We start from the raw sequence: 72,089 nt of genomic DNA on the forward strand, positions 1-72,089 counted from the left end.
ACAATCACCTAGTCAAAAGACCATATGACTGAAACTTAAGGGCATTTTACTTAGTTAAAGTAGCCAGATCCCAATGACATTTTTCCTGGCATTCAGGCAAAATGAAAATGATAGGGATAGAAACAGATAAGTGGTCAGCAGGGTTTGAAGTTTTAGGAATAGGTTGACTACAAAAGGATTGCACAAAAAGATGTGGGGAAAGTAGAACTGTTGTGTATTATATACACAACTGTATGCAATTGTCAAAAATCATGGAACTGGATGCCACCAAAAGGGAATTGTAACTGTGTGCAAAATTAAAAAAAAAAATCAACCAGGAAGTTAGGGAAACTGCAGGGGGAAATAACCATCTGTATCTTTCAATCTGATAAAAAAAATAAATTGAAGTTAATAGAAAAATCAGTCACATTCCTACCTCAGATTTGTCAACTGATAGTGTAGGTATTCTTGGAATCTTTCTATTCATATAGACAGAGATATAGAGACATAGATTGCTTGCAAATTCATCAGTACATCCCAAACACATTTACATATCATTTCAAAATCATTTGTGGTGCACAAGGTCTCAATCGTGCCTTTCTCCTCTATAAGTCTGTCAAGTTTTCAAATTGTTCATTTGTTATGGCTATCTAAACAGGCACTATTAATGCTGTGTCCTATGAACTTGTTGAGATTACAAATTACCGATTATCCAAATTTGTTTCTTTCTGGTGTTTAATAATATACTGCTGTGTACCAGTACTACCACAAAGTTAGCAGCTTTAAAAACCATACATTCGTCATCTCACCTTTTCTGTGGATCATGAGTCTAGGAAGAGTTTAGCTGGTTCTTCTGCTTATGGTAACATAAGGCTGCAATTAAGTCATTGGTCAGCACAGAGTTCCCATCTGGAGGCTTGACTGGGGAAGGGACTGCTTTCCTTCTTGTGTGGTGGTTGTTGGTAGCTTTAGTTTTTTGCCAGTTATCAGCTGGAGGCCCCCCTCAGCCTCTAGAGGCCACCTATAGTAGTACCTTGTCACCAAGGGTTTTCTAACATGACTGCTTACCCCCTTGCCAGCTGGGTGCTGCTGTTCTATGTAACATGGTCACTCAAGTAAACACACATGGTCACATACTTCTAGGCGAGTAACAGATCCCACCTACACTTAAGGTTGAAGGAACACACAAGAGAGTGAGCCCCAGGAACTGTGGCTGAGAGGGGACATGTAAGAGTATTCATCAAGAATCCTCTGATAAAAAGGTCTCCAGTGGCATCCTATGTCTTGCTGATTAGAGTGACTTTGGCTTCTCCAGAGACCTCTAAAGGATTCTTTTATTACACCTAGCACCTACCATTTTTCTAGTTTTTAGTTTATTTGTAGGAAGTAGTCTCTTTCTACTCCTCGAGAAAGTGTTTTTCACTAGCATCAAATAGCTAAGCGTTCCCTTCTTATTCGGTCCTTACTTGTTCTTTTTGTCTGAAAATGTCCAACATCTGTGTGGCATCAGATCTGTTGCTGATAAAAATCTCATATTTTACATATTCTTTTGTTCATTTCAGTAAGAATCTGGAAAGGGAGGTGATGTGTCTCCATTATAATATATATTAAGAATTTATGGGGATCTCTTAAAGTTTTATTTGAGGAGGAGAGAAGTTCTTGATGAAGATCTGGTCATGGGTTTGAGAAATAAAGTGGCCTGTGAAGCCTCTGTGACTCATTCAAAAATACTTGATATTATCTATTTGTTTTGTGAATATATATCTCTTGCCTTTCTGTGCTGCTTTTCCCCTCTCAGATTTTAGTCTAGGACTTTAAATAAACTGTAATATAATATTGAATTTTACCATGTCAGAGTTTTATATGTCTTTAGTTACATCATATATAATTTATAGGGTCTTAGTTAATTAAAACCTTAAAGCCTTTTCTTCTTTGTGAATAAAATAAGAGCAGAAATTTCCTTGAAGAGCGAGAATTTAATTATGTGTAAAGCATTTGTACACCACCTGGTGCATGCTAACACCCTAATAAATACAGTCTATTTTTTGTTATTTACGAAAATGGGCTTTTTAAACCTAATCTTGTTAGAGTCACAAACACTTCTGTGATATAGAAATCATCTTTCAAATTTTACATATGAAATAACTAAACATTAGAGATACTAAGTGACTTAAGTTTCCACCAAAAGAGTGGAGAAGCCTGAATATGGTGCAGGGCCATATGACTTCAATCCCGTGCTCTTGACCTTCTATTGTAACTATGAGTAGGTCCAGAAAGGAGACATATCCCACAAGGGATGCTGAAAATCCATCAGCTAAACTTGTTAGCACTTTTCTTAAAACATTGAAATTGCCACCTGTCAACAATTTGGTATCACTTCCACCCTACCACAGGGTGGCAAGGCCCATTTGTCTGTTGGATTATTGCGCTGGCTTCCTAACTTGTCATTTTGATTCTGCTCCTGCCAGTCACACTGCCAACACACAGCATATATCATCAACACATTAAACTATGTGATGTTTAATCTTCAATGAGATCATGTCACTCCTCTGCTCAAAATATTTTGTTGTCATTGTATATATATATGTGTGTGTGTGTATATATGTGTACATATATATGTGTGTGGTTATATAGTTTATATATATATATAAGTGTGTACACATATAAATATATATAAATGTGTATATATAAATGTATAATCATATAAATATATATAAAAATGTGTATATATATAAATGTGTATACATATAAATATATATAAATGTGTGTGTGTGTGTGTGTGTATATAGATATATATATAAATGGATATTACAAGGATAAATGGAAACAAGAAAAGACCAAAGATCTTGTGTTTCCTGGACCAAAGACCTCTCCATTTACCATGTCACTTCTTTAGAAGAATTTCTTTTTATATATATATATAGAGAGAGAGAGCTCACACACAAATGGGGGATAAGGGGAAGAGGGAGAGGAAGAGAGAGAGAATCCAAGATAGGTTCCATACTGGACTATATGGGGCTTGCTTCCACACCCCTGAAATCATGATGTGAGCTGAATTCAAGAGTCAGATGCTTAACTGACTGACCCACCCAGGTGTCCCTAGGAAAGGTATTATTCTTGATTATGTTCCTTCAAAGTTAAAGGTTGAATGCATGCTCCTGAAATGGGGACAAATGTGCTTTACTTTTTTCATGATCTAAAGTTACTACAGGCAGTTTAGAAGGAGATCTGTATCATATTCCAGACTCAGTCATTTACTCTGTTTGAATGTGAATAAATTACTTCTACTCTCTATGCCTCAGTTTCTTCAAGTGAGAAAAGTCTATATTATAATCATTTCCAAGTTGAAACATGTTGCAATTCTATGAATGACAATAAATTTAGCAAATCCTTGGAACTGTGTTCATCCAATTAAACTCTGCAGTCTCATAATTAAAAAGGATTAGATATGAGCATAAAACAGAGTTTCTGCTTACCCTTAGAGAAAGCCACGAGCTCATGATAAAGACAATAAAGCTGCTTATATTTACTGCAAAGAACTTTCAAAATATGTATTTGATGTTCTTAATGCATTACAAATGCATTGCAGTTACTGTTTTCTCAGTCTGGGATATACATCACACTTGGAGTCATACCTAAAGAGAACATTCCTGCTCTTCCTATATGTGACCTACCCTTTGATTTTGTTGCTTTGTTTTCACCACTGACAACTGTAATTGAAGTCTAGTTTACTCTTACTTTTGGAGGCAGTTTGGTTTGCACAAGTTTCAAGGTTGCTTGGTCCAAATGCCTAAATAGTGCTTGGTCCAAATGCCTAAGTAGTGCTCTTGGTCTGTTGGTTTCTTCCAGAAATTCTTAATTTATTTGAAGGGTAAACCATTTCAACTCACTCTATTTTTCAAATTAAATTGTTTTAAAATGGAATATACAACAAATAAAGATTTGGCTTCTGCTATTCTCACCAAAATCTTCTTGCATCACTCCTCTCAATGAAACTGATCCTTGGTAGTGGGTATAAATTAATGTGTTTTCTTCACCTTTTGTACCTGGCAGATCAATCATTTTGCCTGAAAAGCACAGTAAGTGTTCTCATTTTTTTGTCCCCTCACACTAACTTTTTATTTGTAACTTATAAATTATATATCTGGGTGATTATTTGATTATTCTCCCTTTCCTTATTATACTGTAAGTTCCATGAATTCAGGAAACATGTTTGTGTTATCACTTTATATTCATCACACTTTATACTTGCCTAAAACCAGGTCCATGTGCATATATATGTAGCATTTATCAAAAGTGTGAATATGCAAATTCATGCATTCTTCATAACCCAGCATAATAACTTTCTCTATAAAACATTGTTTAATTTTTTCCTCCTATTCCTTCACAACTCCTACCCAAACTGTTCACTGCCTCCTCTGTACTACCGTCATATACATGTATACCTACTTAGGACATTTGTATGTGTGGAAAATACTGGTTTAAGAAGGTCTAACTTGGACTTATCTTGCTAACCACAATGTCTGAATATAATCTTTCATTTAGCAAAGATTCCTTGAGCAGCTAATATGAACCAAGTAATATTTATAATCAGTAAATATTTAATCTTCATTATAAACCAGTATTTAGCTCTGCTTCTGACTCACAGGCAATAAATACCCAATAATGGTGTGCCAAAGAAAAACAATGTATGATGAATCATTTTGCACATCTCTCTCTGCTAGCACATTTGTGCACATAAAGCTGAATAATTGAGAGAAGTTAACAAATCACTCATGAAAGGATGTGAATTTTGCTAAAGTGAAGTGGCTTATGGTTCTTTTTCATTGACAATAAGTTAAATGGGTCAGGTTTTTGGTATTTGAAGGAAAACAATTATGATTTTAATTTTCTTTATGTGTGTGAACTATTGTGCAATAAATGTATGTTCTTTAGAGAAAATTTGTCAAATGAAAACATTATTAAACGTAATTACCTTTCTCAGAGATAATCAATATACACATTTTAGTACATAGTTCTTCTAAGAAAAAAATTATATTTTAACCCAATTTAAAAAAATCTCAAACATACTGATTTGTACTTGATTTATTTTACACACACACATACACAAATGCACACACACACATACACATACATGCTAGGCCTTTTTAAAAAAATATAGTTTCATTGTTCTCTGATGTTCTATTCCATTTTCTTCTACTATTGGCATTGTGTCAAGGTTTATATAATTTTTTCTTGGGCTATGTCCAATCTACTGATTAGCCTATCAACAACAATAACAACAACAACAAAAAAACCCCAAACAAACCAAAAATACTCCCCATCCTTGATACTGCATTTCCATTTCCGGTATTTTCATTTTTTTTTATGCTTTCCAAATATCTGCTGAAATTTCCCAATTTTTTCATTTATGTTTTCCACTATTATCACTAGATCTTTTCATATATACTATATCATAATGATTTTAATTTCCTAGTATGATAATATTGAATTTTTTTAATTAATTATTTTTTTAACATATAATGCATTGTTTGCCTCAGAGGTACAGGTCTGTGAATTGTCAGACTTACACACTTCGCAGCACTCACCATATCACATACCCTCCCCGATGTCCATAACCCAACCAGTCTCTCCACACACCCCCTTCCCCCAGCAACCCTCAGTTTGTTTTATGAGATTAAGAGTCTCTTATGGTTTGTCTCCCTCCCGTTCCCATCTTATTTCATTTTTTTTTCCTTCCCTGTACCCCAAACCCCCCATTTTGCCTCTCAAATTCCTCATATCAGGGAGATCATATGATAATTGTCTTTTTCTGATTGACTTATTTTGCTCAGCACAATATCTCTGGTTCTATCCACATCATCGCAAATGGCAAGATTTCATTTATTTTGATGGCTGCATAGTATTCCATTAGGATGATATATATATATATATATATATATACACATATATATATGTATATATATATATAAAATCCATATATATATGTGAATGGATAAAGAATATAGAAGATATGATATATATAAAGAATACGATATATTCTTTATCCATTCACCTATTGATGGACATCTAGGTTCTTTCCATAGTTTGGCTATTGTGGACATTAGTGCTATAAACATTCAGGAGCACGTGCCCCTTCGGATCACCACATTTGTATCTTTAGGGTAAATACCCAGCAGTGCAATTGCTGGGTCATAGGGTAGCTCTATTCTCAACTTTTTGAGGAACCTCCATGCTGTTTTCCAGAGTGGCTGCACCAGCTTGCATTCCCACCAACAGTGTAGGAGGGTTTCCCTTTCTCTGCATCCTCGCCAGTATCTGTCATTTCCTGACTTGTTATTTTTAGCCATTCTGACTGGTGTGAGGTTGATCTCATTGTGGTTTTGATTTGTATTTCCCTGACGCCAGTGATGTTGAGCACTTTTTCATGTGTCTGTTGGCCATCTGGATGTCTTCTTTGCATAAATGTCTGTTCATGTCCTCTGTCCATTTCTTGATTGGATTATTTGTTCTTTGGTGTTGAGTTTGAGAAGTTCTTCACAGATTTTGGATACTAGCCCTTTATCTGATATGTCATTTGCAAATATCTTCTCCCATTCTGTCAGTTGTCTTTTGGTTTTATTGACTGTTTCCTTTGCTGTGCAAAAGTTTTGATCTTGATGAAGTCCCAGTAGTTCATTTTTGTCCTTGCTTCCCTTGTCTTTGGCGATGTTTCTAGGAAGACGTTGCTGCTGCTCAGGTCAAAGACGTTGCTGTCTGTGTTCTCCTCAAGAATTTGGATGGATTCCTTTCTCACATTGAGGTCCTTCATCCATTTTGATTCTATTTTTGTGTGTGGTGTAAGGAAATGGTCCAGTTTTATTCTTCTGCATGTGGCTGCCCAATTTTCCCTACACCATTTGTTGAAGAGACTGTCTTTTTTCCATTGGACATTCTTTGTCAAAGTTTAGTTGACCATAGAGTTGAGGGTCCATTTCTGGGCTCTCTATTCTGTTCCATTGATCTATGTGTCTGTTTTTTTTGCCAGTACCATATTGTCTTGATGATGACAGCTTTATAATAGAGCTTGAAGTCTGGAATTGTGATGCCACCAACTTTGGCTTTCTTTTACAACATTCCTCTGGTTATTCGAGGTCTTTTCTGGTTCCATATCAGTTTTAGGATTATTTGTTACATTTTTTTTTAATTGATGGTATTTTGATAGGGATTGCATTAAACATGTAGATTGCTTTAGGTAGCATAGACATTTTCACAATATTTGTTCTTCAAATCCATGAGCAGGGAAACTTTTTCCATTTTTTGTATCTTCCTCCATTTCTTTCATGAGTACTTTATAGTTTTCTGAGTACAGCCTCTTTGGTCAGGTTTATTCCTAGGTATCTTATGGTTTTGGGTGTAATTTTAAATGGGATTGACTACTTAATTTCTCTTTCTTCTGCCTTGCTTTTGGTGTATAGAAATGCAACTGATTTGTGTGCATTGATTTTATATCCTGACACTTTACTGAATTTCTATATGAGTTCTAGCAGTTTTGGAGTAGAGTCTTTTGGGTTTTCCACATGAAGTATCATATCATCTGCAAAGAGTGAGAGTTTGACTTATTTTTTGCTGATTCGGATGCCTTTTATTTCTTTTTGTCTGATTGATTAGTCTAGGACTTCTAGTACTATGTTGAAGAGCAGTGGTGACAGTGGACCGGACAGTGGACAGGAACATCCCTGACATGTTCCTGACCTTAGGGGAAAAGCTGTCATTTTTTCCCCATTGAGAATGATACTCCCTGTGGGTTTTCTTTTTCTTCTTTTTTTTTTTTTTTAATTTTTATGTATTTATTTGAGAGCGAGAAAGTGAGAGAGAGCATGAGGGGGAGAAGGTCAGAGGGAGAAGCAGACTCCCCATGGAGCTGGAAGCTCAATGCAGGACTTGATCCTGGGACTATGGAACCATGGTCTGAGCCAAAGGCAGTTGCCCAACCAACTGAGCCACCCAGGTGCCCCTGCTGTAGGTTTTTAATACATGGCTTTGATGATATTTAGGTATGTGCCCTCCATCCCTACACTTTAAAGAGTTTTGATCAAGAAACAATGCTGTACTTTGTCAAATGCTTTTTCAGCATCTATTGAGAGTGTCATATGGTTCTTATGCTTTCTTTCATTAATGTATTGTATTACATTGGTTGATTTGCAGATGTTGAACCAACCTTGCAGCCCTGGAATATATCACACTTGGTCGTGGTGAATAACCCTTTTAATGTACTGTTGAATCCTATTGGCTAGTATTTTGGTGAGAATTTTCACATCTGTGTTCATCGAGATATTGGTCTATAATTCTCCTTTTTGGTGGGATCTTTGTCTGGTTTTGGGATCAAGGTAATGCTGACCTCATAAAATGACTTTGGAAATTTTCTTTCCATTTCTATTTTTTGGAACAGTTTCAGGAGAATAGATATTAATTCTTCTTTAAACATTTGGTAGAATTCCCCTGGGAAGCCATCTGACACTGTGCTCTTGTTTGTTGGGAGGTTTTTGATAACTGCTTCAATCTCCTTACTCATTATGGGTCTGTTCAGGTTTTCTGTTTCTTCCTGTTTCAGTTTTGGTAGTTTATACATCTCTAGGAATGCATCTGTTTCTTCTAGATTGTCAAATTTCCTGGTGTATAGTTGTTCATAATATGTTCTTATAATTTTTTGTATGTCTTTGGTGTTGGTTGTGATCTCTCTTCTTTCATTCTTGATTTTATTTATTTGGGTCCTTTTTCTTTTCTTTTTGATAAGTCTGGCCAGGGGTTTATCAATCTTATTAATTCTTTCAAAGAACCAGATCCTAGTTTTGTTGATCTGTTCTACTGTTCTTTGGTTTCTAATTCATTGATTCTGCTCTCATCTTTATGATTTCTCTTCTCCTGCTGGGTTTAGGCTCTCTTTGCTGTTCTTTTTCCAGCTCCTTTAGGTGTAGGGTTAGGATGTGTACTTGAGACCTTTCTTGTTTCTCAAGAAAGGCCTGTATCACTATATACTTTCCTGTCAGGAACACCTTTGCTGTGTCTCACAGATTTTGGACAGTTGTGTTTTCATTTTCATTTATTTCCATGATTTTTTTCAATTCTTCTTTAATTTCCTGGGTGACCCATTCATTCTTTAGTACGATGCTCTTCAACCTCCATGTATTTGAGTTCTTTCCGAATGTGGTCCGAATATATGCAGGGAATGATCCCAATCTTTTGGTACTGGTTGAGATCTGATTTGTGACCCAGGATGTGATCTATTCTGGAGAATGTTCCATGTGCATGAGAGAAGAATGTGTATTCTGTTGCTTTGGGATGGAATTTTCTGAATATATCTGTGATGTCCATCTGGTCCAGTGTGTCATTTAAGGCCTTTATTTCCTTGTTAATCTTTTGCTTGGGTGACCTGTACATTTCAATGAGGGGGGTGTTAAAATCCCCTACTATTATTGTATTATTGTCAATGTGTTTCTTTGATTTTGTTATTAATTGGTTTATATATTTGGGTGCTCCCATGTTAGGAGCATAGATTTTAAAATTGTTAGATCTTCTTGTTGGACAGACCCTTTAAGTATGATACAGTGTCCTTCCTCATCTCTTATTATAGTCTTTGGCTTAAAATCTAATTTATCTGATAGAAGGATTGCCACCCCAGTTTTCTTTTTATGTCCATTAGCATGGTAATTTTTTTTCCACTCCCTCACTTTAAATCAGGAGGTGTCTTTGGGTCTAAAATGATTTTCTTGCAGACAGCATATTGATGGGTTTTGGTTTTTTATCCATTCTGATACCCTGTGTCTTTTGATTGGGGCATTTAGCGCATTTACACATTTACATTCAGGGTAACTGTTGAAAGATATGAATTTAGTGCCATTGTATTTCCTGTAAGGTGACTGTTACTGTATATTGTCTCTGTTCCTTTCTGATCTATTACTTTAGGCTCTCTCTTTGCTTAAGGAACCCCTTTCAATATTTCCTGTAGGGCTGGTTTGGCGTTTCCAAATTCTTTTAATTTTTGTTTGTCCTGGAAGCTTTTTATCTCTCCTCTATTTTCAATGATATCTTAGCTGGATATAGTATTCTTGGCTGCATATTTTTCTCATTTAGTGCTCTGAATATATCACGCCAGTTCTTTCTGGCCCCAGGTCTCTGTGGATAAGCCTGCTGCCAATCTAATATTTCTACCATTGTATGTTACAGTCTCCTTTTCCCAAGCTGCTTTCAGGATTTTCTTTTTGTCACTAAGACTTGTAAGTCTTACTATTCAATGATGGGGTGTGGACCTATTTTTCTTGATTCTGAGAGGAGTTCTCTGTGCTTACTGGATTTTGATGTTTGTTCCCTTTGCAATATTAGGGAAATTCTCTGCTATAATTCTCTCCACTATACCTTCTGCCCCTCTCTCTATTTCTTCTTCTTCTGGAATCCCAATTATTCTAATATTGTTTCATCTTATGGTATCATTTAACTCTTGCTTTCTCCCCTCATGGTCCAGTAGTTTTCTCCTTTTTGCTCAGCATTTTATTCTCCATCATTTGATCTTCTATATCACTAATTCTCTCTTCTGCCTCATTTATCCTAGCACTAAGAGACTCCATTTTTTATTGCACCTCATTAATAGCTTTTTTGACTTCAACTTGTTTAGGCTTTTAGTTCTTTTATCTCTCCAGAAAGGAATTTTGTTTCTCCAGAAAGGGTTTCTCTAATATCTTCCATGCCTTTTTTGGGTCCAGCTAGCACTTTGAGAATCATCATTCTGAACTCTAGTTCTGAGATATTACCAATGTCTATATTGATTAGGTCCCTAGCCATTGGTACTGCCTCTTGTTTGTTTGTTTGTTTTTGTGGTGAGTTTTTCCGCCTTGTCATTTTATCCAGATAAGAACATATGAACAAGAGAATAAAATACTAAAAGGCGGCAAAGACCCCCCAAAATGTACACTAACCAAATCAGAAGAGATCCAAAATCGGGGGGAGAAGAAAGGCAGAAAAAAGAAATTTAAAAAATTATATAATATATATATAATATAATATATTATTATATTATTATAATTTTATTATATATAATAATTATATATATATAGATAAATAGATAGATATAGATATATACACACACACACGTATATATTAGATTGGTGAATAGAGCAGAGCCATCCACTTGACTTTGGGTGTATTTTTGTCTCTTAGAACAAACTACCTTCCAAAATTTTAAAGAAGGAAAAACATATATATAGAAACATAAGGATAAACACAATGAAAAGATGGAATATGATTGTAAAGATGAAAATTTTAAAAAATTCTAAAAAAGGAATTCATAAGGTATGTTGGTTAAAAAAAAAAAAAAGAGGAGGGAATGTGCTCAGGCTGGAGACTAGTACAAAGCCATGTGCTAGATTAGGGTATATCTATTAGAGTAGGTATATTTATTAGAAAAAATTGTATCCCAAATTTTTTTAGAAAAAAAAAAAACACCTATATGTATACAAAAAAATAAGGTTAAATGCATTGAAGGGATAAAATATGACTATAACAATGAAGGTTTGAAAATATATATTTTTTTAGAAAGGTATCGTTAAGATAAACTAGTTAAAAAATGTTAAAAGAGGAAAACTTAAAAAAATAGAATAAGAAAAAGTTTTTTAAAAATTTAACTTTGCAAGACTAAAGGTTCATGGGGGAAAAGCCATGAATTCTATGTATTGCTTTCCCTACCTCTGGAGTTCTAGTGCTCTCCTTGACCAGTGAGCTTGGTCTTCGCCGGATCTTCTTGCTGATCTTCTGTGGGAGGGGCCCGTCGCAGTGATTCTCAGATGTCTTTGCCCAAGGCAGAATTGCACTGTCCTTGCCAGGGGCCGGGCTAAGTAATCTGCTAGGGTTTGCTCTTGGGAGCTTTGGTTCCCTGAATGCTTTCTGCACTGCTTTGAAGGATGGGAATGAAAATGGTGGCCTCTCAATCTCCAGTCCAGGGGAGCTGAGAGCTCAGGGTCCTCCTCTTCAGTGTGCCCTCAAAGATAAGCAGTCAATCACTCCCGTCTCCCTGGTCTCAGGCTATGCTCTGAGCTTCCCCCTCCTGTGACTGAGGGTTTCGATCTTTGGCACACAGCCCCATTTGGAGTCTCTAATCCCAGCAGATTCCTGCCATGTTACTCCTCCCAGAGCAGGAAAGTGAATCTTTCTGATCTGCCACTTATGAGGTCCCTGCTCAAAGAGTAGTGGTCCAACTACGCCTTAGATCATGGTTTAAGGTAACCTCTATCTGAAAGCTCACTCCTTGTCTCCGTCTCTGTAGCCCGCCTCCCCGCTCCAATATCTGGCAGCTCTGCCACACTCAGATATCTCCAGTCTTTCTGTGACCCTGCAGGACCTGAGACCACACAGTCGCTGCGAGGGCTCAACCCCCACTTAGTGTCTGGAGTGATGTCCCTCAGTGGAGCAGACTTCTAAAAGTTCTGATTTTGTGCTCCACTGTTCTGCCACTTGCTGGAAGATGGCCCCTCCCCCCATAGTCTATCTTCCTGTCACTTCAGATTCACTTCTCCCCCTGTCCTACCTTTCAGAAAGTGGTCGATTTTCTGTTCCTAGAATTGCTACTCTTCTTCTCTTCTATCTCCTGTTGAGTTTGTAGGCATTTGGAATGGTTTGATACCTATCTAGCTGAACTCCTGGGATCTGATGTCATTTCAGTGTGCTACTCCTCCGCCATCTTCCTGATGCGTGCTTTGAATTTTTTAATTGAATTGCTAACTTTGTATATAGAAGAGTAGAAATTGCAGTGAATGATATTTATGCTCACAAAGAAAGCACTCTTCTATCAGGCCCAGAGTGTGTGGAAGACATGGGGGTATTCAGAAAAATCTAGTTTGTAGTCAAGATGAGTGTGGACTTTGTTGTTGGTTTGGTTATATTCAGTTTACCAGAGTCTTCTGATTATCACTGAGTACAGTACAAATCTTTGCCTTTTCAAGACTTGGCATTAGAATGCCTGGAGAGAGCATTTGCATTTTCTTCCTCTGTCCTCACACTTCAGCTGCACGTGCACTTGTTCTTCCCTATTGTCCTCACAGCAGTAAATGGACACTCCCTTGTCCAGTGTGTGATGCTTTGAAGTGTCTCATAGTTGTCCTACAACATCATCAGACTACAGTAGATCTGGGAGGGTCCCCTCTCAGCTCTTTCTGCCCCCCTCTTCTTGAAAGGTATCAATTACCTGGTGTTTGGTTTGAGGTGGAATAAGAGAGGGCTTCTCCCTCTTCTCTTGCACTCCACACAGATTGTGGAAGGAATATGGCATACCTCTACATCAGAAGGGCCTCTGTCAGATCTCCTCTACCAGCAGTAGATGAACACTGCCTCCTCACCAGGGTGGGGAAAGGCCCAAAGTATAGGAGAGTTTCCTTTGGTTCTCCCAATTTGCTCTTTTGCTTCAGGAGATCGTTCTTTGTTCTCCATTTCTATATCCAGCCTTGACCATGGACACTAGATGAAAATTCATGAAAAAAGTGTCAGTGGATGGGTATGGAGATCCATTTTCTCTAGAGCTCCTGTAGATTTCTAAGTTACCATGCCAGCCCACACTCAGGCCCTAAAAATTTGTTAGAGTCTCAGCAGTTTTCTTCTAACACATGTGTGGTGGTTTAATGTGTCACCTCAAATTTCACATGTTGAAATCCTAACCCCCAAAGGTGATGGTGTTAGAGGCATGGCCTTTGGGAGGTATTTAAACCACTGAAAGTAGAGCCCTCGTAAATGGGATTAGTGACTTATAGAGAGGCTCCAGAGAGACCACTAGCCCTTCCACCACTTGAGGACACAATGAGAAAGAGCCAGAGATGAACTAGGAATAGGTCCCCTTACTCAGCAATGCTGGTTCACTGATCTCAAACTTCTCCCCTCCAGAACCAGCAGAAAGAGATATTTGTTTTTTATTAGTTACTCAGCCTGTGGTATCAAATATACAATATAGTAATTCATAATTCCATATATTACTCACTGCTCATCATGATAAATATACTTTCTCAATCCCTTTCACCTATTCCACCCATCCCCCACCACCTCCCCTCTGATAACCATCAGTTTCTTCTCTGTAGTTGAGTCTGTTTTTTGGCTTATTTCTCTCTCATTTTTCTTTTGTTCATTTGTTTTCTTTCTTAAATTCCACATGAGTGAAATCATATGATGTTTGTCTTTCTTTGACTGACTGGTTTCACTTAGCATTATACTCTCTCGCTCCATCCATGTCATTGCAAATAGCAAGATTTCATTCTTTTTATGGCTGAATAATATTCCATTTTGTGTATGTATGTGTGTGTGTCTGTGTGTGTGTGTGTGTGTGTGTGTGTATGACCTTGTCTTCATCCATCCATTTATTGAGGGACACTTAGGCTGATTCCTTAATTTGGCAATTATAAATGCTGCTACACTAAGCTTAAGTTTGTAAGCTTAAGGGTACATATATTCCTTAGAATTAGTGTGTATTCTTTGGGTAAATACCCAGTAGTGCAATTATTAGGTCATAAGATAGTTCAATTTTTAATTGTTTTTTAGGAACTTCCATACTATTTTCCACAGTGGCTGCATCAGTTTGCATCCCCACCAACAGTGCCTAAGGGCACCTTTTTCTTCACATCTTCATCAATACTTCTTGAGTTTTTACTTTAGTCACTTTGACAGGTGTGAGATGATATCTCATTGTGGTTTTGATTTGCCTTTCCCTGATAATTAGTGACGTTGAGAATCTTTCCATGTATCTGTTGGTTATCTCGATATCTTCTTTGGAAAAATGCCTGTTTATGAATTCTGCCCATTTTTAAATTGGACTCTTTTTTTTTTGGTGTTAAGTTGTGTAAGTTCTTTATATATTTTGGATACTAACCTTTTATTGGGCATGTCATTTGCAAATATCTTTTCCCATTTAGTAGTTTGTCTTTTAGTTTAGTTTTTTTTTTTTTAACTGTGCAGAAGATTTTTATTTTGATGTGCTCCCCACCGTTTATTGTTGCTTTTGTTTACCTTGCCTGAGGAGACATATCTAGAAAGATGCTATGGCTGAAGTCAGAGAATTTACTTGCCTGTGTTCTCATTTAGGATTTTTATGGTTTCAGGACTCACATTTATGCCCTTAATCCATTCTGAGTTAATTTTTGTGTATGGTTTAAGAAAGTGGGCCAGTGTCATTCTTTTGCATGTCACTGTTCAAATTTCCCAACATCATTTGTTGAAGAGATTATCTTTTTCCCATTGCCTGTCCTGGTCTCATTTGTTGAATATTTTGGGGCATATAATTGTGGGTTTATTTCCAGGCTTTCTGTATTGTTCTTTTCATCTATGTGTCTATTTTTATGACAGCACCAGACTGTTTTGCTCCTACAGCTTTGTAATATAACTTGAAGTCCAGAATTATGATACCTCCAATTTTGGTTTTTCTTTTTCAAGATTGCTTTGGTTATTTGGGGTCTTGTATGTTTCCATACAAATTTTAGGACTGTTTGTTCTAATTCTGTGAAAAATGCTATTGGTGTTTTGACAGGGATTGCATTTAATGTGTAGATTGTTTTCAATAGTATAGAAGTTTTAACACCTGTTCTTCCAATCCCTGAGCATGGACTGTTTTTCCATTTGTTTGTGTCATCCTCAGTTTCTTTCATCAATGTTGGGTAGATTTCAGGGTACAAATCTTTCACCCCTTTGTTTAAGTTTGTTCCTAGGTACTTTATTATTTTTTGTGCATTTGTAAGTGGGATTGTTTTCTTAATTTCTCTTTGTGGTGTTTCATTATTGGTAGATAGAAATGCAACTGATTCCTGTACATTTGTATCCTGTGACTATACTGAATTCATTTATCAGTTCTGGTAGTTTTTTGTGGCATCTTAAGGGTTTTCTATACATAGTAATATGCCATCTGCAAATAGTGATTTGAATCCCCCCTCCCTTTTTTTGGTTTTTGTGTTGTTGTCTGATTGTTGTGTTTGTCAGAGATGCAGTAGCACCAAATTTTCAGACACTTTCCCTGTGTTGTTGCCTGAGAAGTTTTCATGGATGGGCATGAGTGCCATCAGACCAGTTGCCTGCTCCCAACCCACTGCTGGGACTGCAGTCTGACTGGTGTGTTTAGTTATCCTCCTTTAACCCCAGGGCAGGAGTCACTTTACAGTGGTGCTGTCCCCTGCTGGGATTGTTTTCACACTGCCTGGCTTGTGGCCCTGGATTGAAGAGGCTCCAGCCAAGAGTGAAGGGGCTTATAATACACAATACACAAAAAGCTTATAATACACAAGAGTGGGGGCAGCAGGACATACCATACCCACAGGGTTTCTGTGTTGGTTAAAGGGGACATGCTGCCATCACCAGAGCATGCTGGCTAGGGCAGTGTGCAGTTCTAACAAGGTGCACACTGGTCTGCTGTGAAATGAGACCTATGGCCATCACCAGCAAGACCAGCTGAAGTAGATTTGCAAAGTGCATGTGGGCAGGGCATGAAATTTTAACAAGGTACTGGCTGGTCTTCTGGCTTGCTCAGAAGAGAGCCCCCTGATTTTTAAAATTCCAGACTTTAAGTCCCATTGGTTGTAAGAACTCACAAAATTTGCCCCCTCCCCTAGTTTTTCAGAGCCAGGTGTTATGGGGATTCATTTGGTGTGAAAGTCTGTTTCTCTCTGGTCTCTGTGCCTCTGAGTCCCTCCCTCCCACAGACAACTCCCAATCTGTTTAACTCCCCAATGCACGTCTTCTCCCTTACCCTCTTCAATGTGTCCTCTTACCTACCTTTAGTTGTGGGTATTTTTCTGCCAGTCTTCTGAGGGTTACCTAGTTGTATCTGTAGGAAAAGGTGAGCTTAGGGTCCTCCTACTCTACCATCTTCCCAGCCACCTGACAGCTTCTAAATTACTTTCAAAGTACTCTTGTTTAAGTGCTAATAGAATAAAAAGCTTATAATACACAAGTTAAATTAGTCTTGGAGTGTTTTTGATCACCTCTGATGTGTCTGATTTCATTCAAGATACTTTAGACCCAGTGGTAAATATATCATTGTTTTTGCCATCATAGAATTTATACACTAAGGACTGGGACTATAAATAATCTCAGAAATCATGGAAGTATTGCTGTTCTTGATTGTATGCATGTATAGGCAGACATAGACATATAAATTCAGTACACATAATCTAAAAAAAGAAGTGTGAGAAGAATGGATTGCTTGCTTTAACCTGGTAATAATAAATGTATCATTAATGTATGAAAAAAATGAATGTGAGACCAAAGAAATGCAAATATTGAACTTTCCAGCCATCAAAAAATTCAAGTTAAAATATTAAGGTAAGATGTCAATCTATTATAAACAAAACAAAATAAAAAAGCTCCAACAGAAGAACACAAGGTCTCAAGGAACGTATTGCAGTGTTACATAGTTTTGTGTGTAAACTGGAACAAATAATTTGGAAAACAGTTTAACAATATAATATAGTTTAATAGTTGTAAAGTATTCATATTTTTACTTAATAATTCTATTCCTTTAAACATATACCAGAATAATTAGTGGAAAATGATGATGTTTGTGAACAAAAATGTTTGTTGTATATTTGTCACTAATAAAACATAGTATGATATTATTATATATTATTTTCAATATAGTAGAATAACAAATTGGTAAAATTACTTTTATGCTTCCTATCCTACACTGTATTACTAATCCCTTTTGCAAAGGTCAAAACCTTAGCATACTTTATCCATCTGTAATTACAGACACTTGAATTAATATCTATGCATAACTTCTTTCCATCAGTTATAACCTTCTGCATTTCTCATTCCCCTTTAGAGATTCATTTGAGTTTCCTCCTACAAAATGAGTCAATGAATATATTCTCTTCTAAAGAAAAATTTAAAATGAGTGATTTTAGTTAAATACAACATTTAAAATAATTAATGAGGATGATTATAAATGGTCACAATCTTCAGAGCCCCAGCAGTATGAACTCTTACCCAAAGGATTTTTTTCAAGGTTTATATTATTATGTTTAATTTTTATGATGTCCAACATGCAAAACAATCACAAAGGAAATAATACATTCATTCTCATTCTTCCACCCAGAAACAAAATTCATTCCAATGTCAGGACATTGGTTGTACCTAAGAATGGATGGCATATAATGGAATGAAAAACTGGGTGTTTTTTTTTTTTAATTTTATTTTGTGCCTTGTGTTTTTTCCTCTAAGGATTACAAATAAAGAAAGCTGATTCTATTGTCTGCTAATAAGCTGCTTCAACAAAAATTCTACTTCAAAGTCTCTATGCCATTTGTAGTACTTTAGCAAGATTGAAATAATTATGTTTCTAATGGGATTTGAAAATCATAGTTCTGGTGCTTGTAGCAATGTTTAATGACAATAGGCTATTGTGGAATGGGTGACTTTAAAATTTAAGGTGGAAGATATGAAACAAATTTACCTCTGTAAAATCTTTCTATTACTAATCAAACTTTGTGAAATTAAAAAAAAAGAGGTGATTCATATTTGTCTACAAAAATTTAGCTTTGCTTTGGTGGTTTTAGGGTAGCTTCTTAGGAAATCACAATGATTGTTAAATAAACAGGGTAGAAAACTGATGTAGATGTAATAAATGTTTGCCTTTTTTTGTTTTATTTAGTCTGTGGGTATATGTTTTGTAGAGACTTTCCGCTCCCTGGTGGGTACCACATTTTACTTTCTTTCTAAATGTACTGCTAACATTGATTAAAGAACACTCAGTTTAATTCATCAATGTGGGAAGCAGCAGCCTACTGTTTAACAGATCTAAATCTACTTTCTCTCATTTAAATTTCTGCTTGTACTGAGTGTATTGTATGGATCATTTCTGTAAAAGAATTATCATCTATTTTGAGCACCCCTCTTATACACACTTAAGATAATTTTATCCCAGACCTAAAATTATGTTGATGTTAATCAAATTTGCATAGGTTATTATTAATATTTTGAACATTTTTATGATTCTTTACAAATTAAAAAATATATATATATTGTTAAAGGGAATGATAATACTCAAGATATTGTGTTAAATAAATGAAATACTGAATTTAAATAACCCAACAATGTATTTGAAGTATAAAAGGGACTCCATAAATGTCACTTCCTTTATTTTTTTTTCCTGGGCATTATACAATTACAATCACTTAAAGAAAAGAGAAACAAAACATGAAATAAAGAATATGATGTAATAGAAATTATAATCTTAGATTTTATTTCATCCACTTTTATAGCATTTTTACAAAAGGAATTCATTTTTAATTGTTATGTTACTGTATATAGAATTCTTATAATATGAATAAATATCTTTTCCTTTGTTTGGTTTATTATGGATTCTTCTATGTTCTATCTTTCCATAACAAACTACATAAAGCAGAAGGGTTTTATTTCTTAAATATTTGGCAGGACTCTCCAATTAAACTGCCAAGACCTTACATACATGTGTGGGAGGGTGTGTTTTTGTGTAAGCATTGTGTTTGAAATACTAATGAAAACTTTGTAATATACAGTGAACTATTCCTGTTTCTTATTTCTTCTTGATTCAGCTGAAGTAAGCTATATGTTTCTAGATTTCCACAGTTCAGTTCATACAAGTTTCAGACTGGAACTACTATTCCTACACCTGTGAGTTAGAAGGTATCTACATCTTTTAAGAGAGATTGTTAACTTAGTTCATGTAAAGAACGTGAATATAGTAAAGGTTCAGAAAATATTCACTCATAATCTTCTTAAGGGAGTAAATAGAGATCATGACCTAATGACCTTTTTAACCCTTTTATTAAGCAAGTACTAGAGGAGCTTATTTATTGCTGAACAACATGGCGCAAGTATTATGTTGAGGTCAAATATGAAGGAAAGCAAAGATAGTAAACATTGTTAAACATTACATATTTCATGTAAACCATTTCTTACACACTATATCATTTGATTCCTTCAAGATCCTTGAAAATTAACTATTTTAGGGAAGTGGAGATTCTCATTCAAAGTCACACACTCAGTAAATATTCAGCCCCTATTGTAACCCAGATCTATTGGTTTATGAGCCACTATTCTTTTAAATCTCCATACACAGTTTCTCCCTCTGTATCACCCAAATATTGTATTTGATCTAAAAGACTAGATAATCCATGGTATGTGATTAGGAAAAAATATTGTACTGAGAACAATATATTATATAAAAAGTAGAGGACTGGCTTTTTCCTATTAAGAAGTCAAATCAGAAAAACAAATGCTGAGCTGAGTCTAGAAATATTTAGTGAGGAGGAATATATTTGAATGAGCATAAATAGGTAGAGGTTTTGTTTAAAAGGTATGCATTATGATATTATGTATTATATCACGGATTATGTTTACCAGACCTAGAGTATGGCTTTTGATCCCATTTTTTTTTTGAAGTTACAAATTTTTATTACTTTGTAACGTCATTCTTTTTTTTTAATTTCTTTTCAGCGTAACAGTATTCATTGTTTTTGCACTGAACCCAGTGCTCCATGCAATACGTGCCCTCCTTAATACCCACCACATGGCTCCCCCAACCTCCCACCCCCTGCCCCTTCAAAATCCTCAGGTTGTTTTTCAGAGTCCATAGTCTCTCATGGTTCACCTCCCCTTCCATTTTCCCTCAACTCCCTTCTCCTCTCCATCTCCCCATGTCCTCCATGTTATTTGTTATGCTCCGCAAATAAGTGAAACCGTATGATAATTGACTCTCTGTGCTTGATTTATTTCACTCAGCATAATCTCTTCCAGTCCTGCCCATGTTGCTACAAAAGTTGGGTATTGATCCCATTTTTTATTTTCTGTTTCCATATGGAAGACAGGATTCAATAATGGAAAGAGCAAGACCTCACTTCAGGTCTTTGTCTCCCACATTTGGTTGGAGTGCACCAGACAAGTCATTTCTGCTCTTTGGGTCACTATCTTTTTTATTTTTAATTTAAGGGGTTGCATGAGACAATTTTACTTGAACTGGTGATATCACCAAAACTTTTATGTCAATTTTCTTGTCACTGCATCATAATATGCCAACTAACAGGTTGTTTGAGGACCAAAGAAGAAAAGGTATACAAAGAAGAAAAAAAAAAAAAAACTACTGTATCTTTATAAACACAATGGAATGTAAACTCCCTTCTTGATGTTTGAAAGGTAGAGGCCATATTCTTCAGAATAATACTAGCACAGCATAGAAACACAGAAAACAAGCCCTCAGAAACAAAATGGAAACAATTAAAAAATTACCTTACCCTTATGGTCTCTCTGTTATGAGAAGGTTTCAACAAATCTCAAGTCTATCAAATCAGCCTGAATAGTTAGTAGTCATTGTTTGGAACAGAATCACATTTAAGTATAATAGAAATTTAATTTTATGTGTTTAAAATGTTTTGATGTATAAATATATGAGACACTGAAGGGCTGTCCAGTGATGGGATAATGAAGCCATTTCACCCTGGAAACATCTTTTTGGGGAAAAAAATCTGTGCTAAAGCCTGTTCATTGACTATCAATGGAATGATAAGAATAAATGTTAATAGGAAGAAATGACTGTCACACCCATGTTTTTTGTTATCGAAAACAAAAGGAGTTTTTTTAGCCAGACTGATGAGATAAAAAGAGATAAAACCCCACTAATCCCCTTCATGTTCAGTGAACTTAAAAAACTGATAATTGAGGAATATGTCTCTTTTTGTCTCTCTTTTAATTCAGGTTTTTGGGGATTTGGGATAGAAAGGGAGTTGGATATCAATGAGCCCTTGATCCATTTTTCTCCTACCTTCTGTGTTTTGACACAGTTTTTACTTGATCTGTGAAATCTCATCAGAAAAATTTCTCAATTCTGTTACTTTTTTTATAGTAATTGATATTATTTGGATTCTTATGCTAGTTTATTTATTGATATGTCCTATTTTCTGCATTTGTGTCTTCTATCTTTTATTAATAAATATTTTATTTTGAAAGAAGAGAGAGGTTATATAAGCTATTGCTAATCAAATATTGAACCATAATGTTTGCATTTGAGTAGCACTTAATTTTGGAAAAATTATCATTTTTATTTAAATAACCAAATACATTAAATAAAATATTCCATAGCATTTATTTGAGTGGTAAAATAAGAGTACTTGAACAACATGGGAATTAGGGGTGCCAAACATCTCTTACCCAGTTGAAAATCCATGTATAACTTTTGACTCCCCCAAAACTTAACTACTTATAGCCTACTGTTGAACAGAAGTCTTATCAATAACATAGTCAATTAACACATTTTTAAAATGTTATGCATATTATATACTGTATTCTACAATAAAGTTAGCTAGGGAAAAGAGAATGTTATTAAGAAAATCAGAAGGAAAGGAAAATACATTTCCATATTGTATTGTATTTAGTGAAAAAAATCTATGTATAAGTGGACTTGCACAGTTCAAACCTGTGATGTTCAGGGTCAATTGCAATCTGAATTAAGGAACAAATAAAATTTTACACTTTTTTGGAAGGTCTAACCTAGTGACTTCCCTAGTAGAGTATCAAAAACTTGAGTCTTGGGTACCATAGTATATAAAGCCAGTGAATCAGAATCTCTGGGCTTATAGTCTATATATCTCTATTTACTTCCAAGTTACAAGGAAATCTTAACACGTTGACAGAGTTTAGACCTCTTATTCTACTGTATAAAAATAATTTTAAAACATATAATTTTTAAATAAAGTAATTTGATATTTCATTATCTATAGGAGATACAATATATAAAAGACTGTTTTCCTGGAACAGCCAATAAAATAAATTGAGACCCTTTCAGAAATTGTTAGGCCATTTTAAATAGTATGTGTTAAAATGTATGTATTTTAGAAAGTTGATAGTTTTTTTTTCATTTAATTGATTTTTTTTTCAGTGATCCATAATTCATTGTTTATGCACCACACCCAGTGCTCCATGCAGTAGCTGTCCTCCTTAATACCCACCACCAGGCTTATCCACCCCCCTTCCCTCCAGAACCCTCCGTTAAATCAGAGGGGAAGATAAACCATGAGAGACTGTAGACTCTGAGAAAGTTGATAGTTTTTATATAATCTAGCAAAAGTCCTTTAAATCATTGTGGAAGAGGTTTTCAGTAATAGTAAGCTTTTTTTAAAGTAAGATTATTTTATAAAACAAAAATATAAAGTACATTGTTAAAAAATAATAAAAATTTATGGAAAGTGTAAAAGATAAATTATAAAAGAAGATATTTTCTAAAGTCCTGCCAAAAAAATGGAGTACCATATACTGAAATCACCATATTGCAACAAGCACACCTAAGCATTAGAGAAAAACAGGTATTAAGACAATATTGACAAATCTTACTAGTCCAATTTGAAAAAAAATCTGCAATTCAAAAATTACCATAGATAAATTTAAAATAAAAAAAAAACATGTAAATAAGCAAAGCGTAGCTAACAGATGATGGAGTTTTTGTACAGCACTCGTAAAATTACTAATCAGGAGATGAAAACACAACTGGAATTATTAACAAAGCCTATAATAAGCCATTTACTAAAATAAATACAAATGGCAAATGGACATAGCCATAAATATTCAAACTCACTAAGCAATCAAAAAATGCAATTTTAGCAAGAATGCAAACCAATTTTTTGCCTATTGATTTTGAAAAGAATTTTAAAAATCTAATTCACTAGGTGGAAGGTGAGGAAAAATGAGCACTTTCAATCACTGCTGACAGGCATGTTAATTGCTAGAAACTTACTTCAATTTAGAAATATTTATCAGAAACTCTGAAAATGTTCATGTAATTTTACTTAGCAATTCTACTTAGGGAAATTTGTCCCAAGGGACTAATCATAAATGTGTGCAATAATTTGGTATAATGGCAAACAGTATATAATGCAAAAAAAATGAAAATGAAAATCCTAAATGTTTACCAAGAGGAGAGAATTTAAATGATCTATGAGAACAGACACTGAAATCCAAAGTAAAATACTATTTTTAAAAAAACATAAATAAATATCGGTAAACAGAATGAAACAACACATGGGTCAGTAATAAATGAAGGACCCAAGGATTATAGATAATTCAATTATCTAATTCTATGTACTGCAATTTAAAATTTTTTTGGCTCTTATTATTAAGAAAATCAAGAAAGTTGATGAATCACATGTCCCTAGAGGTACTAAAAGCTAGTTTCTATTAGAGCATATTTCATATTTAATAAGTAAGATTTATTTAATATTTAACAAGGATTAGTTTACTCCACATGACAGCCCTCTAAAATAAAATGATTAAAAGAATTCTATTCATTCAGTAGGTACAATACACATTAAAATCAATAGTACTTCATTATTTAAAAAAAACATTTTTTTAGTTTCTTTTCAGTGTTCCAGAATTCATTATTTATGCACCACACCCAGTGCTCCACGTAATACCCACCACCAGACTCACCCAAACTCCCATCCTGCTCCCCTCCAAAACCCTCAGTTAGTTCTTTAGAATCCATAGTCTCTCATGGTTCGTCTCCCCCTCCAATTTCCTCCAATTCCTTTCTCCTCTCCATCTCCCCATGTCCTCCATGTTATTCCTTATCCTCCACAAATAAGCGAAACCATATGATAATTGACTCTCTCTGCTTGACTTATTTCACTTAGCATAATCTTCTCCAGTCCCATACATGTTGATACAAAAGTTGGGTATTCATTCTTTCTGATGGAAGCATAATACTCCATGGTACATATGGATCACATCTTCTTTATCCATTCATCCATTGAGGGGCATCTTTGTTCTTTCCACAGTTTGGTGACTGTGGCCATTGCTGCTTTGAACATTGGGGAACAGACGGCCCTTCTTGTCACTATATCTTTATCGTTGGGGTAAATACCTAGTAGTGCAATTGTGGTGTCATAGGGTAGCTCTATTTTTAATTTCTTAAGGAATCACCACACTGTTTTCTGAAGTGGCTGCACCAACTTACATTCCCACCAACAGTGTAAGAGTGTTCCCCTTTCTCCACATCCTCTCCAACACTTTTTGTTTACTGTCTTGTTAATTTTGGCCATTCTAACTGGTGTAAAGTGGTATCTCAATGTGGTTTTGATTTGAATATCCCTGATGGCTAGTGTAAAATCAATAGTACTTTAAAAAATACCAGTTGTAATCACCTTGAAAATCTTGTATAGATACAAGATTCCATTCATAGTAGTAACTAAAAATTATATAGGCACAAGTGATGGAATCAATGGCCATGTGGCTGAACACAATTTCCAGCCCCTCTTCCCTTTCTGGAGGTTGGGCTAATATCATATAGCTAAAACCCCCAACCCTCTAGTCTCGCAAATGGTCTTTCTGAGGTGGTCAGTCCTCAGTCTTAGTCATCCATCTTGTTTAAGTATTAAGTATAGTCCCAAGGACCCATCATGAATAAGAGACACCCTGTTACTCAGGAAATTCCAAGGGTTCAGAGATTACCTCCCAGGAATGGAAGACAAAGTCCAGACAAATTCTTTATTGCATACAAATCTTGTCAAGGACATGGGCAAACAGGAAATCTTGCAAACTGATGATTGGGGGTGCACACAGGTACTCCATTTGAGAGGCAAATTTAAGGTAATTGAGTAAATTGAATATTGGCAAAAACTATTACTTAGGAACCCCACTCTTAGATATACTAATTCTTAAAGGAACAAGTGTTAGGTTTTTCCCCACAGTGTTGTTTCAGATGACTGGACTTGAGGTGATTTTCAAGTCCATATGAGGCAATAGAGAAATAAAATGTGTATGCAGCAGCTGTAGCAATTACTTAGATGTATTCCCACCAACATGAATTTATATTTAAAACAGGACTGCATGAACAAAAAAACCCAAATGAGGTCTACGGAAATTGTATACTTTAAAAACACAATGGCAGCAACAATAACAAGACTGCACGTTTGACAAAGAGCAGCTTAAAATTCAAGAACGTGTACTAACACTTAGCATCCTGCCCCTCCCCTGCCCCGTGCTTCTGGGATGGATGACAAAACATATAGAGATGAAAATAAAAAAGAAATTATAAAAGAACTGAGAGTAGTCATAGGTGGACCAATGAGAGCTATGTAAACCAAGAAGTTCACATAGAACTTTGATCTTATGGCTGAAAAAAAGAGAGAGAGAGAGAAAGAGAAAGAGAGAGAGCACATTCCTAGCTCCATTCTTCCATTCTTCTTAGGCTAAAGAATTGTTTTAATAGAGCAGAAAGTGTGACTTTGGAGGTGAAATTCATTCATTCATTCATTCGTTCATTCAATAAATATTTATTGAGCACCTACTATGTGCTGACATTCCTCCACCTGATGAGAAAAAAACAGAAAGCTCCATCTAAGCCCTTGGTGACCCTGGATTCCCTGGGTACACAGACTCATGCATGAGCCTTTATAGAACAATGAGACCCAAGCAGGAAGCCTATGCAAGGAGAGGTACAAGTGTGCGGGGACTGATGTATTTTCTCTCTTAGACCACATTATCTGATCACATACACTCTGTACTTTCGTAGTCTTAAGACTAATTGCACTTTTTTTAATTGCTCATTTTTTTGATTGCTTAAAGATGAGCACCTGGTCTGTCTTGCTCGTTACAGCATCATGAGTGCCTTACACAAAGCGTAGGATCTAGCCAGTGTGCCATAAATATTTATAAAAAAAGTAAGCACACAAATACTCTTGGTAAAAATTTTAGAAGTATAATTCTGCTTCCTTAGAATTTATTTTCATGAATTTCAACAGAAGAAGAGCCATGGTTGATGATATAGAAAAATGCTAACTTACCCAATTTTCAATACACTAGTAATGGCTATGAAATCACAAGTAATTCTTTGTTGTTTTTGTCCCCTACCCTGTGTGTGACAATTCTCAACTTAACCATTGTAGTTTAATCCTGGTGTTCATTATTATTAAATTGCCATACCTGGGTATGATTTTATTCTGTAATTTATCTTATTTTCTTCATTTAATTAATTCATTTTAATTTGTATTATAGAAATATAGTTGACATGCAATGTTTTATTAGTTTCAGGGGATGCCTGGGTGGCTCAGTCATTAAGTATCTGCCTTTGGCTCAGGTTATTATCCCAGAGTCCTGGGAATAAGCCCACATCGGGCTCCCTGCTCAGCAGGAAGCCTGCTTCTCCCTCTCCAATTTCCTCTGCTTGTATTCCTTCTCTTGCTGTCTTTCTTTCTGTCAAATAAATAAATAAATAAAATCTTTTTTTAAATGTTATACTAGTTTCAGGTATACAATACAGTGATTTGAATATCTTCTTTTCTTTGAATGCCCACTTCAAAGAGCATTTTCAATGCCTGTTTGCAGTCGGGCACAGTGTTAGTTGCTGAGGACCAAGAGATGAGTTAAAAACACGCTCCATTCTTAAGGAGCTCACAGTCCATCTAGAGTGACATGTACGTGAATTCATTCAAAGTATTCATGTATGCAGAGAGTAGTGCAAGAACACAGAGAAGGAAATGAAATTTAGTATGAAGTAGAAGATGCTAAGGACAACTCACAGGAAAGATGAATTTTTAGCCGGTCTTAAAAGAAAAGCAGCAGTTTGCCATCTGAACAATTAAAAAAAAGTGTATCTAGGAAGTATAAAAAAACAGATTTAGGGAATAAAATCAAGGAAAGGATCAGTGTATCTCAGAGGCTGGGAGGAATCAAGTGTGGCTTAAAACATAGGCTGTTCTTATGGGACAGACTCGGGAGGAGTCTGCAAAACCAGGATGGACCTCAATTCTGGAGAATGGAGTCCCAAGTTTATTCAGTAAAGGCATGGGGAAGTCATCAGTAGGCTGGAAGTTCTTCCATTTATTTCTCTCTTGCATTGTAGTTTCCAGACTCGCTCGGTTTCTTGTGTGTGAAAAAGCATCATTCAAAATTAAATGTAAAAGAGGCTAAGAGTTCATACAACAGCTAATCTCTTTTCAAACACATATTAGCACTTGGATTTGGCTTATAGATCTAAATCATTCCAGAACACTATTCTGAAGTTCATATTCTTGTGTGGGGTTAAACATCCCAGAGCCACAGTGTTTGCTGAATAAGGAATATAACTAAACTATCAATATCTCAACTTGACAAAATCCATATTTACCCTCTTATGATCTGCTGCAGACATTAAAATTCTCTGTGGAGAAGGAAATTTGTTGCGCATATATATGGTAGAGTAAATTAAACAAAAAAGAGTAATGTGAGGCTGCAGACTCAAGATAAATGGTGTATAAATCCAGATATTAAATTAAATGTTTCACTGGGCAATGATGAAGTGTTATACATTTGCTCTCTCCTGATGTATAAGAAATTGATTAGCTAAATTTCAAATTCACAAGGTAACTGACTGACACTCATTTTGCATAATTTCTGAAAGGGTGCTTTAAGATACATGACAAAAGTCAACCATGATCTTAACTCAAAAAGTAATTTCTATCCTGCATATTTTACATATGAGCTGTGAGGATGCAAGAATTATGGGAAAGCAGTAAGAACGTTTCAAATGCAATAACTGCCTAATAATGAGTTACTTATTTTAATTGTCTTGCCTGTACAGTTAACATGAATATTATCAGCAATATGGATATAAGATGCCAGCATTTTCTGGCATCTTGTTATTTTACAAGAAATAAATGGTAACCATCGGGTGTGCAGTATCTCTCCCTATAAATCTCTTAAGATATTTACTTGAGTAACTAGATGCTAACTGTAGAGTCAGTCCTACAGAGCAAATAAATTGGAGACACTGGTGGAGGGGGTACATAGGGAATGAGGATCTCCTTGATCTCCTAGCAACCAGTGATATAAAGGTTGGATGTAAGTAAAGCATTCATTTAGTTTCAGTAAGGCAGTTTGAGCTCATTTATTTAACTCTTCCTTCTTTCCACCACCCCCCGTCCCTGGGTTCTTCTAAAATTAGTAAAAAGTAAGAAATAAATATGGGGATGTATATAATGTTAATAATGAGGAGTTTCAGATATCAAAAAATAGGTTCCAAATTCAGGAACTGAGTGTCAATGGTCACCCATTACATAGCATTACACAGCACAGAACAAAAGCACTTAGAACGGAAATTAATGAAGTTCCTTAGGGATCTATATTCATAGGAAAAAAAAAAACCCACAAAGAAACAAATTGGAAGCATCAGAGACTCAAAATCATGGGAAACTCTGGGGTGGTGAATGGAAGAAAACTGGGATAGTCTGAGCAGTTCCTGACTTTATTGCATCAACAACAAACCAATTTACTGTAGTACATGTAGTCTTTGTTTTAATACAAACACATAGCTAAGTGAACCTTAAAGATCTTTATAGCCAACTCCTAAAGGCTTAAAGAAAGAGAAACAATTCAGCTGACTCAAGCATGGTCAGCAGAGTGGTGGTGTTCTCCCCAGCTGTGTTCTTCCCAACCATCTAGAACAAGCACAGACTAGCCAAACAAAACCATGGTAAATGTCAGCTTTTCCATTTTCCATTTACAGTGGGGAAAACTGAGTAAAAACATCAAACATCTAATGGTGATAAGGAGAAAGAGGAGGAATTATATAAGGATTCAGAACAAAGAACCCCTTATGACATTTATTTTAGTCTAGGAAACAATAAAACATGAGAAAAACTAATTTGTATGAAGATTAAAGAAGATTTTGCATTTTTAAGGTGAAAAAGACAAGAGCAGCAGAGAAAAGTTATGAATGAAGTCTGCAGTTAGAAATTTTAAACTTCAAGAATTATACACAAAGGGAAACTAAGAACATGCTTAGAGGAGTCCCATGGCTCACTTACTCATGTCCTTGCTTTCTTCAGGTGTCAGCTCCAGGATCACCTCACCTGTGTGGCCTCTGGACTTTTTCTCATTGACCTAGAGCAAGGCCCATTCTTTATGGTTCTGTGTTTTGCTCTTTTTCATCACTAAGACCAGATATATTTACTTGTTTACTTGCATTTTGCTTATCTTCCCCCAAGAAAGACCAAGCTATTTTATTTATTTGTCCATTCTTTTCCTCCATTATCAGAACCATTCATCACAAGTTGCTGCTGTGCAAAAAGTTATCTGGAAGAAAGAGGAATGAGAGTTAGTGAGAGAGCCACTCTGACCACAGAGTCATTCCTAACTGAAACTGTGGCATTGGTTAACCTATCTTTTCAATAATGAAATAACTTAGTTTTAAGAAGTCTATTTCAAGGTAGACCAGATTATAAACAATGCCCATTTCTCCTACTCTGGTTCTTTAGGAATTATACTTCCATGCCAAGTGATCTTGAGTGCCCTGTGTAAAAATTACATAAGATTTACTGAGTTTCAGTGCATAAAGCTCCAAGTTTCATGTTCCTCCAATGCATTTAGATTTGGTTTTATCATCTTTACCCTAGTAATCTTTACCCTGGATGCACATCAGATCATCCATGTATGTCTGACAAGGACAAAGGGCCAGGTCCTCTCTACAACTGAAGCCAAATTTCTGAGTAGGACCTAGGTCTTCATAATTTTTTAAAGGTGCCCTGAAGATCCAGATATAAAGTTGATGTTGAAATCCATTGCTTTACCCCCTTCTCTACTTCTCTGGAATAGCTAGTGGTTTACTGTATTACCTGTGAAAAATAGTTGATCTCTATCCATTCCTTGTATAGATTTTGTCTTATCGGTTTTCTAGCATGAATTCTTCAAGGCAACAGAGATAGGATTTGAAGCCATAGAGATGTTATTATGTTCATAACACAACTAGCATGTACAGAGATTCAGTACAAACAACCTCTGACCTTTCTACCTAGCTCAGAGTGATTCCATATGCTCCCATCTATCTGCAAATAACTGGCCATTAAATTCCTCTTTCATACCGGGCAAAGGGCTCAGTGCTCTTCACAAGCTTTCAAATTGGCTTAAGCCTTTAGTTGAGCTAACATCTCAGGTTATGACCAAATGACTAGTAGACGAGGACAGAGAATATCATATTTCCATGGATACTGAAAGACAAATGGGCACAGTACCAAAGCATAGGAGACATTGGCCCTCCTTGCCTCAAAGCCTGATCAGGCATGTGGCTCCCAAGTGAGTATTTACTTTGAGTGAGATGTGAACCCTGCTCCTGCATGGACCCCTCTTACAGCCAATGAACCCCACTTCCCTGAAATCTAGTGAGGCTGTCATAGATAATCACACATTTAAAACTTTTTTCAGGCTATGCCTTCCCCATTTTCTCTTTAGCACCCTAGTATACTTTATTGAAAATGGCAAACATAAAATAACCCTTTAGTTCCTTGTTTTTGTTAATGTGACTATGGCAAAGTCTCAGACCTGAGACAAGCAAAGACCCATCTCACACATATCCCTTGGGAGAAGGCAGATAGGGAGGACATTCTGGGACCCTCATTTTACTCCTGATAAGCCTTTCTACTGACCTGGTTAAATCCCCACAGGTAAGCTTCAGAAAATACAGCCTGCTACATGTCTAATAATATATTTTGCAATTCAGTCTTATGCAGTCTTATACATTTCATTTTCAAGGACATATGCAACAATAAGGAAACCCAATAATACTCCTTGAATCACCCACAGAGCTTAATAAGAAATGCAAATTCTTGAACACCAAATTCAGATGAAATAGCATCTCTAGGGAAGGGGTCTGAGTGCATCTTCATCTTTATGGATTTTAATACATAGAAATCTGAGCTTCAGTCAACTAAAGAAACAGGTAAGGGGATGTCAGAGCATGTCAGAGTGTAAATAGATAGTGAAATGCATTTGAAAACAATGTGTGTTCCATATGCTAAAATCTTTCCTGATGATTATGGATTTATCTATTTCACATTTTATCTGCTGATATATATATATAATACATATATATATATAATAAAAATAATACATATATAATATATATATTAGAAATTATTTTATTAGGTGCAAATTCAGATTTGTTATAATTTTCTTGTGTATTGATTGACTTTAAGTATAATTATTTCCACTTCACTCCTCTATTAAGTTACTAATTTACTAGTTTTTTATTGGTTAATTCTTTCTCCTGAATTTATTAGAAACTGAAATTTGTTATTTAACATTTTTCCTCTATAACTATAATATATAAAGTATCAGAGGAAATCTCCTTTTCCGTCTCATGATTCCCATGCAGAGGACTTTCTCTTAAGCATACCCATGGCCTTCCCATCAACCCTATACTTATTCTTCCCTGAGAAATTGTTGGGTACCCTCACTCTGCCCTAACTGATTGCTGTATTTGGAGGGAAAATTTGCCATGCTAGACTCATTTGCCATTGTTTTTCCTGAGAATGGGGTATTCCCATCAAAACACACATTCTCCTCTCCTCCTCCAGACTTTTGTTTGTCCAGGAGCCTCCTCCTGTAAGGGAAGACCAGCCTGAGTCACTGGTAAAATCCCTGGGTGATTCAGTCTGATTAATATTAAGGGTCATGTTAAGATATTGACAAGAATTCTTAAAGCCACATTGTCTGCCAGCATATGTCTAATCAGTGATGAAGGTCATATTTTTGCCCCATCTTCCTTCTTCTTTTTTTATGTCCCAAATTATTTTCAATACATGTTAAGAAGACCGGTGATAACAACTCTGAGAGAAAGACACCTCCTCAAAGCCTGCATTTATTGTGATCCTTATATGAACCATTTGGTCCAGATTTCCAAGGAATAGCAAAGGATACAGAAAGTAATGGATACAACTTCGGGATTCTGATATCTAATAGCAGCATCTCTTTAACACATCCTCGGGAGAGCTGTTCCCTCTGCTTGAGTCTCCGTGAGACTGGCATCCTTCTACATGTTATTGTGTCTTGTTACATTCAGGCATCACAGAGGCAGGAAGTGCTTGTCCTGCCTTATCAAGGTCATCAATATAGAGGAAACCGCTTGTACAATTTTTCTAAACTGCTGTTACTCCTACATAGATGGCTTATTTCAGTCATATTATTGCTGTATAATACTCCATGGACACTGAGTCAGCCTTTCTCTCCCCATATAATTTTGAATATTGAAAAGACAGAACAACTGTCCATTTGTGAGCACTGAGTTGAGTCAGTAGAAACTCTAGATCGAAAATCTACAAATTCCAAAATTTAGGGATCCTTATCCTAACACTCTTGCAAGCCTCTTTTGTCCTATCTTGCATGATGATACTCTTTCTGGTGCTTTCCTTTATCCTTTTCTTCCTTGACTAGCTGAAGTTAACCATCCACATTAAGAAATATTGAAGAGATCTACTATATCCTATGATATTTTTCAGCTACAATGGAGAGTATGCTGTATTGACCACAAGAGAAACCTATGAACATTGTCTTGAAATCTTTAAGAAATGTCTAAGTTTTACTGTGACCTCTCTCCCTCTGTATATATGTACCTATAAGGGGGAAAAAGGGATATATATCTTCAAGGATCCTAGGCTCTATGTTTTCGAATCACAAAAATTTTTAATGAGCTAAATTATAATAACTTCCAAGTAATGCATACTTAAAGATGTACTTGTCTTTTACCGTGTAGATGTATGCGTGTACATATATTGGTATCTCAGTGGGTGTGTTTGTGTGTGTTGTGCGTACACGCATACACTTATAATGTTTATTTGAAACAACAATGAAGTTGGGAAACAAGGAAATTTTAAATAAGAATTGGATTTCATATGTTAGTTATATGCATGTGTGTAAGAAGGAAGTGGCCACTTCCAAGTACATATGATAAACAGTGTCATTAGATGACAGAATGAATCATTTAAATAATGGGAGTTACTTTTCTAGACCTTGAATATATTTTTACAGATACTGAAAATAGATGAAGAAAAGTAATTAACAGCACTCTGATAGCTTTAATGATAGGAACAGATGTTCACAGTTAAGGCATCAAATCTGAGTGGTTATCACTTAACCGCTGCTGCTTGTAAGCAATGGTATAATGGCTCTCCTTTTCATAGGAGAGATTATTGTAATGCAGATTATTGTGATTGTCTGAAAATATCTCCATGGCTGACAATACTTTTTTTTTTCTTTTTCTACTCTCTTTGAAAGTTAAATGGGGACTACATTTAACGACACAATTATGTCCTTTCTTGTCTACCATGCTGCATTTAAGCATAATTGCTTGCAGAAAGCCTATAGAGAGGCATCTTCAAGCTCAAATTCCTCATTTCCACCAGGACCAAAAAAAGATAATATGTATGTTATGTTTCCTTAATGTTTCATGAACTATAAGTGAGATTAGTGACAGTTTTGATAAACAAGACTGGGATTAAGGATTAAAAAAATCAGCATCTAGGAATTTAATCTAAAATTCTGACTTAGGCCTAGTCTGACACTTTTTTTTTTCCTCATGGAAAATTGAGTCTTCACTCTATTGCAACTTACTTTTAAAAAAATAACCCATTACATCCCGTTTTATACCTTTCAGTTTCCAGTGGGTCAGAGTATTCCTCATGTAAGTGACCCCATAATTTCTTTCTGTTCCTGAATTCGTACTTTCCCATCAGTAATCAGCTAAGTCTTTTAAAGATTTGAGGAATTTATTACGGGACAGTTTTGTTTTAGGTATTTAGTGTACATAACACTTGGAAATGCATAAAACAAAAATATATAATGAATTAACCAAAAATTAGTATTTTGAGATATGATTCTGAATATTTTAATTGATATGCATATGTACACATAGACATTGTATTTCTTCAATTAATATTACATATTGAGACTTTCCATATTAATAATTCATTAACAGCTTAATTTTTAAGCTTTATATTATATTTTTTTGAATATGGTAAAATTTACTTAACTTCTCTTGCTGAACAGTTAGTATATTTCTAATTTCTCTCAATTGTAAATTACACTGACTTGATCTTACAGTAAAATTTTCTTTAGCTTTGATTTTTTTTTCAGACTTTTAGCACTGTTATTTGTGGATTAACTATTAAAAACTCTAAAATCTTATGACTTTAAAGTATTTTTCAGGAAGGTTTTGTACTTTTTGTACTTTTAGTCTAAATGAGGAAATCAGCAAGTTCTTAGGTTGGAAAATATCTCATTATTATTTAAATTTACATTTACATTTCCATTGATCATGATGAGTAAGTTAGTCATCTGCATATTTTCCTCAGTGATTGTTTCTTTCTTATTCTTTTGATCATCAATTATTTCAAATCACTGTAAGTATTTTTATAAAGGATTTTTGACATTTCTAAGCATTACATCCTTGCAAATATCTTTCACTGGTTGAAATTTGCCTTTTTATTTTAGCTTAAAATGTATTTTTACAGATATGTATGGATATTTTCAATTTTTAATGTTTCAGTTCCATTGAATTTTTATTGTGATTTTCCACATTGCATCCATATTTAAATATTTATAGTTTAAAAAATTTTTATTTATTTATTTATTTATTTATTTGAGAGAAAGAGAGAGAGAGTGCATGTAGCAGGGAGAGAGACAAGCAGACGCCACATTGAGCCCAGGTCCCCACATAGGACTAGATCCCAAAACCCTGAGATCACACACAACCTGAGCCGAAATCATGATTGGAACCAAAGTCAAGAATTGGAGGCTCAACTGACTGAGCCACCCAGTGCCCCTAAGTAGTCATAGCTTCTACTATGTTTTACAGAAATAGTTAAAATTTAACACATTTAAAATTTTTTTTTTAATTTAGATATATACATAATTCTGACTGAATTTTCAACTTATAAAAATAAGCTTTCATCATAAGAATGAAAAAATGCTATTATCTTAATTTGACTTTGGTAGCTGTGTATGATGCCCCTAATAATGTGTCTACATAGACTACGTGTGGATATTTCTTTAAATGTCACCATTCAAAATATCCTTCCACAATTTTAACAATCCATACAACCTGTAAGCACTAATGTTCCAATTTAATGGTGAGATGAATTTTTGTTTCTTACTTGGTTCACTAGGTTTTGAAACAGATTGCAATTTATAATATGAAAGACAAATGCACCAAACAATTAAGGACCTGATTTTACTTAGGCTCTTGCAATGGGGTGAATGTTCATTAATGAGAAATATCTCAAAGAAGAGGAGGGTGACCTGGGGATTTATAAAGGCAGGTATCTAATGGAGTCATTCACCAATCTCATGGAAGTCATGAAGAAGGATGGAAATAGGTGTTATCTCAGAATAGGTGAGAACAGTGTTATTAGCAGGTTCCAAAGCACAAAAAGTGTGGGGGCATTTCTTAACTGTTGCTGTTTTCCAGGAGCATGGAGCTCAGGTAAGGCCCAACATTGTTAGTTAGTATGTGGTGTCATATGGATGAAAGACACATTTAAGTATTGGCTGTTGGAATTCTGTAGTCATTTGTCTTGGTGATGTGGAGATATAAATAAGCCTGATGTTTAATTACAAACAGATAATTCTGACATTTTCAGAATCAAAAGTTTTATTAATGTTTCCTTTCCAGTCTCAAGAAAGTATTTTTAAATAGATTACAGCTATTTAGAAAACATTTAAAAATCTTCAAACATCGGAAAATTATTTCTCTTGCACTAGTCAAGGAGATTCCCTAGGGTATTCTAAGTACTTTGTTGCAGTATTCAAGTGAAGAAAATATGTTCAGAAGGCAGTCTCATTAGTAGGCAAATTGCGAAAGGAGCAACTACCACAGATTTTTTTGTTTGTTTGTTTCTCATGACAATGAAATTGTGCCTGAAAAATAGAGCCAAGTGACTCATTATGGCTGAAATTGGGCAATTACTCCTCAAATTAGCCAAATGCAGGTGTAATTATTATTTTAATAAGACTAATTGCTCAGTGGTAATTTGCTAAGGGGAGCCTGCATTTGGTGGAGACATAAGAACTCTTGCTACTTGACATATAACAAATATAATGTGGTATTAAAAATAAGAAGTGAAGCTAATTTCTATACACACACACACACACACAGTGTGTGTGAGAGAGAGGGAGGGAGAGAGAGGAAATGATGAGGTAAAGGAAAGATCCAGAGAGATCTAACATCAAGCTATCAAATTTTCTATGAAAATGATCAAACAGGGAAAAAATTTTCTAGTACCTGAAGTTGACACATATGAAGCATATGTATATATGTATTCTATATACATAAAATATATGTATTCTATGAGAATATATGTATTCTCATATATATGAGAATCCAAGATTTCCAAAACCAACCACACCTATTGCAAATTGTTTTAAAAAGTCACTTCAATTGAAAATTACTACTTTACTTTCCCGTAAGTTTTTAACATTTTTAAGCTGTTGTTATGTCTCACCTGGTCACTGAAACGACTTCCTAAATAGTTTCTCTTTGCATATTTTTCCTAGAGAGTAGCTTACATGGTCTTTTTTTTTCTTTTCTTTTCTTACATGGACTTTTAAAACCATAGATGAGACCAGATTGTTGTCACCCTCGATACTTTCCAACAATATTCTCACCACACTTCCAAAAATTCCAAAGACTTTTCCATGGCTTATTCAGTCGTCAGAGCTGATCCCCACTGCACCCATCTCTACCATATCTAAATTACTTCTCTCCCCTACACTCTTTGACTTGTTCCTTCTAGTTCTCACTGTTTCTCAATGATGATAAGAAATTTCCTGCCCCAGGACCTAGGCAATCTCTTTTACAGATAACCTCATGACTCTCCTCTCTTTTAAATGTCACCTCTCTAGACAACACAACTGATGAACTTAGCTAAAATGGAAACACTTCTGTAATACTTTATATCCCTAATTGTAAATTGTTCTTTTTCTCTATAAGACTTAAGAGAATCCATAATGTTTTCCTTCAGTTGTTTGCCTGTTTACATTTGTATACCTTTGTGAATGAATGCTTGAAGAATGAAGGCAGAGGTTTCGCTAATTTTTTTCATGGCCGTATCCCTTAGTTCCCATAACCGTGTCCAGAATTGTGACATTTGCAACAAATAGTTATTGAAGAAGGAATGAATAAATGAATTAAGGGTGACCCAGGACGGACTTTTTTTAAGTCCTGAAGTTGGAGAACAGAAAGATAGACTTTGGGGGCAGCTTGTGGCTTGGTTGCTTAAGTGTTCATCTCTTGATTTCAGCTCAGGTCTTGATCTCAGGATTGTGAGTTCAAGCCCCACGTTAACACTGGGCATGGGGTCTGCTTAAAAAAAAAAAAAGAAGAAGAAGAATAAACAAAAAGAAAAGAAAGATAGGCTTTGTGTTGAGTAGAACTACAGTGCCCAAATACATTTTGTGAAATAAAGTAAGAGAATTCTTTTCAAAGTAGCAGTTTTTCAAAGAAACAATAGAGTCAGACAATAAAGCAGTAAAAATAGATTTTACTGGGGAACTATGACAGTAGGGGAAACTAGACCTAGTACAGAACTAGACTCAATTCCAAATTGAGCATGGACAAGGAATTTAAAGCCAAGAAACAGGGTCCGGGTCAGTGGTTAGAAAGTTACTAAGAGGAAACCTCCTGGGTAAAGAGGATTCTAGCTGAGCTAACTCGACAAGAGACAGCGGACTTAGGTCAGTGTGATCAGAAAACTAGAAGAGCGGATGAGGAATTTAATCAGATCTAGAAGGTGAGCAGGTGGGGATTCTGACTGACTTGGCACAGGCTTTGAGGCTTCTTTGTTTCTTCAGAAGGAAATTGTATGTGACTGTGCAGGGGCCACGGCTCCCTTTCCCAAAGGTCTACAACCTCTCTTGCTCTGAACTTCCCCTGGTGTGCTGGAAATAAAGAAGATGGAAAGGGTCATCAGACTAGTTCAAAATCTGGGACAATCTACCAGAAAACTGGTGTCACTCATGTATTTTTTTTTTAAGTTTATTACTTTTGTTTATATCCAAAGCTTTCCTCCTGCTCTCCACCTTTCTGCTTTTTCACCACCTCTTTTTTTTTTTTTTTTTTTTTTTTTTTTTACAATTTTTATGTATTTATTTATTTGACAGAGAGAAAGATCACAAGTAGGCAGAGAGGCAGGCAGAGAGAGGGGGAGGAGCAGGCTCCCTGCTGAGCAGAGAGCCTGAAGCAGGGCTCAATCCCAAGGACCCTGGGATCATGACCCGAGCCAGCTCTTTTTGTAAGGCAGCAAGTCAAACGTCCATAGGGTTTTATGGCAACAACAGTCCTGTGCTCATTCACTTCCGTGTTCCCTATGGCGGCTTCGGCTTCCAACAGCAAGTCATTCCCGCAGAGGCTGCATGGCCCACAGAATCTAAAGCCTTTACAATCTGACACCATGCTGTAGAAACTTGCTGACCTCTGCTTTCAGTTAGGCAGCAAGGGGCCTAGGAGCCAAGTCAGCACACAGAAATGATGGCAACTCCAGTTTACTTAGCACTCACGGCATCAAAGGCCTGTCATACGTGGTCTACATGCATTATTTCCTTCAACCTTGCTATCCACAGCACTGAAGCAGATAGAACTGTTTTTTTGTTTGTTTGTTTTTGGTTTTGTTTTTGTTTTTGTTTTAATTTTAGAAATGTTGGAACTGAGTTTTAGAAAGATCTAATAGCTAGATTAAGGTCTAAGCAGCATCTGTCGGGGCCCTGCTGCAGGTTAGGATCCAGCTCTGTCTGTTAAAAACTTTTAACATTAACACTTAGGATACTTTCTACTGGAAAATAGAAGTGTTTATTTTACAATAAGTATAGGGGCACATGAGTGGCTCAGCTGGTTGAGCCTGGGACTCTTGATTTCTGCTCAGGTCATGATCTCAGGGTCGTGGGAATGAGCCCTGCTACTGGCTCTGTGCTAAGCATGGAGTCTGCTTGAGATTTTCTCTCCCTTTCTCCCTCTGCTCCTCCTGCTTGTACACACACACACTCTCTTGCTCTCTAAAATAAATAAATTAATTAAACAATACTAATAAAATACAGTAATTATAGATTCACAGGATGTTGCCAATAGATGTGCGGGGAACTCCCATGTACTCTCCCTGAGTCTCCCCCAACGTCATTCTCAAGTTGAACACTGTCTTCCCTTTAATACATTTGAGATTTAAAGTCTTTTTTGTTTTATTGTTTTGCTTTGTTTTTGTGAGGAAAATGATAGAAGTTTATTAAGTGAAGATACAGGGAAAGCTCTCAAGAGTGAGAGATGTCCCAACAGGGTCACCAGTGAGGGCCTTTAGGGTTGGTCTTTTACAGAAAGCTAGCCAGGGAACTTAAATCCTTTAAAAATCTCTATTCACCTTCTAACACCTTCAATGGCTTACTTACTTTTTTAGGATCTGGTTATTCTTTTGTTGGTCACAGGTGATTAAAATAAAGACACCCACCCCACATGAACCACCCCATATGCCTAGGGCAGGATGGTTAAAGGTGACCAAGTTGAAGGGCCAGGTGAAGCAGGAATGGGAAGGATCTGGGTAATGGGTGACTTCAGGAGGCTATGCAGCAGCACCTTCTTGCTTACTACTCTACCAGTAGGCAAGCCTGGAACCTTCAGGTCTAGAGGGCCAGGCCAGCATCCATCCTGTCTGTTAAATGAGTGTTGAATGAGAGTTATGGAGAGATACCAGGAACAGTACATGCCATTCAGTCTATCATTACTTCAGGACTGTGCATACATTTTGGATGGCACTGTGGGGGTTTTGAAGTCCCTGATAGGTTCAGTTGCACTCTGTCAGGTAGACACTAAGATTTTAATGCCTGATAGTTTCTGCGGGAACATTTATTTATTTTATTTTATTTTATAGATTCACAAGATGTTATAAAAATAAGGAAGGCTCATGTAAGCCTCCTCAATGTTAATACTTTGGTAAAACCATACAAATTAACAGTTTCAAAGGCAATAAAACCTTGCTGTGTAGTTCATAGTGCTTATTCAGAATTTACCAGCTCACAGGCATTCATTTGTGTTTGTGTGTATAATTTGATCACATGTGTAACCTTATGTACCACCACAATCAAGATACTCAACTGTGTTTCACTAGAGGCTCACTTGTATTAACCTTTTGTAGCCACATCTATCCCCACCTACTCCATCCTTAACAGTGGGCAACCATGATCAATTCCTTTTCTCTATAATTATCTTCTTTTACAAATGTTACCAAAAAAATGGAGCCATGCAGCTTATATCATCTTCAGATTGGCTTCTTTTTTCTCTTAGTATAATTTCCTTGAGGTTTGTCCAAGTTGTTAGGCATATGAATAGTTCATTCCTTAATGGATAATGAATAGTTCATTTTATTACTAAATAGTATGCCATAGTATTTATGGGTGTATCATAGTTTGTTTAACATTCATCCACTGAAGGACATTTGGGTAGTTTCCAATTTACAGCTTTAAATAAAATTTTTTAAAGATTTTATTTATTAGAGAGTGGGAGAGAAAGCATAAGCAGGGGGAGCTGCAGGTAGAGGAACAGGGAGAAGCAGGCTCCATGCTGAGTTTGAAGCTTGATGTGGGGCTCCATTCTAGGCCCCAAGATCATGACCTGAATGGAAGGCAGATGCTGAACCGACTGAGCCACACAGGTGTCCCTCAATTTATGGCTTTGATGAGTAATGTTGCTATGAATATTTGCATATATGTCATCGGTAAAACTTAGTCTTGATTTCTCTACAGCAAATGCCCAAGAGTGCAAATGCTGGGTTGTATGGTAAGCCCATTTTCAGCTTTAAAAGAACTACAAGGTATTTTTCCAGAGTGAAGGTTCCAGTTTACATTCCCAACACCAATTTGCGGAAGATTCACTTTCTCCAAATCCTTAGTAGCATTTGGTGTTGTTACTACGTTTCAACTTTTCCATTTTGACAGACTTGTTGTGATAGCTCACTGTGGTTTTAATTTCTAATTCCTTAATTGCTTAGGAAGTTGAAACATCTTTTTATGTGTTTATTTACCATGTATATTTCCTTTTCAGTACATTGTATGTGTCTTTTGTCTATTTTCTTTTTTTTTATTATGTTAGTCACCATACAGAACTCCACTAGTTTTTTTGTTTTTTGTTTTTGTTTTTTTTAATTAACATATAATGTATTTGCTTCAGGGATACAGGTCTGTGAATCATCAGTCTTACACAATTCACAGCACTCACCATAGCACATACACACCCCAATGTCCATAGCACAGTCACCCCATCCATCCCACCCCCAGCCCCTCCAGCAATCCTCAGTTTGTTTCCTGAGATTAAGAGTATCTTATGGTTTGTTTCCCTCCCTCATCCCTCTTGTTTCATTTTTCCCCTCCCTTCCCCCCATGATCCCCCACCCTGCCTCTCAAATTCCTCAGATCAGAAAGATCATATAATAATTGTATTTCTCTTGTTGACTTATTTCACTTAACATAATACTCTCTAGTTCCATCCACATCATTGCAAATGTTTTTTTTGATGGCTGCAATATATATATATATATATTATATATATACATATATATAATATATATATATTGCAATATATATATATATATATATATATATATATATTAGATCTATATATAGATATCACATCTTCTTTATCCATTTATCTGTTGATGGACATCTAGGTTCTTTCCATAGTTTGGCTACTGTGGACATTGCTGCTATAAACATTTGGGTGCACGTGCCCCTTCAGATCACTACACTAGTATCTTTAGAGTAAATACCCAGTAGTGCGATTGCTGGGTCATAAGGTAGCTCTATTTTCAACTTTTTGAGGAACCTCCATACTGTTTTCCAGAGTGGCTACACTAGCTTGCATTCCCACCAACAATGTAGGAGGGTTCCCCTTTCTCCACATCCTTGCCAACAACTGTCATTTCCTGACTGGTTGATTTTAGCCATTCTGACTGGTGTGAAGTCATATCTCACTGTGGCTTTGATTTGTATTTCCTTGATGCCCAGTTATGTTGAGCACTTTTTTATGTGTCTATTGGCTGTTTGGATGTCTTCTTTGGAGAGATGTCTGTTCATGTGTTCTGCCCATTTCTTGATTGGATTATTTATTTTCTGGATGTTGAGTTTGATAAGTTCTTTATAGATTTTGGACACTAACCCTTTATCTGATCTGTCATTTGCAAATATCTTTTACCATTCTGTCAGTTGTCTTTTGGTTTTGTTGACTGTTTCCTTTGCTGTGCAAAAGCTTTTGATCTTGATGAAGTCCCAATAATTCATTTTTGCCCTTGCTTCCCTTGCCTTTGGTTATGTTTCTGGGAAGAAGTTGCTGCTGCTGAAATCAAAGAGGCTGCTGCCTGTGTTCTCTTCAAGGATTTGGATGGATTCCGTCTCACATTGAGGTCCTTCATCCATTTTGAGTTTATTTTTGTGTATGGTGTAAAGAAATGGTCCAGTTTCATTCTTCTACATGTGGCTGTCCAATTTTCCCAACACCATTTGTTGAAGAGACTGTCTGTTTTCCATTAGACATTGTCACTCTGAACTCTAGTTCTGACATCTTACTAATGTCCGTATTAATTAGGTCCCTAGTCATCGGTACTGCCTCTTGTTCTTTTTTTTGAGGTGACTTTTTCCACCTTGTCATTTTATCCAGATAAGAATAGATGAATGAGAGAACAAAATTCTAAAAGGATAGCAATGACCCTGGAAAAACATATGCTGACCAAATCGGAAAAGACCCAAAACTGGGGGGAGAAGAAAAGAGAGGGGAAATTATATAAATCTATATAATATGCATTATATATATATATATATATAGAGAGAGAGAGAGAGAGAGAGAGAATAGAACAGAGCCACACACTTGATTTGGGGTGTATTTTAGACTGTTAGAAGAAACTGCCTCCCAAAATTTAAAGAAAGAAAAACATATATATAAACATGATGAAGGGAAGGAATATGACTGTAAAGATGAAAATTTAAAAAGATTCTAAAAGAGGAATTGATAAGATAAGAAGTTGGTTGAACAAAGAAAAAACAAAAAAGAAGAAAGAATGTGATCAGGCTGGAGACTACAACAAAGCTATGAGCTAGATTTAGGATATATTTTGATCCATTAGAAGAAACTGTATTCCAAAATTTTAAAGAAAGAAAAACCTATATGTATACAAAAATTAAGGTTAAATACAATGAAGGAATAGAATGTGACTATAACAATGATAATTTTAAAAGATTTTTAAAAAGGTATTGATAAAATAGTTTAAAAAGGTTAAAATGGGAAGGAGGAAAAATTAAATAATAGAATAGGAAAAATATAAAATTTAAAAAATTTAATTTTGAAAGACTAAAGAATCATGGGGAAAAAAGCCCCGAAGTCTATGGGCTACATTCCCGTACCTCTGGAGTTCTGCAGTTCTCACTGGTGAACTTGGTCTTGGCTGGATGTCCTTGTTGATCTTCTGGGGGAGGGTCCTGTTGCAGTGATTCTCAAATGACTTTGCCCGAGGCAGAATTGCATCACCCTTGCCGGGGGCCAGGCTAAGTAATCTGCTCGGGTTTGCTCTGGAGCTTTCATTCTCTGAATGCTTTCCATATAGCTTTGGAGGATGGGAATGAAAATGGCAGCTTCCCAATATCTGTAGGAGCTGCGAGCTCTGTTCCCGACTCCTCAGTGCTCCCTTAGAGAAAAGTAGTCAATCCCTCCCATCTCCCTTGTCTCCGACTGCACTCCAAGCTCACCCAGCCTGTGACCAAGCATTTCTATCTCTGGTGCATGGCCCATTTGGAGTCTCCAAACCCAGCTGATTCCTGCCACGTGGTCCACCTCACTCCTCCCGATGGAAGAACGGGTGGTCTCCCTGGATCTGTCACTTGTGGGGTCCCTGCTCGAAGAGCAGTGGTCCAACTGTGCCTTGGATCATGGTTTAAGGTAACCCCGAGTTGAGAGCTCCTTCCTCAGCTCCATCTCTGTAGCCAGCTTCCCCGCTATGACTCCTGGGAGCTCTGCCATGTTCAGACATCCATGGTCTTTTTGTGACCCTGCAGGTCCTGAGACAACACTGTCCCTGCAAGAGCTCTAACCCCTGCTTAGCCTCTGAAGTGACATCCCTCAGTGGAGCAGACTTCTAAAAGTTCCAATTTTGTGCTCTGCCGCTCCACTGTTTCCCAGGAGCTGACCCCTCCCCCCATGGTTTATCTTCCTGTATATCATCTCAGATTCACTTCTTTGCATGTCATAACTTCCAGTAAGTGGTTTCTTCCTAGAATTGTTGCTCTTCTTCTCTTCAATCTCCTGTTGAGTTTGTAGGTGTTTAGAATGGTTTAATAACTATCTGGCTGAACTTCTGGGACCCAATGATATTTAGGTCTCCTACTTCTCTGCCATCTTGCTCCTCCCTCAGAACTCCATTAGTTTTTGATGTAGTACCTCCATGATTCATTATTTGCATATACCATCTAGTGCTCATTGTAATACTTGCCCTCCTTAATACCCCTCTTGGTGCTAACCCCTCCCACCCCCAAAACCCTCCATTTGTTTCCCTGAGTCCATAGTTTCTCATGGTTCATCTTCCCCTCTGATTTTACCCCTTTCAGTTTTCCCTTCCTTCTCCTAATGTCCTCCATGCTATTCCTTATGTTTCAGATATGAGTGAAACCATATGGTAATTGTCTTCCTCTGCTTGACTTATTTCACTTAACATAATCCCCTCCAGTTACACCCATATTGATTCAAATAGTGGGTATTCATCCTTTCTAATGGTGGAATAATATTCCATTGTATATACAAACCACATCTTTATCCATTAGAATAGCAAAATTTAACAAGGCAGGAAACAACAAATGTTGGAGAGGATGTGGAGGAATCCTCCTACATTGTTGGTGGGAATGCAAGCTAGGGGAGCCACTTTGGAAAAGAGTATGGAGTTTCCTCAAAAAGTTAAAAATAGAGCTATCCTATGACCCAGCAATTGCACTACTGGGTATTTACCCCAAAGATACAAAGGTAGTAAAAAAAGGGGCACATGCACCCCAATGTTCATAGCAGCAATGTCCACAATAGCCCATTTTCTAATGGGCATTTTTTGTTTTGTTTTATTGTTGAGTTTTAAGAGTTCTTTATGTATTTGAGATACATCTTTGTCCACTGTGATTTGAAACTATTTTCTCCAGTATAAAGCTTGTCTTTTTATCCTATTAACAGGTCTTTCTCAAATTTTTGAGATTTTAAAAAAAAATTTGATGAGATCCAATCAGTTTTTCCACTTATGGGTCTTGCTTTTGCTGTTAAACCTCGGAATTATTTGCCAAGCTCTATGTCCTAGAAATTTTCTACTCCATTCTTTCCCTAGAAGTTTTATAGTCTTCTGTTTTACATTTGATCTATGATCTATTTTGAGTTAATTTTTGTATAAGGTATGAGACTTAAGTGGATCATATTTTTACTGAGGTATGTATTATTGTTTCAGCACCAATTTATTGAATTTAAAATGTTTTTTTTTTTTTCAACTTTTGGGCTTTTGTCTTTCTATGTTAATTTTAGAATATGCTTATTTATGTCTACAAGAAGACCTTTTGTTTATGTTCACAGACTGAGATTTCATAAGGAATTGTACTACACTTCTAAGTTAATTTAGCATTGACATCTTTACCTTGTTGCAACATTCAACCCATGAACATGATATGTCTCTCCAAATATTTAGTGTTTGATTTATTTTATGAGCATTTTATAATTTTCATCATACAGAACCTGTATATGTGTTGCTAGTCTCACTTCTAATATATTTTTTTGGAAAAACTATAAATGGTATTATAATTTTGATTTGTCTCCACTTGCTCATTGTTACTATCTAAAAATATAATTTTTTATGTGTCAATCTTATGTCCTGGGACCTTAGTGAATTCACTTCTTAAGTCTAGGTGATTTTCTTTTTTGTAAATTCCTTGGGATTTTATAGACCCATAGATAATCATATTGTTTGTAAAGAAAGACCGTCTTATTTCTTATTTCAAAACAATTCATTTTTTTTCTTATTATAGTGTCTAGAATTTCCAATAATATGTCAAGTAAGAGAAGTGAGAAAGTATCTTTGTCCCTGATCTCAGAGAAATTCACTCAGTCTTTCACCATCAAGTATCAGCTGTAGGTTTTCTTGTGTATGATCTTCATGAAGCTAACTTCCTCTCTATTCCAGTATAAGGAAATTTTTAAAATCATAAACGAGTAATGAACTTTATGGTGTGTCTTCTTGGTTCCAGCTAATATGATCATATGATTTTTCTACTTTGACCTGTTATAGTGGTGGATTGCATAATTTATTTTTAAATAAAGAAACAATCTTACATATCTGGAATTAATGATTCAATATGGTTATGATGTATTGATTGTTTTATATGTTGTTGAATTCACTTCGCTAAAATTTTGTTAAGACTTTTGCATCTAAATTCATGAGGGATATTGCTTGTTTTTTTGTATTGGCTTTCCCTAGTTTTGGAAGTATAGTAATGCTGGCTTTATAAAATGAGTTGAGAAGTGTTCTCTCTTCTGTGTTCTAGAAAAGATTGTGAAAATTTTTGTCAATTTCTTTAAGTGCTTGGTAAAATTATCCACTAAAACCATCAAGGCCTAGAGAATCCCTTTTCTAAAGCTTTTAATTTACAAATTCAATTTCTTTAATAGTGATAAGACTAATACTATATCTTCCTGGGTAATTTTTGGATTTTATTTTTTAAGGAATTCAATACTTGTTGAATTGAATTGAATTAAAAAATGTTACTGAATTTTAAAATGTCATTTTGTATATAGTATTCCTTTATTAACCTTTTAATTATTGTGGGGTTCTTTTTGCTCTTTCCTCATAGTCCTTATATTAGAAAACTGTGTCTTCTTTCTTCTTAACCTTTGTTATTCTTTCTAGATTTTATGAGGAGCTCTGTCTGATGCTTGCAGGAATTTAATGTGTGGTCAGATCACTTGAAACAAGCCTTAAATTAAGGTTCAGTTGTAGTCTTCAGTAAGGACTAGTCAGGATATTTCTTTCAATATCATTTCTGGAGATTAGATAGATGGTTAGATGGATGGGTGGATATTTGGTATAGACATTTGATATGCTGGTAGCTTGGATGGGGTCATTACTTTCTTTTGAAGTCCTCAATCATGTTTGAATGGTTGTATAATAAACACATGTTAATTTTACAGCAGTAATGGGATAATGTTTCTTAAAAACAGTAGAAATTTTTATTACCTTGACATGATATATAATCAGAAATTTTAAAATTAAATGTTCTAAAATAAGGGCTTTGAAAATGTTGATTGCATTTTATTTTTGAAGCTGGCATAGACTTCAATTTCAAAAAATTGCTGACTAACTTTTGAGACCGATAGCAATCAGGCAGTATGTAATTTGGAAGTGAAATCCTGTTGTATTAAATTCTGATCCTTTTTAATAAGATGCTTTTAGATGAGCTCAATTGTACACTGTCAAAAAGGTCAGTATTTATTATGTAAGAGAAATATGTAATGTAGTTTCTGAAAACCCAAAAGACCAACTTGACTAAGATTCTGTTTCCTAGTCAGCACCCTAAAGGTTAGAGTCCCTCAGAAGACTTACATATTTTTTTTCACAAGATGAGATGGCTTCAAGCAAAGCATGCATCAGTGATGTAGGTTGCATTATAAGTTATCTGGATGACACTGATCAGCATTATCAAATACAAAAACTTAGGGCCTGTTGGTTACTGCAAAGGGCACCACCATGCTCACAACTGCCCCATCTTTTGGTATTCAGTAACAGATATTCACCCCAAGATCTCTGTTTCTAAAAGACTCTAAGAGGTTAAGAGAATGTATATGCTATCAGTCTTTCAAGACTTTCAAAGGGACTTATTTCATTGGTCTCTCTCTCATAAAGTTAGAGGATGTTGTGACTAGTATATTCCAATCACGCAACAGTTTAGAGGTAGAAGATACTTCCTATCTTTGTCAAAAATTCTAGTTACCCCAGTTAGATGTACCACACCAGCCTTGCTGATGAAAGAACATTTAATTTTTTTTTAAAATTTTCTCAGGTAACTTATATTAATATTGTCTTTTTTTTGCTTTTGGGTGGATATTTACAATTCTACCAGTTTAGCACATTTATAGATTTGTGTAAGTACCATTATAATTACAATAGAACTTTTCCATGGCCCCAAATAATCTCTCTTGTGGGAATCCTTTGAAGCCACAACTTCCCTAATCCTTAGCCTCTGGCAAAACACTGATCTCTTTTCTATCACTACATTTTGTCTTTTTGAAAATGTCATACAAATAGAAGCACAGTTTGTATGCTTTTGAGCTTGGCTTCTTGTACTTAACAAAATGCATTTGAGGTTCATCCAGGTGATAAAGTATATTAATACTACATTCTTGTTTATTGCCAAATAGTATTCCACTGTATGACTGTACCAAGTTTGATTATCCATTAGCCCACTGAAGGACATTTGGGTGGTTTACAGTTTTTGACAACTATGAATAGGTTGTTTACATAAACTTGAAGGTTATTCCTTGAAAAAATGTGAGTTTGATTAATGGTATATAGTATACTGATGGTAGGAAATAGATAAGAAGCCTACTGAGTTTCTTTAGGGGATTTCAATTCCAAAGAATCAAGACCCTTGTCTAGCAAGCTTCTGATTATATGATGAGCATCAGAAAAGAAGCAATCCAGGAATATTGGGCAGTGTCAATGGAAGGCATTACCCAGCAACAGCATTTTAACTGTGGCTGGGGAGGATGATAGACAAGTGTCTTCCAGAAGTCAGAGCCTGGAATCTTAAAGAATAATGGACAAGACAGAAAAAAATGAAGTCTAATCAAAGAATTTCTTCCTCTTTGTTCCTGTTCTGCAGAACAATCACTGATCTGTATTTCCCACCCTTTTTTCCAAATGGAAGATTTTTTAGGTCTAAGCTGTCTCTATTCTACCACTGTATATTGGTTGAGGAGAGTGCATAAAGTAAGCAATATCTTTTGAATTCAAAGGCCACTGGACCATGAAGACACTTCCTTACCTAATGCAGAATAATGTGTACCACCTAGAAAACCAAGAACTGAGCTGGGTGCAGTTGGTAATGAAACTTTTTATTACCTCCTTTATTAAAAGAGTGTGTCAATGTGCAAGGGGAAAAAAAGGTGAAACTGCTATTTGGTGATCAGAAGATCAGATTGTAGCAAAAAAAAAAAAAAAGCACTATTTTTGTCAGACTTTATTTTCCTCTTCAGTAAATAGAAAAACTGCAATCCCAAGATTTCCTGGAGGATTGACGGGCCTATTTGACTGAATTCTATTTGACTGAATGAAGGTATTATTATTGATGCACATCAGTTCTGAACTTGGCCTTTAATATTTCCCATATGACCTTCCATAGTTTCTTTCTTGCTTGATCTGTGACTGGTAGGGTGGGGATGGCAAAACATAGCATATATATCTTACAGTGTAAGGTTAACTTTAATTTAAAATACACAAAATTTTAAAAGTCATGGCAAAAAATTCTATTAGCAGAATGAAAGACAAATTACAAAATATTCTCCAAAGGACTAATAACCTTAATATATTAAAAATATCTTAATATTGGGTGCCTGGGTGGCTCAGTGGGTTAAGCCTCTGCCTTTGGCTTAGGTCATGATCCCAGTGTATTGGGATCAAGACCCGCATCGGGCTCTCTGCTCAGCGGGGAGCCTGCTTCCTCCTCTCTCTCTGCCTACTCGTGATTTCTCTCTGTCAAATAAATAAATAAAATCTTTAAAAAAAATATCTCAATATTGAGAAATAAAGTTCCAAATACCCAGTAGAAAAAGGGGAAAAAGACATGATCAGAAAATTCCCCAAAAAAGTCTGAAAAGATTCTTTAGAAATGTGCAAATTAAACCCTGACACCATAGTTCATGTATCAGATTGACAAAAACTATTGAAATGTATAGCAGCATATTCTGTTGTGAAACCTGTGAGGAAGAAAACACATTCATTAAACCCTGGAGGGAATGTGAATTTCTTAAGCCCTTCTGGGAGGGAGTTTTGAAATACTTAACAAAAATACATATGCTTCTTCATTTTGACCTTTCAATCCCATTTCTGAGAATTTTCTCTGGGGCTAAACCTCCAATAATAAGAAATATATTTGCAAAGTTATTCACTGCAACATTGTTTGTAATTGCAAAACAATAGAAGCAACCTACATGTCTATACATAGCATAATGGTTTAACAAAATATGGTTAGTTTAAACTTTAGAGTGTTATGTAGCTTTTTTCAAAAATGAGGGAGAGGTATCTGTGTGGCTCAGTCACTTAAGAGCCAACTCTTGGTATAGGCTGAGGTTGTGATGTCAGGGTCGTGACATTGAGCCCCACTCCAGATTTCACGCTCATAGCAGAGTCAGCTTGAGGGTCTTTCCCTCCCCCTCTGTCCCACCCCTGTTCACTCTCTCTCAAATAAATAAATAGAATCTTTAAAAAAAAATGAGGGAGATCGCTTTGAACTAATATGCAATGATATCTAGTGGTTTCTAGGATCTAATGATGACTTAGCCAACAGTAAGAATGAAGGTGAAGTCTTAGTTATACATACAGCTAAATTAATTCTTCCCAGAACTGGAATGGATTTGGAAGTGGATTCTTCTATGATCAAACCTCTCCATGAGAATGCAACCTGGTCAACAGCTTGATTGCAGCCTTATGAAACCCCATGCAGAGTAGCTCACTCATCAATGACAATTCTCCTGATCTTTGGAAAACTGTGAGATAATAATCAGAGTTGTTCAAACCACTACATTTATAGTAATTTGTCTCACAGCAATATAGAACCAATTCAGTGATATAAAGTAGTAAAAATGAATGAACAGATGAATGAATGGTGGAGAAGAGACAGCTTTTCCTTGTATTGGAATTCTAGACAAGGGATGTGGAAGGAATGATGAAAATTTAAAAAAAAATGGTTAGGCAAATGTCACAGTAATAATTATTTTAGGCAAAGTAAAGAAATGTTAGGGGCACCTGGGTGGATCCATGGGTTAAGCCTCTGCCTTCGGCTCAGGTTATGATCTCAGGGTCCTGTGATTGAGCCCCGCATCAGGCTCCCTGCTCAGCAGGGAGCCTGCTTCCCTTCCTCTCTCTTTGCCTGCCTCTCTGCTTACTTATGATCTCTCTCTCTCTCAAATAAATAAATAAAATCTTTTAAAAATAAAGTAAGGAAATGCTAAAATTAGTGGGCAAAAATAATGATAGGGAACAGTATTTGCACAGTCTCAAAGAATCTCTACATGTGACACTGTAACAAAAAAAAAACCATAACAGAAGGCATCACCTTAACCAAGTAATAAATGTTCACACCCATGGTATGACACATATGGATATCGTGTACACTCTGGTATGTTGCACTGAGGAGGAAAACCATCACTTTTGTCATAATATTGCTCAAAATGAATAACTTTGCTGTAATCACACAAAAACTTCAGATAAATATAAATGGAAAGACAGTCTACAAATAACTCTTTGGGATTATTAAGGTCCCAAAGGACAAAGAAAGATAGAAGAACTGCCATTGACTGAGGGAGATTAGAGAGCCATGACAACAAATGCATTGTGCTATGCCAGATTGGATCCTGAATAAGAAAATGGGGGTTATAGTGGGAGAATTAGCAAATTTTGAATAAGGTCTGTGATTATAGCATTATATCAATATTATAAGAATTTTCTAACGTTGGTGATTGTACTACAATTTTGTTAGACATTAACATTAGTGGATAAAGAATAATGGGTACTCCTGAACATTTTTGCATTTTTTCTGTAAATGCAAAATTTGAAAATAAAATTGAAAAAGCAAGATAGAACATGTCATAATCTCAGTAACACCAAGAAACTAGAATTAGTTGAAGCACACACAAAAGAGGAAGTTTAAACAGAGATGACTGGTGTATTATGAGAAAAAAAGAAAATCATAACCATAGAAGAACATATTGCTATGAAAGTAGAAAACAATATGCATTGCCTTATAAATGAAAATACAATCATTACATATTTTAAAACATCATATATGATAAATATTAGAGACTCAGTTGAAGAGGAAATTATACAGCTGAAAGTGTTTTATATTACAGAGTCTCACTAGTTCCTAAGCCAGATGAATGAAAGTGATTTAATGCTAGAAAAATGGTGATCTTTTAGAACTCCAGAGATAAAGAGAAAATTCTAAAGTCTCTAAAATGGAAAAAATTGCAATTTAAAATGAAATTGAAATCACATTGGCATCAGACCTCTTGGCAGCAATATTTAGAAAACCAGAAGAAATTTTAGGAGATACTGAAAGATACAAAGTTCTAAAGTAAAAATCTTTAATAAAAGTTCTAAAGAAAAGTCATTTTTGGATCTACCATTTTATAAAACTAAGCTAGCATTCAAATTAGAGATCAAAATAAAGATATTTTAGGATACTTAAACGCTCTTTTTGCATCTAGAAACCTTCTCTGCTATGTTTAGTAAAAAAAAACTGTGAAATAAAAAGTATTCAGAAATACAAATATTTGGGACACAAAATCAGTAGTGAGAAAAAACCAGTACTGATTTTAGTTGGCTAAATAATTTTGGACAAAGCATCTAGAAAGAAAATATAATTATTTCATCATGAAATAGTGAAGCAAACAGAGAGCAAAATTACAATGTTAGAATAAGTTAAAATACATCATTAATCAAAATAACATCCAAAGAAACAGATTTAGTGGAACACACAGATTTATAAAAGCAATGATTAATATCCTCTTGAGAATGAGAAAAGATATTAATTTACAGATGAGTAATGTGCAGGAAGAGGTAAATTAAAATACAGAAAAGGTTTTTGTTTGTTTTCTGTTTTGGTAGATGACATAAATCTTTACTGACTCTATATGGGGAAAAGTATAAGCAGAAATTATATGTGTTAAAATTATGTGTAAGTTATCAGAATACTAGAAATGACTATGATATACTGATCTATTACTGCAAATATTTATTTAAATATTTATCATTTTATAATACATATGTAATTTTAATATGTAAAATAATATATAAGAAAAGTTTACAAAGAAAAGTTGATTAACCCACAAAAGCAGGATGATATTATAATGTCTAAAACCCATTCAAGGCATCAGGCTATCATGACTGACAGTAACTCAAAATGTCTTCCAGAAGCCCACAGCTAGGAGGGTCTCACATTCATTCAGACTTGGGACTTTCTTCTAAGCATCAGCCTTTCAGGCAGAGTATATAAGGCATGGTAGATATGTAAACTTTTTGACTTATTGACTTTCTGATTCATTTATATTTACCTTGACTAATGTTACAGGAGATTGAACAATACTGTACCATCTGAGTTTCTTGAATATGCATTCTCTTTTATTTATAAACTTAAGACCACAGTTATAGGACATTATTTGTGGCTTTTGTTCATTTGTATATTGCTTCAGAATTTTTTGAAGTGTAAGTATAAAACCTTGAATTCCAGTATAAGACCTTTTTTTCTGAACTATTTGAATGGATGCTAATGACCTGATGTCCCTTCATCTCCAAATCCTTTTTGTGTATTTTTCACAAATGAGAACATTCTCCTACATAAGCCAAATAAGTCAATGATGCAAGGAGATTAACATTAGAACATATATACCACCATTTGTGTTCTTGTGATGCCACACCAGTCCAGAAACTTCATGTTCATACTCTACTTCTTTGGGCTTTGGCACAGCATTCCATCCCCTCCCATGTATAGAAGTCCTTTTGCTGCTGACTCTGTTCCCTCATTATGGACTGCCTGCTGTGAGCATACTTCTTACTCTGATCAAGTTCTGACATCCTGCTCTGGTCCATTGTATTCCCCTAAACCTAGCTATAGACACCTAACTTGTTCTCTCCCACCTAATGGATTTAGGACTGAATTGTTTAGAATGTAAAAATGGAAGAACTCTCATTTTATTTTTTTAATTTAAAATAATGTTGAGATAATTTATTAAGATTCATGTGCAGATAGAACTAGTATCCAGAAATCCCAGTCTACCTTTTACCCAGTTACCCCAAGTGAAGCAGTTTGTAAAACAATAGTGCAACATTAGAAACACAATACTGACATTGATATAATTAACTAATCTTACTCAGTATTCCAGTTTTTCGTTACTTATTGTGTGTGTGTCTGTGAGTGTATTTAGCTCCATACAATTTTGTCACTTGTGTAGTTTTGTTTATTCACTACCACAGTCAAGATACCATACAATTCCATCCCCATAAGGATCTCTGGTGTTACCCTTTTATAAGAGTTGGCTTGCCAACTCTCTCCTGCTCCCCTTTCCACATCACCCCCAACTCAGGGTAATCACTATTTTTCCTTTGTTTCTGAAAATTTTCCACATCAAAATGTTATATAAATTACATCATGCAGTGATTGATATTCTGTAATTCATCTGGAAAGACACAGGTTCTTGAATCCATTAAACAATCTTGAAAATAGAATAAAGTGGGCGAAATAACTCTCCTTAATACCGAAACACTGCAGTAATCAAGGCAGTATGTTGTCTGCAGAGAGAGCAACACCGAGATCAGTAGGACAGAACAGAAAAGATCTAATAAACATCAAATTTCCATACCTTATTAAAAATTAACTCAAAATTAATATAGAACTAAATATAAAATATAAGCAATAAAACTTGTAGAAAAAAAACTTAAGAATTTTAAGATCACACACTCATACAAAAAGTTCTGAGACTTGACCAAAAGCAAGATCCAAGAAAATTTTTTTTTCTTATTAACTAAACATTAGCAAAATTAAGTATATTTACTCTACAAATGATACTGCTAAAAGGATGAAAAGAGAAATTATAGACTGGAAGAAAAATTTGTGAGCCATATTTGTGAAAGTGCTCTCGTGTCTAGTTAATACACAAAAAAAATTCTCAAAACCCAGCAATTAAAAAAAAAAGTAGGAAAAAAATAAACGACCTGAATAAGAAAGGAGCAAAGGACTTGAATAGCTATTTCTCCAAAGATATACAAATGGCTAAGAAACATGAAAAGATGCTTAACATCACTGATCACCAGTGAATTGCAAATCAAAACCACAATGAGATGTTATTTCATACCCACTAGGATGGCTATCAGAAGAGTAGCCAAGTGTTGGTGAGAAGGCAGAGAAATGAAACCTTTGTACACTGTTGGTGGAATTATAAAGTGGTGCAACCACGGTGAAGGGCAGGATGGCAGTTCCTCAAAAAAATTGAAAATAGGACTAACATATAATCTAGTAGTCCCACTTCTGGTTATATATATTCTGTGTATAAATAATTAAAAGCAGGGTCTGGAAGGTATATTTGCATAACCACGTTCACAGAAGTACTACTCAAAATAGCCAAGAGGTAGAAGCAGCTCAAATGTCTATCTAAGGATGAATGGATAAACTAAATGCATTATATTTATACAATGGAATACTGCTCAACCTTAAAAAAGAAGGAATACCTGTCACATGCTACAACATAAGTGAGCCTTGAGGATAATATTAAATAATACAACACAGAAAGGCAAATACAGTATGTTTACACTTATATGAGGTACCTAAAGTAGTGGATTCATAGGAACAGAAAGTAAAGTAGTAGTAATGGGTAGGAGGAGGGGGGGGAATATGTTGAATTGTTGTTTAAATTGTTGTTTGTTGTTTAAATGTTGTTAAACGTTGTTTAAATGTAGTTCTATAAGATGAAAAAGTTCTGGAGATCTGTTGAACATCAATGTGAACATACTTAATATTACCGAACTCTATACTTAAAAGGGTTAAGATGGCAAATTGTATGCTGTGTGTCTGTCACCACAAGAAAGAAAGAGAAAGAGAGACAGAGACAAGGAAGGAAGGAAGGGAAGGACGGAGGAAAGAAGAAGGGAAAGAAAGAAAGAGAAGTAAAGCGAAAGGAAAAAGAAAGGAGAGGAGAGGAGGGAAGAGGAGGGGAAGGGAAGGGAGGGGAAAGGGAAGGGAAGGGGGGAAAGAAAACATATAGGGCAAAACAAACCCTAGTTAGATAAATCCACCATTGGATTCATCTCAGTTATCAACTGTCATTTCTTGTTCACGCTGTGATTTTCAGAGTTCTTGGTATGACAGTTGGTTTTCTACTTTATTCTATACATTTGCCCATTATGTTAGGAGAGTTTGGGTCTCTTTAGTTATCAGTCACCCTATTTAAGTTTAGCATACAGCATCTGTCTTTTTGTGAGCTGTCATTAAAAAAAAAAATCTGCCTGTTTTGCAAGGTTGAGAGTAAGAAAGTACTGGGTCTAGGTCACCTTCTTCTATTGGGTAGTATGACATGCCTTTTGTCATTCCTCTAATCCCCCATGCTAAACCACTTCATTGTCTTACTATTTTTCAGATCCTTTTCACATTGCCTCTTTGCCTCTTCCATTATTTCTGGGTTTGTAGTTGTTACCTAGCAAGGAGAGGCGGAGAGAACTAGGTGTACACTACCTTGTGTAGATCAGAAGTCTCTCTTGTTTTTAATCCCTAAAAATCCTCCTTGACCTCTTCTGCAGCCTTAAGCATGGTAGCAACTTCCTGCACTTCTGTCTATGACATCAATTTTACTTATTTTCTTTCCTTTCAAATCCTTCATACACGTATAAATAATACTTTATACTAAATGCTAGGTTAATGTAACTGGTTTGATTTTAAATTTCCTGACTAGATTCTGATTGATACAGAATATAAATATTCTGTAACTATTTTTTCCTTACTTTGTTGGCCATAGACATTTTGCACTGAATTAAAATATTTCAAATATGAATGCCTATAATGTCAAACACTCTCCCTGTTTACATGGCCTTTTACAAAATTCAGTTGGAATTTACATGAATCTAGGTACACTTCATAATAGATTACAACTATATTTTTATACCAATACATAAAAGCTCATTGTTCTTCTTATTACATCCTGTTAAAATAATTTAACATTTGAATATCCTGTTGAATAAATATATTGAAGCATTCAATCTATTTAAATATTGAAGTAGTTTTAAGTAGCTGTAGGATTCTTGATTACTAGAAAAGACATATGTGCTATGTATCATAACAATATAAAAGTCCTAAATAGAATGCCATTTGAAATTGGGTTGTGAAAGGCATATGGTAACTAATGATTCTAACATCTTTGGGACATTGGTGTCCTCCATCTTATTTGAAATGTTACATGTTTTGTGTTTTAAAAACTTACTGTCATTACTATTTGGGTGTGTTAATGAGAATTCTACTTACCTACTTATAATATGCATAATTTACTTGTTTATATTTTTAAAATCCCATATATTTCGATAACTGTATAATGTATTGAATAGAGTTTGAGGACTCTTGTAGTAATACACAGACAAAGATTCAAGTTCAGAAATTACCAGGAGCCTGGGGATCATCTTAGGCTCTCATTTGGAAAACTTCAGGACCATGGCCCCAAATCTAAAGCAAACAGCAGGTAAATGGAGGCTAAATGAATTCTGAAATCTAGCCTTACAGAGTTTAGTTCTTGACTAAATTAAAATGATTAGCTTCTATTCTGCCTATCAAAGAAAAAGTAAACTCTCTGGAAGAAAATAAAATAATACAAAAAAATCCAAAATTCTAGTACATAATGTTCAACATTTTCTTTAAAAAGACATTGTATTTGCCAAATGACAAGTCTTCATGATCAAAGAAGAGGATAGAAACAGAATCACAAGTGATGAAAACTTTGGAGTTATCTGACAAGGATTTTAAGTTTGTTTAAATAATATATTCAAGAAAACACAAGACAAGAAATTAAACAATAAGATTCAAAGTGTTAATAGAAAATTGAAAACTATGAAAGAGATAAAAATAGGACCTCAAGCATTAAAAATAGCAAGAACTAAAATTATGAACTTAAAAGATGGGTTATTAACAGATTATACAAAACCCAAAAGATAGTTAAAAAACTAGAAAAGGATTCAATACAAATTTTTACACTGAATCACGTAGAGGCAAAAGAGTAGAAAATCTAGAATAAGGGATACATTAAAAAGCCTTCCAAAAGAGAAGAGAGATTGCATGGACTAGAAATAATATTTCAAGAGTTAAGAGCCAAATATTTAAGTATTTTATAAAATTGATGAAAACTAGCAAAACACATATTTAAGCAAAATGATGATAGAAAAATCTCATGCCTAGGTGCTTCATAATACAAACTATTAAAAACCAAAAAGAAATAGAAAATCAAATATGGTTGAGGTTCAAAAGAAAAATAGGAAGCAAAAAGACAATGGTTCAATGTGCTGAAAAAAAAATCTCTCTGGAGAAATATCTTTTAAAAATTAGTACAAATATTTTGAGTAAATTCATATTTAGAGAATTCATTGACAAATATATGCACTTGAAAAAATGTTGAAGATAATTCTTCAAGCCCCACTCTTCCCAAAACTCAAGGAAAGATAAAAATCTAAAAAGAATGAAGTCCAAAATATATACAAAATATCAGATAAATACAAACAAATATCAACCATATGAAATAATAATAACAACAATTATAATTATATGAGCTTAAATATATGTAGAATTAAAATGTATGATATTGATGGTAAGGGAATAAATGGAGTTAATGAATCCTAAGGCTATCACATTATCATGAACTGGGAAAAATGATAATTTATATTAATAATAACTCAAAATGTCTGTTGCCATCCCTAGGGAAACAGAAAATAATATTAAAAACTATTACTGAAAGACAGAGAAATAAGTTAAGTAATAATAAATAAATAAGACCATTGTTATTTGTTCATGTTGCAATTGATTTCATAAAAAAATTTAAGTAAAATATGAGATTAATAAATGATCTTAGCAATATTTTAGGATACATGACTATAATAATAGAAAAAATCAATTGATATCTTTGTCCCAGCAACAAACAGAAAATCCAGTTTAAATAATGATAATATTTTGGATACCATCAAATAATAAATTATTAAAGAATAAATGATATGAAAAACCTGCAAGGTATCTATGTTAAAAGGTACTAGAATTATTGTGAAAATGAAAGAAATGTCTTTTTTTAAAAGATTTTATTTATTTATTTAACAGAGAGAGAGAAATCACAAGCAGGCAGAGAGAGAGGGGGAAGCAGGCTCCCCACTGAGCAGAGAGACTGATGTGGGGCTCAATCCCAGGACCTAAGATCATGACCCGATCCAAAGGCAGAGGCTTTAACCCACTGAGACACCCAGGCACCCCCCAAAATGAAAGAAATGTCTTAAAATATAGGGAGAAGCAGCATGTTAATGAATAGAAGATTCAAACATGTAAAAATGACACTGCTCCCAGAACTGATCTCCAGCATTAATGCAAACCCAGCAATTTCCCATCAGTTTTGAAAAAATAAAATCAATACACTTGGCTAAAATTTAGATGAAATGTAAATGGCCAGGAGTAGCCAATGCTTACTGAAAAAGTGCAAGTGTTGTACCTCCATTATAAAGGTAGAGTAATTCAGGTAAGCTGTTATTGATGTAGGTATAGACAAATAGTCTGTAGCATGAAGCTGAGAGTTCAGGAAGATGCCTAAATACATATATTTACTTGAATCATGGTAAAAGCGACACTGAATTGTAGTGGATATGAGTCTATCACCTCAATAATATGTTGAGTCAATTGGATATCCACACAGGAAAGTATCTTGACTTTATCTCATGAAATACATCAACATAATTTCCATATGGGTTGCAAATCTTTACGTGAAAGGCAAAATAATTCATCATCCAAACAAAGCAACAACTTAAAAAAAAATTCAGGAAAATATCTTCACAAACCTAGGGTTGATAAAAATTTCTCAAATAAGACCAAAAAAAAAAAAAGTCTTAATCATAAGGGAACAAAATAATACTGATATATAAGACTTTATTAAAATTAAAAACTTTTATTCAACAAAAACATTATTAAAGTGAAAGGGGAGGACATATTAAAGTTGTAAAACATGTAAAGCAAACAGCTCCTCTACAGATTATGAAGGACATCCTAAAAATCAATAAAAGAAAAAGACTTGACCATGGAGAAAGATGGCAGAGGAGGAGGGGACCCTAGTTTTGTCTGGTCCCTGGAATTCAGTTCGATAACTATCAAATCATTCTGAACACCTGTAAACTCAACCAAAGATCTAATAAAAGAATTGCTGCTATTCTACAAATAGAAAAGTTACCACTTCTTGCAAGAATGACAAGACAGAAAAACTCACCTCAAAAAAGAGAACAAGAGGGGCACCTGGGTGGCTCAGTCATTAAGTGTCTGCCTTTGGCTCAGGTCATGATCCCAGGGTCCTGGGATCAAGTCTCAAATTAGGCTCCCTGCTCAGTGGGGAGCCTGCTTCTCCCTCTCCCATTCCCCCTGCTTGTGTTCCCTCCTTCACTGTGTCTCTCTCTGTCAAATAAATAAATAAATGAAATTAAAAAAAAAAAAAAAAGGGAGAGAGAGAGACAACAAAAGGCAGTACTGACTGCCACAGACCTAATCAGTATGGATATAAATAAGATGACAGAACTGGAGTTCAGAATAATGATTATAAAGTACTAGCTGGGCTTGAAAAAAGCATAAAAGACACTAGAGAATCCTTTTCTGGAGAAATAAAAGAATGAAAATCTAATCAGATCAAAATAAAAAAGGCTATTAACGAGATGCAACAAAAATAGAGGCTCTAACTCCTAGGATAAATGTGGCAGAAGAGAGAATTGGTGATATAGAAGACAAAATGATGGAGAGAAAAGAAGCTGAGAAAAAAGAGAGATAAACAACTATGAATCATGAGGAAAGAATTTGAGAGATAAGTGATACCATAAAGTGAAACAATATTAGAATAATGGGGGTCCCAGAAAAGGAAAAAGAGAGAGAGAGAGAGATGTTAGAGCAAATTATAGTTAAGAACTTCCCCAACATGGGAAAGAAAACAGGCTTTCAAGTCCAGGAGGCTTAGGGAATCCCTCTCAGAATCAAGAAAAATAGGTCAACACCTCAACATTTGAAGATTGCAAATTTCAGAGACAAAGAGAAAATCCTGAAAGCGGCTTGGACAGGAGGTCCTTAACATACAAGTGTAAAAATATGAAACTGGCAGCTGACCTATCCACAGAGACCTGGCAGACCAGAAAGAAATGGCATTATATATTCAGGGTGCTAAGTGACAAAAATATGCAGCCAAGGATATTTTTATCCAGGAAGGGTGTCATTCAGAATAGAAGGAGGAATACAGAGCTTCCAGCACAGACAGAAACTAAAAGAATTTGTGATCACTAAACCAGCCCTGCAAGAAATATTAAAGGAGATCCTTTAAGTGAAGAGAGAGCTCAAAAGTAACATAGACCAGCAAGGAGCAGAGATGATATATAGAAACAGTGACTTTATAGGTAATACAATGACACTAAATTCACATTTTTCAATAGTTACTCTGAATATAAATGGGTTAAATGCCCCAATCAAAAGACACAGGATATCATATGCTGTCTAGAAGAGATTCATTTAAAACCCAAAGACACCTCCAGATCAAAAGTGAGGGAGTGGAAAGCCATGTATTATGCCAATAGACATCAAAAGAAAGCTGGGGTAAAAATCCTTATATCAGACAAATTAGTTTTTAAACCAAACACTGTAATAAGAGATGAAGAAGGACACTATATCATAATCAAAAGGTCTATCCAACAAGAAGATCTAACAAATGTGAATATTTGTGCCCCTAACATGGGAGCAGCCAATTATATAAACCAATTAATAACAAAATTAAACACAGTGATAATAATATAATAATAGTAGGGGACTGTTAAAAGCCCACTCACAGCAATGGACAAATCATCTAAATAGAAGATCAATAAGGAAACAAGTGCTTTGAATGACACACTGGACCAGATGGACTTTACAGATATATTCAGAGCATTCCATCTTAAAGCAACAGAACACACATTCTTCTCAAGTGTGCATGGAATATTCTCCACAGTAGATCACATACTGAGTCATAACTCAAGTCTCAACTGGTACCAAAAGATTGGGATCAATTTCTTGCATATTTTCAGACCACAATGCTTTAAAACTTGAACACAATCACAAGAGGAGAGTTGCAAAGAACTCAAATAAACAGAAGCTAAAGAACATCCTACTAAAGAATAATTGGGTCAACCAGGAAATTAAAAAAGAATTAAAATAATTCATGGAAATAAATGAAAGTGAAAACACAACTTCTCAAAACCTTCAGGATGGTAAAGGTGCTAAGAGGGAAGTATATAACAGTACAAGCTTTTCCCAAGAAACAAAGAAGTTCTCAAAAACACGACTTAAACTTTCACCTAAAGGAGCTGGAGAAAGTACAACAAATAAAGCCTAAACTGAACAGGAGAAAAAAATAAAAATTAGAGCAGAAATCAATGAATTAGAAACCAAAAGAACAGTAGAATAAATCAATGAAACTAGGAGCTAGTTCTCTGAAAGAATTAATAAGATTAATAAACCTCTGGCCAACTTATCAAAAAGAAAAGAGATAGGACCCAAATAAAATCATGAATGAAAAGGGGAGATTACAACCAACATTGAAGAAATACAAACAATTATAAGAACATATTGTGAGAAAATATATCTCAACAAATTAGGCAGTCTGGAAGAAATGGATGTGTTCTTAGAAATGTATTAAGTTACCAAAACTGAAACAGAAAGAAATAGAAAACATGAGCAGAACAATAACCAGCAAGGAAATCAAAGCAGTAATAAAAAATCTCCCAAGAAACAAGAATCCAGAGCTGGATGGCTTCCTAGGAGAATTCCATGAAACTTAAAGAATTAGTAACTAGTCTTTCTGAAGGTGTTTCAACGAATCAAAATGGAAGGAAACTTTCAAACTCTTTCTATGAGGTGAACATTACTTTGGTCCCCAAACCAGACAAAGACCCCACCAAAAACGAGAATTATAGACCAATACCCCTAATCGACATGGATGACAAAATTATCACCAAGATACTAGTCAGTAGGATCCAACAGTACATTGAAAGGATTATTCACCATGACCAACTGGCATTTATTCCTGGGTTGCAAGGGTGGTTCAAAATCCAGAAATCAATCAATGTGATACACTGCATAAATAAAAGAAAGGACAAGAACCATATGATTCTCTCAATAGATGCAGAAAAAGAATTTGACAAAGTATAGCATACATTCTTGATTGAAACTTTCATAGTGCAAGGATAGTGGTACATACCTCAATATCCTAAAAGTCATATATGAAAAGCCCATAGCCAGCATCATTCTCAATGAGGAAAAACTGGGAGCTTTTCTGCTAAGGTCAGAAACATGGCAGGGATGTCCACTGTCATCACTGTTATTCAATATAGTATTAGAAGTCTAGCCTCAGCAATCAGACAGAAAAAAAAATAATAATAATAAAATGCATCCTAATCAGCAAAGAAGTCAAACTCTCATTCTTTGCAGATGACATGATACTCTATGTGATAAATCCAAAAGACTCTACCCTCAAATTGTATAACTCATACAGGAATTCAGCAAAGAAGCAGGATATAAAATCAATGTACAGAAATCAATGACATTCCTATACACTAACAATGAGATGGAAGAAAGAGAAATTTAGGGGTCAATCCCATTTACAACTACACCCAAAATCATAAGATATCTAGGAATAAACTTAACCAAAGAGGCAAAGGATCTGTACTCAGAGAACTATAAAACACTCAGGAAATAAATTGAAGTAGACCCAAAGAAATGGAAAAACATTTCATGCTCATGGATTGGAAGAACAAATATTGTGAAAATGTCTATGCTACCTAGAGCAGTCTATATATTCAATGCAATCCTTACCAAGATACCATCAACTTTTTTCAAATAAATGGAACAAATAATCCTAAAATCTGCATGGAACCAGAAAAGACCCCATATACTCAAAGGAATGTTGAAAAAGAAAACCAAAGCAGGGTTGCATCACAATTCTGGACTTCAAGCTCTATTACAAAGCTATAATCATCACAACAGTGATGATTTGCATGACAGTATTTGCACAAAAACAGACACATGGAACAGAATAGAGAGTCCAAAAATGGTCCCTCAACTCAACGGTCAACTAATATTCAACAAAGCGGGAAAGAATATCTAATGGAAAGTCTCTTTAACAAATGATGATAGGAAAATTGGATAGCCACATACAGAAGAATGAAACTGGACCATTTCCTTACACTACACACAAAAATAGACTCAAAATGGATGGAATACCTAAATGTGGGGCAGGAATCCATCAAAATCCTAAAGGAGAACACAGACAGCAACGTCTGTGACATCAGCCACAGCAACCCTTTGAAAGACACATCTCCAAGGGCAAGGGAAACAAAGGCAACAATGAACTATTGGCACTTCATCAACATAAAAAGCCTTTGCACAACAAAGGAAACAGTTGACAAAAACAAAACTCAGCCATTTGCAAATGTCTTATCAGATAAAGGGCTAGCATCCAGAATCTATAAACAACTTATCAAACTCAACATCCAAAGAACAAATAATTTAATCAAGAAATGTGCAAAAGGCATGAACAAACATTTCTCCAAAGAAGACATCGGATGGCCAATAGACACATGAAAAAGTGTTCACTATCACTCAGCATCAAGGAAATACAAATCAAAACTGCAATGAGATACCACCTCACACCAGTCAGAATGGCTAAAATTAACAAGTCAGGAAACTACAGATGTTGGTGAGGATGTGGACAAAGGGGAACCCTCCTACTCTGTTGGTGGGAATGCAAGCTGGTGCAACCACTTTGGAAAACAGTATGAAGGTTCCTCAAAAGGTTGAAACTAGAGCTACCCTACAACCAACAATTGCACTACTAGGTACTTGCCCCAAAGACTCAAATTAGTGATCTGAAGGGGCACCTGAAAACCAATGTTTATAGCAGCAATCTTCACAATAACCAAACTATGAAAAGAGTCCAAATGTCCACCAATAGATGAATGGATAAAATGATGTGGTACATATATCCAATGAAATATTACTCAGCCATCAGAAAGAATGAATACCATAAAATGAATGAAATCTTGCCATTTGCAATGATATGCATGGAACTAGAGAGTATCATGCTAAGTGAAATAAGTCAATCAGAGAAAGAGAATTATATGATTTCACTCATATGTGGAATTTAAGAAACAAAACAGAGGAGCATAGAGGAAGGGAGAGAAAAATAAAATAAGATGAAATCCAAGAGGGAGACAAACCATAAGAGACTCTTTTTTTTTAATTACATTTATATTTTCATATATATATATATATATATATATATATATACACACACACATATTTCAAATGTATATAAATTACATTTATATTTTATATTTATATTTTCTATATATTTATTTATTTTCAGCATAATGGTATTCATTGTTTTTGCACCACACCCAGTGCTCCATGCAATCCGTGCCCTCTCCATTACCCACCACCTGGTTCCCCCAACCTCCCACCCCCGCCCCTTCAAAACCCTCAGATTGTTTTTCAGAGTCCATAGTCTCTCATGGTTCACCTCCCCTTCCAATTTCCCTCAACTCCCTTCTCTCTAACTCCCCTTGTCCTCCATGCTATTTTTTATGCTCCACAAATAAGTGAAACCATATGATAATTCACTCTCTCTGCTTGACTTATTTCACTCAGCATAATCTCTTCCAGTCCCATCCATGTTGCTACAAAAGTTGGGTATTCATCCTTTCTGATGGAGGCATAATACTCCACAGTGTATATCTTCATCTTCCTTATCCATTCGTCCGTTGAAGGGCACCTTGGTTCTTTCCACAGTTTGGTGACCATGGCCATTGCTGCTATAAACATTGGGGTACAGATGGCCCTTCTTTTCACTACACCTGTATCTTTGGGGTAAATACCCAGTAGTGCAATTGCAGGGTCATAGGGAAGCTCTATTTTTAATTTCTTGAGGAATCTCCACACTGTTCTCCAAAGTGGCTGCACCAACTTGCATTCCCACCATAAGAGACTCTTAATCATAGAAAACAAACTGAAGGTTGCTGGGGGGTAGGGGGGTGGGAGAGTAGGGTAGCTGAGTGATGGACATTAAGAAGGGCATGGGATGTAATGAGCACTGGGTATTATATAAGACTGATGAATCACTGAACTCTACCTCTGGAACTAATAATACATTATATATTAATTAATTGAATTTAAATTCAAAAAAGAAAGACTTACAACATGTGCATCAGAAGCCTATTAAAAGATGCTCAACCACTTTAGTCATTAAGAAATGCAAATTAAAAACATTACAAAATAATACTACACATCTGATTGGCCAAAATGCAGAAGACAGACAGTGCAAATGTTGGCAGAGTATAAGCAATTCCACCACTAGGTATTTACCAAGAGAAATACATACTAGGTATACCAAATATATATACAAAAAATGGTCACAGCAGTATACATTTTAGTAGTAATTAAAGGAAAGCACTCAAATATGCCAACAGAAAATATGAAATAACTTTTATGTTCATAAAATGGCTTTTTGTACAGTAGTAAGAGTGAACAAACTTTTATAGGTACCTGTATATTCAGGGGTGAAAATCAGTTAAAATTTTGAGCAAAAACCCAAACCAAACCAAGAAAAACATAAATAAAATACACAACAGAGTATATACAACACAAATTCACTTATATCATGTTCAAACATGAGTCTAACTAATTTAAGGATTTAGAACTCTGAATAGTATTTATGTTTGAGAACAAGGAGTACCTCAGAGCTTACGTTAAGGGATCAGTTCAAGTTATGATAATGTTCTATTTCTTGTTTTGGGTGCTGTTTACATGGGTGGTTTCACTGTAAAATTCATAAAACTGTATCCTTATGATTTGTTCACTTTGCTTTATTTATATTTCAATATTAAAGACATGATAAAAATATAAAGGAAAATGGAAATGATGAATTTAGAACTCCAAAATACAAATGATGTTCAAAATTAAAATCATGTCAGTTTATCAAAACTAGTTGCATTATTTCTGAAACATGTATTACCTTTATGTATAAACAATACTTGAAAATCAATTTGACTAAGAGGTCAGATAACAACACCTAATAAGAAAGTATAATAAAAAATAGTTCTATATGAAAGAGCAACCACAATCATAGTAGCTAGTAAACATAGAAATAGGAAATGAACTTATCAACAATAGACAAATTAAGGAAAGAACCTAAATGTCCAAATGTATACACACACACATACACACACACTGGAATATTACTCAGCCATCAAAAAGAATGAACTCTTGCTACTTTAATGATGTGAATGGAGCTAGAGTGTAAACAGGTTAGTCAGAGAAAGACAAATTCCATATGATCTCACTCGTATGTAGAATTTAAGAAGCAAAATGGATGAACATAGGGGAAAGGGAAAATAAGAGAGGGAAGCAAATCATAAGAGACTTAAGTGTATAGAAAAAACTGAGGGTTGCTGGAGAGGAGGTGGATGAGGGATAGGCTCAGTGGGTAATGAGCATTAAGGAGGGCACTTACTGTAATGAGCACTAGGTGTTATATGCAAGTGATGAATCACTAAATTCTCCTGAAACCATTATAACACTATATCCTTTTGTTGTTGTTGTTGTTGGTATGAGTTGGGTAAGGAGGGGTGGAGAGATAGGGAGAGAGAGAATGCCAAGCAGGCTCCATGCCCAGCATGGAGCCCAAGTTGGGGCTTGATCTGACCCTGTGATCATGACCTGAGCTGAAATCAAGAGTCTTGATTTGGATGCTTAATCAACTGAGCCACCCAGACACACCAACAGTATATGTTAACTAACTAGAATTTAAATTAAAATTTTAAAAAACCCTAAAATTGTAAAAAAAATAAAAGTGTTTGAACAGCAACCATAAAGAAAAAAAATGCACAAAGAGAAAATTTTACAACTTTGCAAAAGGACATAAAATTAAACCTAAAGAAGTTGAAAGACAAACCATATTTTGAAATAAGAAGTACCAATATTATAATATCATGCTCCAAAGCATATTAGGAGGTGAGAAAGAATGACAGAACTGTAGTATTCCAAAAATGTGAGAAAAATAGAAATATATTGTACAGATATGTATATAGGCATAATTGCACAGAAAAGGCACTGTAGAGACAAACACCAGACTCCTAAAGATTCTTATTTCTGCTTTAGAGAATTATAGAGCTTATATTTGTGTGAGAGGTAGAGAGGTGAAGCAAAGTTGGAAATTGAAGTTTTATTACAAATTTTGAGGTATTTCTAGGGGTATAATACTTAATAGGTGTAATCTACTGAATGAATATGTGCTCATAAAGAAAAAAATCACATATCAATCAAATATATGAAAGATGTTTAACTCTATTTTTAATTAAAGAAACATATCATTTTCTCAATGATGTATTTATCAATGAAGATTTGGAGAAAGGAAAAGAAATATTAATGAAGGACTCAGGTAGCAAGGGAAATAAAAAGAAGATAGTAGGCAATGAGTCATGGAATCCTGAGAAAGAAATGTGAGAGAATCTCCCCAGAGAAAAATTCTGTGGAACTGTGTTTCACGTTGGTCTTGATCTAGATCTAGATCTAGATATAGATATAGTCCTTTGTGTGTCCCAGCAACACACACATAACTTCCTCCAAAGTAATCACAACAGACAATGAATCAAAAGGCAAAATATTTAAAAGATTTTATTTACTTATTTGACAGAGAGAGAGCACAAGCAGGGAGAGCTGCAGTCAGAGGAAGAGGGAGAAGCAGCCTTCCCACTGAGCAGAGAACCTGATATGGGGCTGGATCCCAGGACCCCAGGATCATGACCTGAGCCTAAGGCAGACACTAAAATTACTGAGCCAACCAGGAGCCCCTTGAAAGGCAAAATTTTAACAGTTCATACAAACAGCCTATAAATGACTCTACTCAAAGATTTAAGATACATAAAAACACAGTGTGAACCTCCTTTATCACTCACTGATGGGCAGTTTCTCAACTTCAAATTAATAAAGGAGATAGAACCACGAAGACTAGAAAAATCTAAATGAATCCTCCAGATTTTCCTACCTGTCTCACTTGTCTTCAAGACTTTTGTGGCAAGTAAATATGATTATCTTTGTAAACTTTTCTTTGAAACTATAAGTTTGTTTAATTAGATTATCCATGATCGCCTGAAAAATAAAATCCCCTAAGACAGAGAATTCCATGGTGGAACATAGCTTGAAGGCAGGATTCTCAGTGTTCAGGAGCAAGCATAGAATGTTATCTTAGGATCAGGACTTGGCTAACTATTCAGTCAGATTTCAGTTAGATTTCTAAATAAAATATGCAAATATTGATTATTGTTTTATCCCCAAGTTGTGATATTACAGAGTGGCACAGTGTAGTGCATATCATGTTAGTATGTATTTTTTTTATCTTTTACAAAATGACAGTATAACAATTTGCCCTTGTTTTCCAAAAGAGACATCAATGCACACTATCTAAAATTGCAGCCAGTAAATAGAGTGAGTATGCTATTTAGAAATATGATAATAAGTGCAGAATTAACAGTTAAAAGAGCTGAAAGTTTTTACCTCTAACTGGAGTGCAGAGGTGATTGCATATAGGGTAGTGGACTAATTTTAGGGGTTATAAACATGCAGTAGTATTTGCCTATTGCATTATATATATATGCTTTCTTTGCTAAAAGTAAAAATGAAATGTAAAAGTTAAGTAAAAGCAGAGTGAAGAAGTGAATTTTTACAGATTTTATTAATTTAGCTGAGAGAGAGAGAACACAAGTCGGGGGCCGGGAAGGGGGGCAGAAGGAGAGGGAGAAGCAGGTTTCCTATTCAGCGGAAGCTTGACTGAGGGCTTGACACAAGGCTCACCTCAGGACCCTGAGATCATGACCTGACCCAAAGGCAGATGATTAACCAACTGAGCCACCCTGAAACCCCAACATTGAGTGAAATTTTAAAAAACACTATTTCCTACATTATACATTTACACCACTAGTCACTTAGGTCTTCACAATTTACTTCAAGAACACCTCCTATGCAGATATACCTAGACCTCCCCAGTCAGTAATTATGTATCTTGTTTTTGGCATGTCAGGGTTCCCTCTGCATTACATCACTTACATTATTCTACCTTTAAAAAGTGTTCTCACATACCTGGCTCTATAATTTAATCACAAATTTGTGGGCATGTATCAGTTGCGGAATACTCTCTTTTTTGAGAGGATTTCAAGGATTTCTAATTTACTAACCGTTTAATTGAGATGATTTACTAAATCATGTACTCAATATTAATATCATTACCCTCTAGTGTATTTTTATGAAATAAAAAATGAGATTCAAAGTGGATATTTGGATCAGGGCTAGAAGTATAGTTCTAGTTTTAGATAGTTTTAATTTTTAGAGAGATAAACTATTTGCCTACTATAGTATGACCATTCAAACTCATCTCTGCATCTGGTTATATCCACATTAAACAAGGTCTTATGTAAATGTAATTAGAGTACAAAGATCAGGGGCTATCCCATGACACCGGAATATAAATACACTCATTCAATTATTTCCATAAGACTCTTAAGATTTAAAATTTTCAGATTATACAAAAAGCAGCAAATTGAATTGAAAAATGAGGAAAAAACTCAGCAGTGAATCCTTTCATATTAGACTAGATATTCATAATAGACTATGCACTCATAAATTTAACTTAAAAATCTATTTTATAGAAAAATTTAGTGAGAAGAGTGATAAGCGAGGTATTAGTTTTTGATCTCTTTCTTACAATTTCTGTGACTATGGACAACTCATTTAACATTGACTACACCTTGATTTCCTCACCTACCATGAGAGTGACACACTTTTTGTTGTCTATTACTAATGTTGATAGATACTACATTCCCCAAATAACATTTGTGATGTCATTAGATATGCACTTAAGATATTGTCTGTTTAAAGATGCATATTTTGAAAATAACCATGCATAGTTTCACTTCTATCACAAACTTATTCTTAGTGTCTTAGTGCTAGCGCATTATTAATTTTATGTCTATACAGTTAAGGAGACACATCAGCTGAGTAGAAACTAATGAGAAATTCACAGTAAGCTAGTTAAATATTAACAATCCATTCACATACTGGCCATATAAAGATTATGTTGGCTTTCATTTATTATGAGTCTACAGGTTGGTTTTTCAACATATTTTTTCCATTGTGTTAGGCCCATCATAAAACACAATGGACAATTTTGGAATGAGAAGAGTTGCAAGTATGTGAGATACCCAGGTTGCTTT

This window comes from Lontra canadensis, unplaced genomic scaffold (assembly GCF_010015895.1).
Source record: "Lontra canadensis isolate GAN:19392208 unplaced genomic scaffold, GSC_riverotter_1.0 scaffold3, whole genome shotgun sequence".
Lineage (NCBI taxonomy): Eukaryota > Metazoa > Chordata > Mammalia > Carnivora > Mustelidae > Lontra > Lontra canadensis.